The 72,089-nt window shown below is 34.5% G+C and overlaps 1 protein-coding gene and 1 long non-coding RNA gene across 2 annotated transcripts; one reads left to right on the top strand and one right to left on the bottom strand.

Moving 5' to 3' along the window:
* Nucleotides 1-33,006: 33,006 nt before the first annotated feature.
* On the top strand, nt 33,007-33,739 carry LOC107025531. The gene is made up of 2 exons (XR_001457414.2): nt 33,007-33,164; nt 33,434-33,739. It is a non-coding gene; the product is annotated as an uncharacterized LOC107025531 (long non-coding RNA).
* A 4,459-nt stretch (nt 33,740-38,198) lies between these two features.
* Nucleotides 38,199-39,728, bottom strand: LOC107025002. Its single transcript, XM_015225890.1, has 3 exons — nt 39,648-39,728; nt 39,284-39,323; nt 38,199-38,884 (listed from the first exon to the last, which is right to left on the bottom strand). Exons 1-3 carry the CDS (start codon nt 39,726-39,728, stop codon nt 38,199-38,201), a joined length of 807 nt encoding a protein of 268 aa, XP_015081376.1.
* Between the last annotated feature and the right edge of the window lie 32,361 nt (nt 39,729-72,089).

The following is a 72,089-nucleotide window of genomic DNA, read 5'->3' as shown; positions in this document are numbered from 1 at the left end:
TCCACGAGGTCCACATCCTCAACCCATATTTTAAAAATAAAATGGGAAATTAGCCTCGCGACGCGCAGCCACTTCCCAGATTCGTTAGTGTAGTATTTTAGTCAATTTGACTTCACAGAAAGACCCAATTAAGTGAGGAGTCTTTTGGATAATTTAAGAAGTAAATATATATTGAATAAGGGTCTGTTTTAAGTCATTCACTCATCCAAATGAAATCCCTAAATCAAAACCCAAAAGCTCTCACATCTCTCTACTCTCTCCCTCTATTCATCCACCATTGAAGGATCAAGGAAACTTGGAGAAGAATACCAAGTTCTCAACTTTTCTTCTCAAATTTTGTGGAGTAAGATTCGGTAAGGTATTAGTTCTTCACTCTTGGTATTCCTTTACCAAGAGTTCCTTTCAAAGTTGATTTCTAAATCACCCAATTCCAATGAGTTTTTCTCTTCTTACGGGTTTTCTTCTAAACTTGAAATTGATGATTGATTATGACCAATTGTGATCAGCCATGGATAATTGAGTGTAGATTGTTGAGTAATTTATGTTAATTAAGGAAATTTCGTATGGATCATGTCCCTTTCCCCAATTTCCCCAATTCTTAAATCTTGTTTATGAATTGATAGGAATAGATGAATGTATTGATTGTTAGACTTGTTTTATCTACCCTAATTCATTCATGGACTGACTAGGATGATATTTTGTTGGGAATGGATCAATTTATTGATGAATTCATGACGAACCCTGTTTCCCCTAACCCTAGGTTATGAATTGATGTTAACTTGGATAATGATTGACCTAATTCTTGTGTTAATTACTATTGTATGATGTTATTACACCTATTGATGGATGGAATTGGATTGTATGAGGGTAAGACCAATGATGATCGCTTTTGAAAGAGAATTGGTATGATTTTGTGATCTTAAACCTTTACTTCAATTGTGATGACTTTTACTTTGTGATGAAGTTCAATTGAAGCATGTCTTGTGATTGAATTAGATAGGTGTTGGTATGATGATGAATTGAAATGTCTTGGTTATGTAATTGTGAGATTATTCTTAAGATGTAATAATATAAGGTTGGTTATGAATTTCCTATGTACCTTATTATGACATGATGATGATGATGATGTGCTAATCTCACATATCAGAGTTTCATTGAAAGGACATTCTCATGCAATTCCTAATGAGCTAAATGACTATGATATACAAGGGGTAAGTCTTTTATGGCCTATACTAAGTTATGATGATTAATAAAGGCTTAAAGACAAATCAAAAAGGGACTCTAGCTTAGCACCAAGTGAACTAGTAGTGAGGAGTGTCCTTTCTCAATGTGGGGAGGTAGGTTCACTATACTCATGAGATTGGAGACTATAATGCAATGTGCATAAATAGGGCCCTAAGTATATCTCCTATTTCGTGAACTATGTTACCCCATATGAATACTAGCTAGTGGATTCACCTAGAATGTTATGTTCATGTTTTTGTACTACCTTGACAAGTAGTTCACCTCTTTCGGCGTAGGGTTTCATGACAACGGATTCCACATTTAGCTCTTGTGGTCTATGTAAATTAAGGCAAGTGTTCCCAAAACAAAAATGAAGTACAAGGTGAACACTAACTAGGATGACTTAAGGGGTTTGACTTAGTATGGGTAGGGGTATGAGACTCTACCTAGACATTGCACAAGTTGACTCTAAGGGGAGTCTTAGGAGGTTGTTCTTATGTAGTGATGCTTAGGAAATTCTCATTTTTTGTATTCCTATATCGTGCCTCTAGAGCCTACTTTATGTATTCTTTCACCTAAGCCTTTTATTGTGGTTATAGGTATGAATAATCGAAGAGCAGCTGCACGAAGGGGCGAGGAAGGGATTGCTAATCCCGGGGCTCAAGACAACCAAGCTCCTCTGCAAGACAATCAAGTCCCTCCACTTGAAGAAGTTGCTATGGGTAATCGAAATTCAGTTTTTCCTCCACCGATGACAGATAAAGATATAAGGGAAGATTTTCTCAGTTTGGCCCAACCCATGACTTCACAAGCTAATATCATCACTTTTCTAGTCCAAGTCATGACAACCCAAGTGAATCGGGAGGTTGGAGTCCGTGTGCCTCAACATGCTAACACTATGGCATCTCGTTTAAGAGACTTTACTAGGATGAACCTCCCTTTGTTCTACGGTTCAAAAGAGGATGAAGACCCTCAAGATTTCCTAGATGAGGTCTATAAGATCCAATTTTCTATGGGTGTGACTACGGGTAAAAAGGCCGAGTTAGACGCCTATCAACTCAAAGATGTGGCGCAAACTTGGTACACCCAATGGAGAGATAATAGGGTTCTAGGAGGTGATCCGGCGACTTGGGAGATTTTCAAGAGGGATTTTCTTGATTGGTTCTTTCCTAGAGAGTTTTTGGAAGCTATGGTGGAAGAATTCATCAACCTTCGTTAAGGAGGTATGAGTGTACTTGACTACTTCTTAAGTTTACAAAATTTTCTAATTATGCTCCATCCTTGGGTGGATAACCCAAGGGATGAGATGAGCCGTTTTCTTACGGGAGTGTCCGATGAATTGGTGTAAGAATGTCGTTAGGCTATGCTACATGAAAATATGAATATTTCTCATCTAACGGTTCATGCTCAACAAGTGGAAGAAAGTATGTTTAGGAGGAAGAATAGAAAGGCCAAGAGGGCGAAGCATTTTGAAAGTGGTTCTTTAAAGGGGAGATTGGAAATTCAATATAAGCATATATTCAAGAAGTGGTTCTCTAATAAAGTTCCTTATAAGTCCCTAAGGCTCGTGATGATAGGGTGCCTAAACCTACGTCTCAAAAGGTAATAGGTACTACTTCGCCAAGAAAGAAACCAACTTATGGAAAGTGTGGCAAGAAACATTGGGGTGAGTGCCTAGTAAGGACGGAGAATTTTTTCTTATGTGGTAAAAGTGGTCACAAGGTTAGATAATGCCTAATGTGAAGGGTCAAGACAAGATTAGTGGACAAGCAAGTGGTTCAAAGGTTGATTCTCCGAAAAAGAATCGCTTTTATGATCTCCGTTCTAGTGGTGAATAAAATAGTTCTCCCGATGTGGTGACCGGTATGTTACAAGTCTTCTATTTAAATGTTTATGCTTTACTTGATCCGGGTGCTACCTTGTTATTTGTTATGGTAGCTAAAAAGTTTGATATTTTTTCCCGATATCTTGAATGAACCTTTCATGGTGACAACCCCTATACGTGAGTCAATGGCTGCAAAAAGGGTATTTAGAAATTTTCCTATAATGTTGCCCAATAGAGTTACTCATGTTAAATTAGTAGAACTCTATTTGGTTGATTTTGATGTTATTTTGGGTATGGAATAGTTTCATGTTTGTTTTTCTTCCATTGACTGTAGGACAAAAGTTTTCAAGTTTAATTTTCCTAATGAACCCGTCGTTGAGAGGAATGGGGGAAGTTCCATTCCTAGAGGTCGTATCATTTCTTGTCTAAATGATTGTAATATGATCTCTAAAGGGTTTCTATACCATATTGTAAGATTCAAATATTTAGTCCACAGTTTCTCCCATTGAGTTAGTCCCCGTAGTGAGGGAATTTCTGGAGGTCTTTCCTAATGATCTTCCCGGAATTCCTCCCGAATGGGAAATTGATTTTGGTATAGAATTGCTACCAGATACGAATCCCATATCAATTTCTTCTTATCAGATTGCTCTATCCGAATTGAAAGAGTTTTAGTCTCAACTCAAGGATTTACTAGACAAAGGCTTCATTCAACCTAGTATTTCCCCAGTGGGTGCCCCGGTTCTATTTGTGAAGAAGAAGGATGGGTCCCTTAGGATGTGTATCGATTACCGACAACTTAACAAAGTGACAATTAAGAATAAGTATGCTCTCCCTCGGATCAATGACTTGTTTGATCAACTCCAAAGGGCAAGTTACTTTTCAAAAATTGACTTAAGGTTTGGATATCACCAACTTATGGTGATAGATAAAGATTTTCCCAAAATGGCCTTTCAAAAAAGATATGGTCATTATGAATTTAGGGTGATGTCATTAGGATTGACTAATTCCTCGGCAAAATATGGACCTAATGAATCGGGTGTTTCGAAACTATGTAGATGCCTTTGTGATTGTCTTCATAGATGTAATTTTGGTGTATTCGAAGAATGAGGGTGATCATATGGGTCATTTGAGGGTGGTGTTACAAGTCTTAAAGGAACGCCAATTATTTTCTAAGTATAGGAAATATGAGTTTTGGTTAAGGTCAGTGGCGTTTCATGGTCATGTCATCTCTCGTGAGGGTGTAGAGGTTGATCTACAGAAGACCGAGGCGGTTAGAAATTGGCCTAGACCTTTGGCTCCAATGGACATAAGAAGTTTCTTGGGTCTATTCGGGTACTATAGGAGGTTTTTGGATGTTTTTTCTTCCATTGCATCTCCTTTGACTACTTTGACCCAAAAGAATGTGAAATTTGAGTGGTCGGAGGCTTGTGAAAGAAGCTTTCAAACCTTGAAAGATAGCCTAACCACCGCTCTGATATTGACTCTACCAGAGGGTACTAAGGGTTTCGTTGAATATTCTGATGCATCCTAAGTGGGATTACGTTGCTTCCTTATGCAACACAGGAGCATTATAGCATGCTTCTAGGAAACTTAAGGGTCTTGAGTTAGAGGCCGTGGTGTTTTCCTTGAAAATATGTAGGTATTACCTATATGGTGTTCATGTTGATGTGTATACCAACTATTAAAGTCTTCAATATTTGTTTATTCAAAAGGAGTTGAATCTCCGACAATGAAGGTGGTTAGAATTGTTGAAAGATTACGACATGAGTGTTCTCTACCACCCCCGTAAAGCCAATATGCTTGTGGATGCTCTAAGTCGTATGACCATGGGTAGTGTGTATCATGTTGAAGAGAGCAAGAAATACATAGTGAAGGATGTTCATAGGTTGGATCATTTGGGTATTTGATTGGAGGATTCTACTAATGGTGGTTTTATGGTCCATCATAATTCAGAGCCGTCTTTGGTGGTTGAGGTAAAGTCTAAGCAACACCTTGATCCATCATTCATGGAGTTAAAGGAATCGGTTCTTGGTAAGCTTAGTGAGTCATTCTCCATAGGGGATGGTGTTTTGAGATACCAAAGGAGGTTGTGTGTGCCCAATTCATGGTTCTTGTTATTCAATTCATCGGATTCTACTAAGATGTATCATGACCTTAGAGAAGTGTTTTGGTGGGATGTGTTCAAAAGGGACATAGCGGAATTTGTTGCTAAGTGTCCAAATTGTCAACAAGTGGAAGCCGAAGCCGAGTGACTTACTTCAATAAATCCAAGTTTATACTTGGAAGTGGGAAGACATTAATATGGACTTTATAGTGGGATTTCCTGGGACTCGAAAGAAAAATGACTCTATAGAAGTGGTGGTGGATATAATCACAAAGTTTGATCATTTTATTTCCATTAGGTCCACATACTCATCTGATTATTATGACAAGATCTATATAGATGAGATTGTGAGTCTACATGGTATTTCGTTATCCATCATATCGTATATGGCGCACAGTTCACATCTAAATTTTGGAGATTGATTCAAAAAGGGTTGGGTACAAGAGTGAAATTGAGCACCGCTATTCATCCTCAAACGGATGATCAAGCGGAGCGTTCTATTCAACTCTTGAGGATATGCTTAGAACTTGTCTGATAGATTTCAAAAAAAGTTGAGATAAGCACTTTCCTTTGGTGGAGTTTCTTATAACAATAGTTATCATTCGTCTATAGCCATGAATTCTTTTGAAGCTTTTTATGGTAGGAGATGTAGATCTCCTATTGAATGGTTTGAAGTTTGTGAGTCTTCACTTCTTTGTCCCAACTTGATCTATAAGACCTTGGATAAAGTTCATTTCATAAGGAATCGATTGCAAACAGCCTGTAGCCGGTAAAAGTCTTATGCCGATAATAGGAGAAGATACTTAGAATTTGAAGAAGGTGATAAAGTGTATTTGAAAGTTTCACCTATGAAAGGGCTGGTGAAATTTTGCAAGAAGGGAAAGTTAAGTCCTCGTTATGTGGGTCCCTATGAAATTTTGCAAAGAATTGGCAACGTTGCATATGAGTTGAGATTACCTAATCAGCTAGCTTCGTTTCACCTTGTTTTCCATGTATCTATTCTTAAGAAGTGCATTGGTAACCCTGAATCCTTACTTCTTATTGAAGGTCTAGGTGTGGATGAGAACCTCTCCTATGAGGAGGTTCCAGTTGAAATCCTTGATAGACAAGTGAAGAAGTTGAGGAACAAAGAGGTGGCCTCCGTAAAGGTATTATGGAGAAACCACCTAGTTGAGGGAGCAACAAAAGAGGCTGAGACCAGCATGAAGTCCCGTTATCCTCATCTCTTTGATAACTAAGGTTTTTTTTCTCTCCTAATAATGAAATTAAAGGATAATTTGAATTTGACTTGTTTTGCAAAGATATGCATAGTTATGATAAAAGTCTATGTTAAAATATTTTTTTATGGAAAAATGCTCATTTGCTTGATTTGTATTTATTTTTGTATTTGGTATGTTGTTGCCTTGATGAAATGATATTGAGCATGTTGATGTGCTTTGAAATGAGTTTTTGGCATAAGTGACTCTTTATGTGTTGATGAGCTCATGTGGAAGTTGAGAAGGAAAATTCCTCCTGTTGTGATGTTGAGCTCTTACATGAAGTAATTGATGTTTCGAGTTGGTAGGTGTAAATTACATGTTGATATGTTGATTTGAGATATGAATAATGATTATTATATTCATATTGTTGGTTATGTTGCTAGGATTGAGTCTAACATTTCCCTACAAAAGATTTAAGTGTCATTCAGGGACGAATGTTCCTATGGGGGGATAATGTAACACTCTGAAAGTCCATGACCTACATTACAGCCTCATATGATGAATTATCCTTTAAAAAACTGTTTCAAAGACTAAAATAATGTTTATAAACCATTTAGGAAGTTTTAGAGTCAAGGCGTCAAGAAACATCCATGACGTCCCGAAACTAGAGAAATTGAACTAGTTGACATCTCTATGTTGTGTGAAGGTTTGGTAGTATCATATGGAGTCTAAATCTTGTAAAAAGACTTTTAATAGGTAAAATATAGTATACACGGTCCAAACATCCAGTAACAAATCACCAAGGACCACGCGAAGGGTCCTTGAGGAGGACCCGAACATGGGCAAGCAGGCTGCCAAAGCAGCCTGCGCGCAGACAAAAAAGTGGAGGCTGCTGCGCATCGCGCAGCAAACACGAGAAGGACAAAAATTTACCTCACGAAACAGGATCTCCACGAGTTCCACCGCCTCAATCCGGATTTTAAAAATAAAAATGGGAAATTAGCCTCGCGACGCAAAACCACTTCCCAGACTCGTTACTGTCGTATTTTAGTCAATTTGACTTCACAAAAAGACCCAATTAAGGGAGGGGTATTTTGATTAATTTAGGGTGTGACTATATATTGACTAAGGGTCAGTGTTAAGTCATTTTTCACTAATCCAAATGAAATCCCCAAATCAAAAACCCAAAAGCTCTCACCTCTCTCAACTATCTCTCTCTATTCATCTACCATTGAAGGATCAAGGAAGCTTGGAGAAGAAGACCAAGTTCTCAACTTTTCTTCTCAAATTTTGTGGATTAAGCTTCATTAAGGTATAAGTTCTTCACACTTGAGATTCCTTTCACTAAGAGGTCTTCTCAAGGAATATTTCTAAATAACCAAATTCCAATGAGTTTTTCTCTTCTAACGGGTCTTCTTCTAAACTTGAAATTGGTGATTTATTATGACTAATTGTGATTACCCGCAGCCAATTGAGTGTAGATTATTTATTAATTGATGTTAATTACGGAAATTTTATATGGATCATGTCCCTTTCCCCAATTTCTCCAATTCATAGATCTTGTTTATGAATTGATAGGAATTGATGAATGTATTGATTGTTAGACTTGTTTTATCTACTCTAATTGATTCATGGACTGCCTAGGATGATGTGTTATTGGAGTTTGATCAATTTCTTGATTAATTTATGATGAACCCTATTTCCCCTAACCCTAAGTGATGAATTGATGTTAACTTGGATAATGATGATGCAATTGACCTAATTCTTGTGTTAATTCCTATTTTATGATTTTATTACACCTATTATGGATGAAATTGGATTGTTTGAGGGAAAGACCAATGATGATGTCTTTTGAAGGATAATTGGTAAGACTTTGTTATCTTAAACCTTTACTTCAATTGTGATGACTTTTACTTGGTGATGAAGTTCAATTGAAGCATGTCTTGTGATTGAATTAGATAGGTGTTGGTATGATGATGAATTTAAATGTCTTGACTATGTGATTCTGAGATTATGCTTAAGATGTTATGATATAAGGTTGGTTATGAATTGCCTATGGTCCTCATTATGACATAATGATGATGATGTGCTAATCTCACATATGAGGGTTGCATTAAAAGGACATTATTATGCAATTCCTAATGAACTAAATTACTATGATATACAATGGTTTAGTCTTTTATGGCCAATGCGAAGTTATGATGATTAATAAAGGCTTAAAGACATTTGAAAGAGGGAATCTAGCTTAATACCGAGTGAACTTATAGTAAGGAGTGTCCCTTCCCAATGTGTGAAGGTAGATTAACTATTGTATTCATGATATTGGAGGCTATAATGCAATGTGCATAAAGAGGGTCCCTAGTATATCTCCTAGTTCTTGAACTATGTTGCCCCCATAGGGATACTAGCTAGTTGATCCAGATAGAATGTTATGTTCATGTTTTGGTACTACCTTGTCAAGTGGTACACCTTATTTCGGTGTAGGGTTTCATGACATCAGATTCCACATTTATATCTTGTGGTCTATGTCGGTTAAGGCAAGTATTCCCGAAAGAAAAATGAAGTAACAACGTGAACACTATCTAGGATGACTTAAGGGTTCGACTTAGTATAATTAGTGGTATGAGACTCTACCTAGACATTGCACAAGTTGACTCTAAGTGGAGTCCTAGGAAGTTGTTCTTATGTATGATATTATGAAATGTATGATGTGAATTTATATAATGATGTTCTTGCTTGATGATGATTATTGATGAATATGATATTGGTCTATATTGCTAATTATGATGATATCTACTCATGATGCTACATTATGTGAAGTTAGACATTGATTATGATCTTTCATTTGGTTTGCTTGATTGAGTAAAGGTCATGGGCTTTGCTTGATCATTGCACATGTAGACTTGATGTTGGGTTATGCGTAAGGGTCTTATAGGTAATGTAATGTTAAGGATACTACTATGCATGTTGACTTGCTTATACTTGATGATGTTTGTCTTGTGATTGATATGATCTTGTCTTAATGAATATGTGGCTATTAGCTTATATGGGTTCTTGTATATGCATTAAAGGCTTTATAATGCTTAACATGTTTTCTAAATAAATGATCATTCTTCATGCATGTTTTAAATGTTTTATGTGTATATGCCTATAGTTAGTACAAGTGACACACTAACCCATGTTTCTATGTTTACTACAAAATGTAGGTTATTGTCGTTGAGTTTATAGAAGGCCATTGAAGAAGACTTGGATTCTCATTATCCAAGTCCGGTAGGTCCTCACTTCCCGAGGACGATGCCACTATCTTGCTATTGGATATTTTTAAGTCTTAAAGACACTTTCGTTCATTCCTTTTATGTGGCTTTTAGTGTATGAAATATGGACTATGCCCAATGTTGTAATCGTTTTAGATGGTTTAATATGAGACGTATTTTAGACTTCTTATGAATCTATATGGCTATATTATGTACTTGAAATAAAAGTAGAAGCCTATGTAGTGATTTCTATTACGAGGAGTCTATGTAAACTCCCTATGTATATATTATGTGTATGTGAGAGGTCTATGTAAACCTCAATGTACAAGTAGTTAAAAGTTTTAAATTTTACGCAATTTAACCTATGAAATGTAATGACAAATGCTAAGATGTTAGTCTTAGTCCTCTTCGAGAACGACGACAACGATTACTTCTAGGGGGTGCTCCCCGGTTGTGACATAAGACCTCGTGTGAAGTAGTCAATTCTTATTCTTAACTCCCAGTATACCTATTTACAAGTTTGCGTCACATTATTTTCACAACTTAAGTACTATTTATCAATTTACTATGCATCCTTTCCTAATCAGTTCTATAAGCCTTTGAATATTACAAGTCTCTCCCTCCAAATAATATAAGTCTATCTTAGATCTATCACCTAATAAATACTTTGCTTTTCTATTCAACACATATACTAGGTCATTACAAACACATTGACATATTATCATAAAGATCTTTCTAGTTAAAATATACTTTAACTCATCCTAACTAGTAATTATTCTTCTACCTTCTATCATGAAAGCCGCAAAAATTTGATACTCCTTAGTCAAGACATAAGGGAGAACTACCCATTAATAACTTACTGGATGCATGAATGCAACTACACACTTTAATCAACAACTAACACCCACCTCATAAAATAGTACACTAATTATCTTACAGATGTATACTTTTAATTATAGGCACTTCTACTACTAGTGGCTCATAATATCACAAATCACACTATCTTTCGGGTGACAATTCTACCCAATACCACCAAAACATACTTCCTTTTTAAAGGGTATCATCTGAAATAAGGTTTAAAGAAAAAAATTTGGAGCACATCTTACGTTCAGCTCAAACTCATGTTTCATATAGATAATGATGCATTATTTTGAAGATGCATAGTTGGAGGAATTAGATCAATACACAGGTCTATGTATGCGTTTAGGGGATAAATCTATTGTAGGATCTAGAGTATGAAATAAATGAAAGTATTTCCTAAGAATCTCATAGCCTCCTCCTTATAAATTTGATGTGCTTCATACATATAAAAAAAGACTCTACTAGATGTGACTTTTCAGACATCCTAAGTTACTTGAACGTAGGGCCCTACTAAAAAGTTTGTAATGATCTGAGTCTACAACCCTGCCGAGACATGGTACTTTGGACCACGAATGATCCTGGGATAACTCTTGACTTAAGATAACAGATATATCATATAAACTATTGTGAAAAATAAAGCATATGCTTAATAAATAATTTAATAAGCTTCATTAGACTAAATTAAATTAGTAATGTATTGATAAATCCTTTACTACTTCAGAATGAAAATATATGTTTGTTGGAACATGACCCCTACTTACCTCAAAAAAAGATAATATAAGGGAAAAAATTCATAGTCTAAATTAGCGGGGTTCCCAAATGAAGAGGGGTCACCAAAAGCTCACTGGGAGTTTTGCAACCTTAGTATCCACGAATCTAAGTACACCAACCTCTACATCATAAAAGGATGCAATGCAGAGAAAGGTACACATCAGTACATGGAATGTACATATTATGCAAAGGTACCAACATACTCATACAAGGTAACTTATAGAGGAAAGATGGGAATACCTGGATGGTATTGGATAGTCACATCATAATCCTTGCGTAATTCATCCATCTTCACTGTCTCAAATTCAAATCCTTTTGGGTGAATATATGTTGCAATCTACGATGATCAGTAAATATCTCACACTTAAGTCCATACAAATAATGCCGCCAAATTTTACAAGAAAATCATACCGCTACCAACTTTAAATCATGAGTGGAATAATTCCTCTCGTGTACCTTCAATTGACGTGAGGCATAAGCTATGACATTTTTTTGCTGCATTAACACATCACCCTATCCATAATGTGAAGATTCACAATAAACAACAAAGTCCTTACTATCAATTGGTAATGCTAGAATGGGCACGGTAGTCAAAAGAGTCTTAAGCTTTTGGAAGCTCTCCTCACATTTTTCAGTACATTCAAATGATACCTCCTTTTTGGTCAGATTGGTCAAGTGAGTAGAAATTGAAGCAAAATTATTAACAAAATGACGATAGTAACTAGCAAGTCCCACAAAACTCCTAACTTCCATCACCGAACTAGGTCGTACCCAATTCTCAACCGCTTCAACCTTTTAGGGATTTGCCCTTACCCCTTATTTTGTCATCACATGCCCCAAAATGCAATGGACTTCAACCAAAGTTCACATTTGAAAATTTTTTATGTAACTTTTAGTTTCCAAGGATGCCAAAAACAAAACAAAGATGGTTAGCATGCTCTTCTGCACTTTTCAAATATACCAAAATATCATCGATAAAGACTATCACAATAGAGTCAAGAAAGGGCTTGATTAATCCATTCATCAATCTCATGAGAACTACAGGCGCATTTTTCAACCCAAATGACATAATAAAAAATTCATAGTGCCCACAAGGGGTCCTAAACGTTGTCTTGGGTATATCTTCGAGCCTAATCTTTAATTGGTGGAGCCTGAATCTTAAATCAATATTAGAGAAGACCGTTGCACCTTGTAATTAGTCAAAAAGATCATCTATACTAGGCAAGAGGTACCTATTCCATGTATTTACCTTATTCAATTGTCGGTAATCTATGCACATCCTCATGCTACCAGCCTTCTTCTTAACAAACAAAACTGGTGAACCCCATGGGGAAGCACAAGGACGAATAAAACCCTTATCAAGAAGCTATTGGATTTGAAACTTAAGCCCTCTCAACTCCATGGAACCATATGATATGGAGGAATAGAAATGAGGCGCGTACAAGGTTCTAAGTCAATACAAAAATCTTTGTCTCTATCCGAAGGCATGCCAGACAAATCGTTTGGGAAAACTTCTTTAAATTTGGACACCACCGGAATGGACCCAATGGATGGAGATTCAATCTCAACATTCCTAACATGAGATAAATATGCTAAACAACCTTGTTTTACTAATTTACTATCCCGGATGGAGGATATAATCTTAACTTGCTTAGTCTTGTACACCCCTTCCCACTCTAATTTTTCACTTCACGGAATTTTAAAAGTCATAGACTTAGCATTACAATTAAGAACAACATAATGGGGAGAAATGCAAGTCATGTCAAAGATTATTCGTAGTCATCTATATCCAAAATCTCCAAATCGTCCCAAGTATGAAATCCCATGAACAAAATAGGGCAAGCATGATAAACATGGGTGACTATGGCTCACTCGCCAACCCCAAACACATATAGGATCAACAATAATATCACAATAATATCTAAAAATAAGAGGCGAATCTCACAAACACATAAGAATAGGTGGAACCCGGATCAAATAATACAATAGTCATACGATCGCACACAAGAATAGTAACTATAATCACTACATCAGACACCTTTACCTCATTCTTGCTTGGGAAGGCATAATATTGAGATCTTTCATCCACTCGAGGTACCTCCCTGCCTGGTTTCACATTGCCTCTACCTCCGTTACCATTTACTCTACCTCCACAACCTCTCTAATTTCATCCGTGTCCTACTTGTGGAAGTACCCTACAATTATTAACATTTCCTGCAGCTACAATAGCTCTAGAAGGTTGTTGTTCGAACTCAAGTAGATGCGACTGTGGGAAGTTCCTCCTCATGTGTCCAAGTTCCCCACAACTAAAAAGTAGCGGCATCCAGATGGTCTGCTGCCCACCACATGCCCAACACTCTGGTCAGCTGAAAATTATTAGAAAGAGTTCTTGAATAGTTACCTAGAGGCAGGAATGTCGGACTTAATTGTCTTGGCCGCGATTTAAGGTCGACGAGATCCTCTAGCATATGAGCCTTGAAAATTTCTAGAATTCTTGTCCCTCTTAGCTACACCTTAGGTTAACCATCTCGCTTCACCCCCTCAACTTTCTTGATATAATCGGTCACTTCATTAAAACTCCTTCTTGCAGAAGTCATGGGAACAGATAACACTTGTACTTAGAATCCAAACCTTTAATGAAAAATCGGATCCTCTCCTCTTCCATGGTAACCAACTGTTTAACATATCTAGATAAAGCGTGGAACTTGGATTCATAAGCAGCCACAAACATACTATCTTGCTCTAGTTCCATGAACTTATCCTTCTTGCGATCTCTCAAAGTCCTAGGCGCATATAAGAATAAGACATGAAATTGGGTCCAAGTAAGTGGAGGTAATGTAGAGGCTCTACATTCAATGTAAGCTCTCCACCATTGCTTGGCCTGACCATGAAGTTAAAAAGGCACGAACTTAAACAAATGTTAGTGAATGATACCCAACTTATGCAACCTCTCGTAAAAATTCAATATGAACTCATAAGTGTCCTTTGTCTCCGAACTAAGAAATATAGGGGGTCTTGAGATTCAAGAACTTGTTAAACATATCATGATCATTAGTGGTCATCATTGATTCCAACAATGGACGGAAAAAGGCATTGTTGCCTCCCTCCCCAATAGGCTTGGGCATATTGGTAGTAACAGGGGGATTCGGGGGGGGCTTAAGTAGGTGGAATCATCCCCGAACCAGCCAACCCTTTCAAAAAGGACATGATATGTTGAGCTAACACCAGATCAATGGGATGGATTCCTACGGGTTCAGCTTGCTCTTCTTTATTTTGTTCTACCTCTTCAACATTCTCAACGTACTCATTTTATTCTATCACCTCCTCATGTGCTGGAGGGTTCTCATTTACCGAAACATGGTCGTTTGGTACCTCCTTCACAACAGGCACACTCTCCCACGACCTCTACCCCTAAATCTTCCTCTACCTCTGTCCCGATCATGATCTCTCTCTGCGGGTTCCTCGATCGAAGCATTAACAAGAGCTACGGGCCTAACATTGTTATACCTAGTATTAACCATCTGTGGATAGAAGAGTGAAAAAAGTTAGATATTAATTGGAATAAAGTCATAGCATAAGGAGACAAAACAAAATGGATATTTCCTGAAGTTCTATAGCCTCTCGAAGAAAAGTAAAGGCATTCACGTACCGTTTCGCCAAGACTCTATTAGACTCGTTCCGGTACATCAATATCAACAAACCTAGGCTTTGATACCAACTTTGTCACGACCCAGACGGTCGTGATTGGCACCCGCACTAAAACTTGGTGGGAGAACCACTACTAGAAACCATCTAAAGAAATAATCAAAAGAACTAAGGCATTTATATAACGAAAGCAAGTTAAATAAATAAAGACAATGTTTCAATCTTAAATATAGATCTAATAAGTAACTTACAATGCAGAAGATACCCTAGAACGTGAAAGTTAATGTACCAAAACTAGAAACGATAACCAAGTTTAACAAGAAATTCTAGTGTACTATCTCACTAACTAAAACAAGGTCTAGATCCAAAAATGGTAGACATAGACTAAAAAGAATTCATTCTCAGCCCGAACGATATGGATCATCCTTGAACTCGAAGAGATCACTGATCTCCTAAGAGAGGTCTGTAAATAGTCGCATGAAGATGACTTGTACGCAACAAAAATAAGAGCAACTGCAAAATGAGTACACAACTACCGAATACTGGTAGGTTATTCCACTAGTATAACATAAACAAGCCATTACAACATTATAATACGATCATAAATATCAACGATTCAATACTATCATAAGAATCAATATCACAATTCACATGTTTCATCACTTAGTTGATCCTCTAGCGGAACCCAAAGCCAAACTGTTAGAATACATGAATGTGGTTGTAACATCTTTCACAACGAGATAACTAAGAAGAAGCTTAGTAGTTAAAACAGTAAGTTTTTGGAAGAGTTAAAATCAAGAAATTTTCTAACTTAGGAAAAATCAAGTTTTTGGTCAACTTCAAACTGTCATAACTTCTAGATCATGATGAGTTAGAAGTAGTTCTTGATATGGTTGAAAATCCCTTGGAAATATATTTCCAATCTGCTGAGTTTTTGCAATTTTGATCTTGTATAAGTGAATTATGCCTTTCGGAAGTTGGGATGTTAGATTAAGGATAGTCTAATCCGAATTTGGGAAGGGCAAAATTGTCTTTTGCTTATGTAATTATTTTAATTCTTTTTTCGGTAATAAATTAGGGTTTAAATTTATTTTATTCAGTTAACGCTTTTAGAAAATAAAATAGGGTTTTGACAGAAGAGAAAATAAAAGAAGAAAAGAGGAGAAAGGAGAAAAGGAAGCAAGAACGTTCAACATCGTCCAAGTTCGCTAGTGGAATTCGTTGGAGGTGATCCATAAAAAGGTATGTGAGATTTTTTGGTGTTTTTTAGTTCACCCATACACCAATTTGTTTAATTCACAGAAGTATGAATAGATTGAATGATGAACATTGAAATTGTTGAAGAACAATGGTTAAATTCTTGTTAGTTGAAGTTGTAGTATGTTTTACTTGATTGGACTCGTGTTTATGGATATTTTTTGGGTCTAATATATTGGGTTTTGAGATTATTTGTGATCCTAAGTGATTGGGGTGAGCTCCGTAGATGTTTAGAAGGTTTAGAGGTGAAAAATGGAAAAGATAAGTCGAAACGCGCGTCCATATGGCCTTGGGGCACCGCACCTCCCCTAGACCCACAGGATAGTCTCCGTCCATAGGGCCTTGGGGAGGTTCCTTCTAGAAATACCCAATTTGGCCTCTTGAACTTTGGGTCCTGGCGCCCCACGCCTCTTAGACCGCCAAGGATGCCAGGTTACCCCATTCATTCCCCATCTTTTCGTACTAATTCCTAAGTGATGTACCCACATTTTCTAGTTGATTCCAACACTCTAAGTTACTTCTGAACATCACAAAATCATCAATAAACATGATGTCATAAACCTTGAAACAATAATCCAATTCAAGGAAAGTTAAAATCAATTTCAAAGAAGTTAAGAGTCAACTCTAAAAGTTAAGAAGCAAGTCGAAGCATGTTTTTAAAATTTTCCAAGTATCTTAAAAAACATGTTACCTTGTTTTGAGGCTCAAGGTACAAGCTAAGCAAAGGTTTGAAGTTCATCTTTTAAAGAAATATAAGGGAACTAAGTATTTTCTGAACAGTTGTTTCAAGACTCAAGTTTCAAGCTATGTAAAGAGTAAAGAGTTATGTTTAAGTTCTTTTCTTCAAAAGTACAGGGGGACTAAGCATCCCCAAAGAAATTTTTGAAATGTTTTCACATTTAAACAAGTAAGGAAGCTACATTTTCCAGAGCCTTCGGGCTAGTTTTCAGAAAAAAGTTATAGCTTTATAAAATGAAGCAAGCAGGGAAACTATGATTTCCAAGAGAGTTTTAAAGCTAAGTTTTGAGCACTATTCTCAAACCACAGAATCAGTATGTTTAAAAAAAAATTAGAGCCAATATATTTTTGTGAGTAGTATTAAGAACCAATGTGGGGATGCGAGTTCCAGATTAACTCAAGTCTTCATGAAAACCATGTAGTCATCATGCGTAGAAAAGGGTCATACTTTTTAGATGAATTCTTTTGACAGTTTACTAGTGGATCCATTAAGCAATTCAGGTCCTATACTCTGGCAAGTTTAGGATGTTCCTTGGAACTATGCTGTAAAATATTGTATCATCACTATAACTATTAAGTGGTAGTTGTCGGTTAGAGAAACTCCTATAATAGTAACTGCATGGTTCCTCAAGAGGTTCTTCTTAGTATGAATGGGGGTATGGGACTTTATTCATGCATCGCACGCATGGTGTCTTTCATTAAGATTATGAGTTTAAATAAGATTTTATTTTGTATGTTTACATACATCTCCGAGTCAATTGTATCTTTGAATATACAGAGTTGAAAACCATGTCTTTGACAACTTTTCTTTATATTACACATGTCTTTATACTGCTATATAATGAAATGAGTTAGTTATAGATGAGTTGAGTAGAGTCAAGTTAAGTGTTCCTTCATACTCCTTTTCGAGCTAATGATGTTGTTTAGAATTCCAACTCGCATACTCATACATTCGATGTACTGGTGGGAGTTGGCCTGCATCGTATGATGATGCAGACCCAAATAACTAGGATCGGCTTTTGTCACAACGTTGATCCAGTGTGCGACTGATAGTTAGTTTTTGATCCATCCTTCATTTTGAAGGACATATTTACCATTTAGTTATTCTCTTTCAGTTTTTAGTTATTAGGATGACTGGGTGTCCTGTCCCAACATCCATATTTAATTAGAGATTCACATACAAATAGAGTTAGTTTCTTTAGTCTTTTCATATCTCTTGAAAACTATAAGACTTGAGTTTCAATTTTGGCAAAGTATTATTTTAAAGTTATTTCTTGAGTTGAGTCTTCCGCTGAGTTAAGTAAGTCAGATCAATGGTTCGATCTAGACCAGTAATGGTCATTGGGTGCTGGACACGTTCAAGGTGTTGGCTCGGGGAATTACAAACTTGGTATCAAAAACAGAGTTCAAGAGTCCTAGGGTGTCTATGAAGCCGTGTTTGTAGAGTCTTAGTCATCGATATGAATCACGCCACATCAATGATTAGGAGGCTACAACATTTAGGAATTCCTCACTTCTTTCATGTTCCTCTCATGCTTAGAGTTTTATCTCTAAAAAGTTCCCTTCTAATTCATGGTTGCGCATGTTTAAAGAGAATCATGCCTCCGTGAAGAGTAGTCAGAGATGGTTTAGCTAGAAGGATTGTTAAGGAACAAGAGTTTTCAAATGCACATGAAGTGAAACCTCAAGGAGAAGTTACCCATGTTGAATTCTTTGAGACTATCTCGATGTTATGTCAAATTGCGACTTATCAAGTTGGACAGAGAGGTAATCAATATGAAGTGGTTGAAACCTCAAGGATTCGTGAGTTTTTAGGGTTGAATCAACCAAGTTTCACAGTTCCAAGAGTCTTAGAGGATCCATGGAACTTTTTTGAAGTACTTCACAAATTTTTTGGCATATTGCATGTTGTTGATTCTCATAGGGTAGAACTAGATGCATACCAACTAAAGGGTATCTCTAAATTATGGTTCGACCAATGGAAAAGGAATAGGGCTGAGGATGCTCCAATAGTGAGTTGGGCTGTGTTTGAGAATGCTTTAATGGGACGTATCATTCCCTGTAAGCTGTGAGAGGCAAATATTAGAGATTTTCTAACCCTTAATCCGGAGTCTATGAGTGTTGATGAGTACAATCTGAAATTTGAGCAACTTTCCAGCTATGCTCCGGAGATGGTTGTAAAGATGAGGAGGAAGATTAGCTTATTTTTTGCTTGATTGTCTCTTCAGCCAAGCAAGGAAGGAAAGGCAGCAATGTTGATACAGGATATGGACATAGCAAGGCTAATGATCCATGTGCAACAAGTTGAGGAGGATAAGTTGAAGGATAGAGATGGGTTTAAGAATAAGAGGGCTAAGACATAAGGCAATGAGTTCACACAGTAAAAGAGTAGTACAAATTCTTCCTTCCAACAGAAACAGAAGGGACTTACTCCACCATATGCTAGTTCTCTCACACCCAAAAACAAAGGTGAGCATAATGGTCGGAGTTCACAACCCTTTAGATCTAGATGCGCCAAGTCTCAAGGTAATGAGACGCAAGGAGGTAACTGGGCTCCTACATGTTCTAGGTATCGTACAACCCACCCAAGAAAGTATCATCATGGACAAAAAAGTTGCTTCAAGTATGGACAAGAGGGTCACTTCATCAAAGAGTGTCCAAATACAAGCAAGGAAATGTTACCAGCAGAGGAACAAACCACCTACATGTTATCAACGATCGCCAGAAGCAAGAGGATTCACTAGATGTTTTCACTGGTATGATTCAGGTTTTGACTTTACTGTTTATGCTTTTCTAAACCCAGGAGCGAGTTATATTTTATATGTTTCTATGAATTTTTATGTTAATCCTGAGCATCTTAGTGAACCTTTCAGTGTTTCCACGGCTGTTGGAGAGTCTATCGTGATTTTCTTATCTCTATCAATCAAAAGAGTACCATGCATGACTTAATTTAGTTAGACATGGTAGCGTTTGATGTTATTCTAGGTATGGAATGGTTTCATGCTTATTATGCATTAATAGATTTCAACACTCAAGTAGTCAAGTTTCAGTTTCTAGTGAACCAGTTTCAGAGTGGAAAATCAGTTCAATAGTGCCTATGGGTCGTTCCACTTCGTACCTTAAGGAAAAGAAGTTATTTTCCAAGGTATGTGTCTATCACTTAGTCCGAGTAAATGACTCAAGCGTTAATAAACCTCCCATTCAGTCAGTTCCTATAGTAAAAGAGTTTCCAAAAGTTTTTCCTGATAATCTACCCAGAGTCCCTGTTGAGAGACAACAATACTTCGGCATAGACATCATTCCAGATACTCGTCCTATCTATCTTCCGCCATATAAAATGGTACCAGTAGATTTAAAAGAGTAGTTGAAGGACTTTCTAGAGAAGGGTTTTATTTGGTCAATCAACTTTGGTGAAAGTTAAGTTTCATGGTTTGAAGTTTGTGAGAAAATCTTTCAGGAATTGAAAAACAAGTTGACTACTGCTCAGTTTTGACTTTATCAGAAAGTATTCATGTTTTTGTGGTGTATTGTGATGCATCTAGAGTTAGTTTGGGTTGTGTGTTGATACAAAATGACAAAGTTATAGCCTATGCCTCTAGAAAGTTAAAATTTTATGAGAAAAATTACCCAACCCATGATTTATTATAGAGTTGGTTGTTGTAGTATTTACTTCAAAAAATGACGCCACTATTTTATGGTGTTAGTGGGGAAGTGTTCACCGATCACAAGAGTTTCCGGCATGTGTTTAGTTAAAAAAATCTTAATCTTAGGCAAAGAAGGTTGTTTGTGGGTAGTACCTCCCATTTGAGGAAGATAAGAAAGAGTTAGCAAAGGGGATTTATAGACTGCACGATTAGGAGTTTGTTCATGAATAAAAAGTGACTGCTTTTGAACAAGGGGGAGATAGTGTATTGAGATATCTAGGTAGGTTGTGTGTACCAATGGTAGATGATTGAATTACATTAAAAATTCACCCATGAAGGGTGTTAGAGATTTGGTAAGAAGAGAAATCAGTTTGTGGAGAAGATACTTGAGAAGCTAAAGAGGATAGGAAGAGGAGATTCCCACATCTCTTCGAATCCGGAGAAGTTCAAAATTGAGGTACTAATCGTTTTCTTGGCATTGATATTAAACTGGCATGTTGTGTTTATATTTTGATGTTGGATGTATGAGCTAAATGTAATATGTTACACGATAAGCCTAGTAAGAAGTAATCTCATTCGAAGATAAATGTTCCCAAGGGGGAGATATTGTAACATCTTGCAAATTGAGATATCTAGGAAGAATCTTCGTAGTTGAAATAGTATGTTTTGGGAAGAATTAAAATTTGGCAATTTTCTTATGTTAGGAAAAATTATGTTTTTGGTCAACTTCAAACGGCCATAACTTCCAGCTCAGGATGAGTTAGAGGTAGCTCTTGATATGGTGGTAAAGACCTTGGAGAGATTTTTACAACGCCACTGAGTTGGCAATTTCAATTTTGTATGAGTGAGTTACGTATTTCGGAAGTTGGAATGTTAAATATAGGATAGTCCAATACGGATTTGAGAAGGGCATTGTTGTATTTTCCTTACCTAATTATTTTATTTCTATTTTAGGTAATAAATTTGGGTCTAAACTTATTTCATTCAGTTCACTCTCTTAGAAAACTAGGGTTTTGAGAGAAGAGAAAGGAATAGAAGATAAGATGAGAAAGTAGAAAAGAAAGTAAGAACGTTCAAGATCGTCAAAGTTCGGCTTGTGGAATTCGTCGAGGATGATCCCTAAAAGGGCATGTGAGATATTTTTGTATTGGCATAGTTCACCCATACACCAATTTTTTTAATTCAGAGGAGTATGAATAGATTAAATGATGGACATTAAAGTTCTTAATGATAAATTCCTGTTAGTTGAAGTTGTAGTATGTTTTAGTTGATTGGATTCGTGTTTCCAGGTTGTTTTTCGGGTCTAATATATTGGGTATTGAGGTTATTAGTGATCCTAAGTTAATGGGGTGAGATCCATGGAAGTTTAGAACGTTTAGAGGTGAAACAGAAAAGAAAAGTTGAAACGTGCATCCGTAGGGCCTTGGGGCGCCGCCCATTCCATAGCCCCACAAGACAGTCTCTGTCCGTAGGGACTTGGGGCACCGCGACATCCAGAGCGCCCCAACATGGATTCTGATGTTTGTGGTCTGGAGCCACACGCCTCTCAGAGCGCCATGGACACCATGGAACCCATTCATTCCCCATCTTTTTGTATTAATTCCTAAGTGATGTACCCACATTTCCTAGTTGATTTCATCACTCTAAGGTACATCTAAACTTCATGTAATCTTCCATAAACATGAGATCATGAACCTTTAATCCATAATCTAATTCAAGGAAAGTTAAGATCAAAGTCAAAGGAGTTAAGAGTCAAGTCTAAAAGTTAAGAAGCAAGTCAAAACTTGTTTTTAAAAGTTTCCAAGAGTCTTTTAAAAACATGTTAACTTTATTTTAAGGCTCAAGTACAAGTTAAGCAAAGGGTTGAAGTTCATCATCTAAAGAAATATAAGGGAACTAAGTATTTTGTGAAGAGTTGTTTCAAGACTCAAGTTTCAAGCTAAGTAAAGAGTTAAGTTGAAGTCCTTTTCTTCAAATGTATTGGGGGAATAAGCATCCCCAAAGAGATTTTTGAAATGTTTTCACATTTAAACATGTAAGGAAGCTATGTTTTCCAAAGAGACTTCGGGCTCATTATCAAAAAAGAGTTATAGCGTTATAAAATAAAGCAAGCAGGGAAATTATGATTTTCAAGAGAGCTTTTAAAGCTAAGTTTTGAGCACTAATCTCAAACCACAGAATCAGTATGTTTTAAAACCATAAGAGTCAATATATTTTTGGGAGTAGTATTGAGCACCGATGTGGGGATGCAAGCTCCAAATTAACTTAAGTTTCCATGAAAATCATGTAGTCAACATGGGTAGAAAAGGTTGATACTTTTTAGATGAATCCTTTTCACGGTTTACTAGTGGATCCATTAGGCAGTTCAGGTCCTATATTCTGGTAGGCTTCACATGGTCCTTAGCAGCGTGAGGTAGAATTTGTATTATCACTATAACTATTAAGTGATGGTTTGTTGGTTAGAGAAACTCTCACATTATTATTTTGCTTGGTTCCTAAATAGGTTTTGCTTAGTATGAATGGGGGTACTTAATTAATACACTGCACAAGTAAACTTTGAGAGGAAGCATGATGTCTTTTATTAAGATTATGAGTTCATATAAGATTTTATTTTGTATTTTTACATACATCTGAGAGTTAATTGTATCTTTGAATATACAGAGTTGGAAACCGTGGTTTAAATAACTTTTATTTATATTGCACATGTCTTTAAAATGCTATATAATGAAATGAGTTAGCTATTTATGAGTTGAGCATAGTCAAGGTAAGTGTTCTTTCTTACTCCTTTTCAAGCTTAAATTGTTGTTTAGCATTCCAACACGCATACTCGTACATTCAATGTATTGATGCTAGTTGGCATGCATCATAACATGATGCAGACACATATAATTAGGATCATCAGCATTTGGCACACCGTTGATCCAGTGAGAAGCTCAAAAATAGTTGATGATCCTCTCTTCATTCCGAAGGACAACTTTACCATTCATTTATTTTCTTTCAGTTTTCTTGTGTTATTTATTGAGTTAAGTCTTTCACTTAGTTAAGTAAGTTAGACAAAGGTTTTGCTCAAGACCACCAATGGTCATTGTATGTTGGCCACGTCTAGGGTTAAGCTCGGGGCATGAAAGTGGCAATCCATCTCATTTTTATGCCAGAACGTGGCAATCAATCCAGTTAGCATGTCGGAACGAGGCAATCCAATTTAACTTAGAGTGCCACAACGTGGTAGTCGATCTAAATCACACATCACAATAACACATCAAGATCACACATTCAAGTAATAATTTCATGATATTGATATTCATATATCCCATTTCAATATCTATGATCACTATGCAACATGTATATATATACAAGTATCAAAATGAAGCAAAGCAATTGTATATCACATAATCATAGAATCACAACCATCACCTACCTCAAAACAGGGGAATTTCACTTCTCCCTTTTTTACAATATACTCTTAACCTACTACACTCGGGAAGTGACCTGAATGCCAAGATCGATTCCCGATGAGATACTTATCCAAATTCAATGTTGTGAAGTCGTACGAATTTCTTTACCCAACAAATTATGTAATCAAATCCACATTTAATCCGTCTGATTGCTACCAGATTAAATTACACTTTGATGAATCCAAATCTGGACAAGCTTGAGAAAATCCTAGTACTACAAAAATATTTCAGCCTCGATTTTCCCCATTGGAATCCCTATAATGTCGAAACCCAGTCATTACAATTCGGCACCATGGGCAATGTCGCTTTCGGTAAAAGAGAAATTTTTGGGTTTTTTTTTTGCCCAAACATCCCATCAAACTAATGGTACCACGATTTAATTTTTCCAAATTCAACATTTTGTTCAAACAATTATAATTTCACAACGAGTAACAATAATTTATCTATAGTAGGATAACCTACAACACCAAATGGAGCATATGAATGGGGTTATTGTCACCTTAGAGTACAAGGTTGCGCCAGACTCAATCATCTAATTCATGTTAGCCATTTGGTTTTGGATGACCCCTTAAATAACCAAAGCCTTCTTGTCATGATGTCATCACCGGAAAATGGCAACCATCTGCCGATGACCGAGCAACCAATCGCCTTCTTGGATATGGTGTCATCACAAACCTCATCAAAGGTGACCTGGAATGTGTCATGTTAATGACAACTGGGTTAAAGATAGAATCGGATATTACAAGATGTATTGTGAAATCTTTGAGTTAGTCCTGGTCATAATCTTGACTGCGGCAACCAAAGGCCTTTTGAAATAGCATTTTTCATTTAAACAACACTTATTTTGAAATGAAAAAAGTATTTCGCTTCTTCCCTTAAGATTATGATGATTATATTATTCCATTGTTGTGTCTATGCATAGGACAGGTAAACACCTTTGAGCCAATTGAGAGGCACAAGTATTAACTTTTAGAAGTCAGAATTTTCGGATAATTCTTAGAAAAATTGGATCTTCACATCTACTATGAGCTAGCTACTAAGATAAATAGAGTAGAGTGACTACTATGTGTTACATAGAAAATTACCAGTACCTTATTAATTACATTCCCCACAGAAATTCATTTGCATAATGTATGTCATTTAATTTAACCTTAGATGATATTTATGTCCTTTAATTTTGGATGTGCATAAGTCGATAATGAATGTTATTTAAAATTGAATAAATAGAAATATTCGTCTTACTTTGTATCCTATATGAAAATTTTGAATCATACATGATGTTCTACATGTATTTTCTCATGTAAGACGTGTATCTTTACTTATTTACTTTTATATAAATTTATGTGTCTACTTGTGCACATTTAGAGTTTGAGGGTATATATACCCACTAAAATCAAGTTAAAAGAAATATATATACATTTTATCAAAGTTAACTTTCAGCCACACACAAATAAAGGAGAACACGAGATTCGAAGACTTTGGTTGCACCAATATAAACATAGTAAGGGAACTTCTATGGTTTTTATGGGATCACTTTTAACTATATCCTAATTTCTACCAGTTTTTCAAAATATACATAGATACATATGATTTTTTCTGAAGTTAGCGGATGCACGTGAATCCCTCCTTATAGTGTGAGTCCGCCCTTGTTCACAATGAAAATACACAAATTTACAGGTCAAATCACATTGAATCCTGACAATGGTTTTTTTGTCTTCAAAATTACGAAATATTTTTGATTGCCTTTGCTAGTCAAGGACTATCCTATCTTCCTTGATTTCAATTTCATTTATAGATAACAAAGAAAGGATAATGTATACTTTGTGGCCACTCCTACATGTATTGCGCACCACGATTATAATTCACATAGCCAACTTTAAAATATTTGGTTAGCCAATTCTCTCTCCATCTCAAAATATAATATATTTTTTTAATGATTTATCATCATTTGTATCTTAATATATAATTTAATATAGATATATTTATCTCAAATCAAAGTTACTTCTTTGAAAGGAATATTCTTTTCAATAAATTAAGTCAAATTATGTATAACTTGATTTTCCTTACAACGTAGATGTGAGAAATTAAATAGCAAAGCCTAGCGGTATTCCAATTTCTCCAATTTTGTTCTAAAGCATCCCAATCTCTCAATAATATGACACCGGAGAATTTTTAGAAATTTAGAGTCATGTGTAAATTAAGTGTATCAGCGTAAAGTATATGTGATCTGAATTCTCATACAACTTGAGATATATATTTTTTATTAAAAAAATCATAATATGAAAGTCCAATCACGATTTCTCAAAATTTATTTCATTTCTACTTTTAAGATATATGTTAATGACCAAACAAAATGAGGTTTCTCAATTTTCTTTGTATCTCTTTTTTACTGAATACTTTTTTGTTGACGTGTGATCTTCAAAAATAATCAATAATGGAAATAAGATGAAAAATTATTTCTGTTTTAGACTTTTAAAATGATATAGTAGATAATTTGAGATGAATTGCAAGAACAATTTTGTATGTCTATCTCCTTCCCTGAGTACATATCCAGTGGCACAAAGCCACGTACATTTGAGTGGTCTCAATTAATATAACTTTGTGAATACATATATTTAAATTTTACAATATTTAACTTCATTATATTTTAACACTTCTTAATTAAAATTTTAACTTTATCACTAAACAAAATTTTAACTCTGCCACTATACCTATTATATCCAAGATGTGTCCACTGCGAAATTTGGAGACCGCATATCTATAGGGCAAAAGTAATTAATTGATGATAAGTAGGTCGATTTATACATAAATGTTTTTTGATTCTTCCAAAAAAATACTTGCTCTCTACCTTGCATTTTCTTTACTCGCAATCTTTAAGTTATTTTTGATTTTCTCTCTTTTTCTCCCACTAGTGTGAAGGAATATGACAGTTCTTTGATCATAAATATATTTAGAAGAAAATTGGAGAGAACTCGAGAATTAATCATCAATCTTTAAGTGTTATTTAGTAACTGTATTTGACAAACATTTCAAGTTTTCAAGTTTTAAAATGATTAAAAATTATAAAACTGGGGAAATTTTAAAAATTTTAAAATTATTTCAAAACTTCTATATTATATAAAATTACTCATCATTTATTGATCTTCATTTATAGATATCTACAATAAACTCCATCAAAAAGATAACATGTTTTAATGGATTTATCTTGAATTAGTAACAAGTTGGGGTATGTGATTATTGTACTTCTCTTGCCCATGTTGTTTCCCTCGTTGGTTTTCATCAATTATGTTATAAAGTAATTTTAGCGGAACATATTTATTATAAAATAGTAATAAAAATTTACGTGTAATTTTAATAAATTTAAGAACTTATGGTCAATACTTTTTGAAAAAGTTAAATCTCCCTTTCAAAATCTATGACCAAATCATGTCATATTTATAAAGGAGAATTCTAGGCCCGCCTACGTGGTGTCATCACAAGCCAAAATTCTCCTTTAAATTATTTTAGTTTGAACAATACCCTTCCCCTCCAAACAAACGCATCCATACCTGAATGACTACTCTCTAACTAATCCCTATCATCACCACGCTCTTACAAATTACACCTTCACCAAATCATCCGCTGTCAATTTCTTCACCCTCTCCCTTCTTGTGCCCATCCTCCAATTCCCTCCTCTGTTATGCACTTTTTCTATATCTCTCCCCTAATTCATCCTACACAGTTTAAAACGGCTACACATTCCAACTATTCCTTGAGATCCTCATACAAACGGCTCGAAAGGTAGGGAGTAATCTCTGCTATGGACCCCAAGATGCATATGTTCTTACAAATCTCCACTCCCAAAAATCAAGTATTTTTCTCTTTTCGTGGACCTTTTTATTTAAGCATTACACGCCTGAAATTCTATTCACTCGTTATAGTCCAACTATGGTTTTTAAGTTCACATTTTCCTCCTTTTGGGTTTAGATCCCCTGTTTCTTTACCTTGTTGTACCAAGAACACCATTCCTTCATAACACCTAACAGGACTAAAACTATGAATACAAGGGCACTAACTCCTGTCTTATTCTTCTTTGTCGCCTACCAGGAATGTTTATATGGATACAAATGTACTTAATGCCTTTATGTATCCAAAGGAATTCAAACAAAGCCCCACTCAATCCTGGTATACATTCAGAATTTTTCAATTATCCGCTACGGACCGCGTGAACGCTACTGTTTACAATGGTGCCTCTTCATGCGTTTCATATTTCCATCCCCTATTTTTCTTCAGCTATTTTCTACTAGATCAGTAGTCCTTTTTGTCGCTGATCAGGATGTCTGCTGTGGACGTCAATCATCTTTGTGATTCCATGGACCCAATGGGACTTACACAACTTTGTAGGAAATATGGAAGGAAAAATAATATCTTTAGAAAATGCTCATGTTTATTATAGGCTACTTAAGGCCACTTGAGATGATTACAATCATCAACTACATCACTATTTATACTACTCAAAATAGAAAACAAAAAGTCTTGCACAAATAACTAAATACATGTATCACAATTTACTAGATACATGTACTACGGAATTCTAAAAAGACTTCTTGAAAAACTAAGAGACAATTTTGGAAGACTAAACATTGATGCATTAATTCCAACACTCCCCCTTAATGCATTTGCTTGATAACTCCAATGCGTTCTCGAAGAGTAGCAAAATTTTTCTCTAGGAAGTGCTTTGGTGAAGATGTCAGCAAGTTGTTCTCCTGTCTGACAATAATGCAACTGAATTTCGCCTTTCTCTTGTGTTTCTCGGATAAAATGATACTTGATGGAAATATGCTTTGATCTTTCATGGCTGACTGGATTCTTGGCAATTGCAATTGCTGATTTGTTATCACAATACAGAATAGTCCCTTTTTTTTGCTTTTCACCAATGTCTTCAAATATTCTCCTAAGCCAAATAGCTTGAGAAGTAGCCTTGGATGCTGAAAAATATTCTGCTTCGGCAGTGGATTGAGCAACAACACTTTCCTTTTTTGATAACCAAGAAAAATGCTTGATCCAAATAAGAAAGCATAACCAGAAGTACTCTTCATGTCATCTATACTTCTAGCACAATCACTATCAGAATAACCAATTAAGTTCAAATTTCCACCAAATTTGTACATTATCCCATAATCCATTGTTCCTTGCAAGTAGCGTAGAACACGCTTTGCAGCTCCAAAATGCACTTGGCTTGGTTCTTGCATGAATCTGGATAATAAATTAGCATCAAACATAATATCTGGCCTTGTTGAAGTAAGATATAGCAAACTTCCAATCAAACTCCTAAAAAGTGAGCTATTAACTTTCTTTTCTCCATCATCTTTTCTAAACTTCTCATTTGCTGCTAATGGTATGGCCACAGACCTGCAATCCATCATTTTGAATTTTTGAAGAATACTTTTAGTATACTTCTTTTGAGAAATAAAAATTCCTTCTTTCACTTGAGAAACTTCGATGCCCAAGAAATAATTTAGCAATCCAAGATCACTCATTTCATAAGCTTGCATCATATCTTCTTTGAAATTTTGCATCATCTTTACATCATTTCCTGTAAAGAGCAAATCATCCACATACAGACAAACAATGATATTGCTGCCATGTTCTTTATTCACATACAAAGTGGCTTCACTTTTACTTCTCTGAAAATTATTTTTCAGAAAGTATGTATCAATTTCATTGTTCCAGGCTCTTGGAGCTTGTTTCAACCCGTAAAGAGCTTTTTTTAGTCTATACACCTTTTCTTCTCCCCCTTGAACAAAAAATCCTTGCGGTTGCTCAACATAAATCTCTTCATCAAGTTTTCCATTCAGAAATGTTGATTTAACATCAAGTTGAAATATCTTCCATTTCTTTTGTGCAGCAACAGCAATTACAGTTCTAATTGTCTCAAGACGAGCAACTGGAGAGAAAGTTTCATAAAAATCAATACCTGGTTTTTGCGTGAAGCCTCTAGCAACCAACCTTGCTTTGTGCCTTTGAATATCTCCTTCCTGATTGAGTTTGATTTTGTAAATCAATTTAGACTTACAACTTTTCTTTCTCTAGGAATAGCCACAAGCTCCCAAGTATTATTTTTTTCGATCATTCGAATTTCTTCTTCCATGGCTTTCTTCCAAACATCATGCTTTATTGCTTCTTCATAATTTTCTGACTCAACACCGGCAAAATTACATCTTTGATAAATGTCACTCAACATTTTTGTTCCTCTTGGAGGCGGTTCTTCATTTTCTGAATCTGAGATTTCTCCCCCTTGAGAGACATCTTCATCTTTCTCATCCTCTTCTTGATTTGAAGATATGATAGAAGTATTCTCTATCTTTTTATCCTCCCAATTCCATGTTGTTTTTTCATCAAAAATGACATCTCTACTAACAACAAGTTTGTTAGTTTTGACATCGAGAAGCCTATATCCTTTTGTAACATCACTATAACCAAGAAAGACACATTTTTGACTTTTTTCATCCAATTTGTTCTTTTCTCAGCAGGTACATGAGCATAACAAATACACCCAAAAATTTTAAAATGACTTACAGAAGGTTTAATTCCACTCCAAGCTTCGACTGGTGTCTTGTCCTTTAGTGCCTCTGTTGGACACCTGTTAAGGATGTGAACTGTTGTATGCACTGCTTCTGCCCAAAAATATTTTGGCAGCCCTTTCTCGTTCATCATAATTCTGGTTCAATAATTGTTCTATTTCTTCTTTCAGATACACCATTTTGTTGAGGAGTATACCCTGCTGTAAGTTGCTTCTGAATGCCTTCATTTTTGCAATATTCTTCAAATTCTCGACTTGTGTACTCACCTCCTCGATCACTGCGAATGGTTTTGATGCTGCAACCTTTTTGCTTCTCAACAAGGGCTTTAAATTTCTTGAATGTAGCAAATGCTTTTGACTTTTCTTTCAAGAAATAAACCCAAGTCATTCTTGAGAAATCATCAATAAAGATTAGAAAATACCTTTGACTTCCAAGAGATGGAGTCTTCATTGGTCCACAAATGTCGGTATGAATTAGTTCCAAAAATACACTTGCTCTCCAAGACACCCCTTTTGGAAAAGACTTCCTGTGTTGCTTTCCCATTATACGACTTTCACATGTATCCACCTCAGTATGTATCTCAGGAAGGCCTTGCACCATGTCCTTTTGCTTGAGAAGCTTTAAACCATGAAAATTCAAGTGACAAAATCTTTTGTGCCAAAGCCATGAATCATCTACAATTTTATTTTTTAATGCATTGTAATGAAATTGCAAAGGGAAGTTTCTTTTTATCATCTTTACTTCAACAATGACTTGATTTGGCTCAATTTTATCATAAATCTTGCAATAATTATCTCTTAACACAAGGGAATAACCATTTTCCATGAGTTGACCAACACTAAGCAAATTTTCTTCCAAGTCAGGAACATAAAGAACATCATGAATTTGCTTACCGCATCCTTTCATGTTGATCGAAATAGTACCTTTACCTTTCGCATCAACTAAGGCTCCATTCCCCATCTTCACTTTAGTAGTGATGCTATTATTAATTGAGAGGAAAGCCTTTTCATCTCCAGTCATGTGATTACTACAACCACTATCAACATACCATTCATTGCTTTTTGTTGAAGCATCAGATTTAGAAGCAAAGAAAAGATTTTCTTCCCTTTCTTCCTCATGTTTTTCACAAAAATTTGCTTGCTCCCGTTTCTTGTGCCAACAATCCTTTTCAACGTGGCCAAACTTTTTACAAAAGTTACATTGGGGCTTGCCTTTGTGCCAACATTTTTCTGCATTGTGATTAGTCTTTTTGCAAACTTTACAAAAAAGACTAGAGTTTTTCTCACCTTTTTCTTCAACCTTCTTGGAAGAACCATCATGATCCTGCTTCTTTTTTGGCTTTTGATTTTTCTTCTGATGATTTTTTGAGAAATTTTGAGAATTCTCATTTATTTTAGACTGGAAAGCCGTCTCTTTGGGTTGATCTTCACGAAAAAATCTTCGCTTCTCGTGTGCACGAAATGATCCAACTAGCTCTTTGATGGAAAGCTTAGAAAGATCTTTCGTCTCCTCAGTGATAGCAACGATGTACTCATACTTTTCTGTGACACTAATTAGAATCTTTTCCACAACTTGTTGGTCAGAAATTGTATCACTATGATTTCTCATTTCATTAACAATATTCATGACTCTTGTGCAATATTCATCAATTTTTTCAGATTCTATCATCTTTAAATTTTGAAACTCTCTTCTAAGAGTTTGAAGATTTATAGTGCATACCTTTTCGTCACCATACACCTCAGTTTCCAGAAAATCCCAAGCTTCCTTTGGAGTCTCACAAGTAGCAATTTTTGCAAAATATGCTCTTGAGACTCCCATTTGGATTTTGCTTAAGGCTTTTGCATCTTGACGATACTTAGCCTCAAGATTTTTCATCTCTGCTGCTGTAAGATCACCATCGTTTTCTGGCTCTTCAAAGCCATTTGCAACAATAGTCCACAAACCTTCAGCTTTCAAATGTGTTCTCATTCTTATCTTCCAGTATTCAAAATCAGTTCCATCAAAAAATGGAGTAAGAACAACTGAAGAATCAGCACCTTCATTTGTTTTGGATGCCATATTTTTTTCTTTACCTAACCCCAGATTAAGAACGAAAACCTGCTCTGATACCAATTTGTAGGAAATATGGAAGGAAAAATAATATTTTTAGAAAATGCTCAAGTTTATTATAGGCTACTTAAGGCCACTTGACATGATTACAATCATCAACTACATCACTATTTATACTACTCAAAATAGAAAACAAAAAGTCTTGCACAAATAACTAAATACATGTATCACAATTTACTAGATACATGTACTACGGAATTGTAAAAAGACTTCTTGAAAAACTAAGAGACAATTTTGGAAGACTAAATATTGATGCATTAATTCCAACAACAACTTGCCGTTCAATATTGGTAAACATATATAAAATTATCATTCACCTGTTATGCCCACACTAACTTTAATTTGGACAATATTACCTCCTCCACGGTTCATACTTTTATCCCCTATTTTCTCCCACTTTTTTTTACAAGTATGTTATTATGCTTTGTCTCCAACCAGAAATCTTTCTATGGATGCAACTAAACTAACTGTTGATATGGACCCAAGAAAAAAGATGCAAAAGCCGCTCAATCCAGGTATTCATTCATAAATTTAAACCTTTCCCCATTTATTTGTTATCTCACACTCACACCCTTCCCTTGAAATTTCATCCACCCCTTATTTCATAAATTTATTACTCAAATCTATAAACACATAGGAATTTACCGAATGATGAAAGAACGATATCCACTTCTTTGAACCTAACCCCTCCTACAGATTTTCTAGATAACACCCACATTATAACTTCTGCTTCATTATTTTTGCTCAGAGTTAATATTGTCTTCTTACCTTGCTTCATTAGTAGAACTACATCCAGATCCCATCTGCTGGGCATAAACTCACCTATGGAAATTACGAATCAGCTTCATACGAAAATAACACACCAACTTGAGGGCCTTCATTCATTCCTGAATCCTAGAAGAACAACCAGGTTACCAGTACATGCTGCTTAAATGGTCATACCCACATCTACTCAAACCTTATACATAGTAACACAAATTATCGTGTTTCACTGATGGTCCTCAGGAAACTACAACAACTGCTATGGTTCTTATGTAACGAACTTGTATCCGTCATAATTTAATGAAAATACATTATGTCAATTATTTAATCAACTGTTATTTATTTCTAAATACAATGTTAATTTTCTATAAAATTTGTTTATGAATTTCTTCCGAAGTTCAAGCCGTTAGTGGTGGTAATGATTAGCCACATGTACTTTGTCTTATGAATCACAGGAGAAATGTGACATTTAACCTATAGACCGAGGATTTCAAATAGTAGGACTAAAAGGCATATTCGCATTCCAACTAACGCAATATGAACTTCTTTGAGGTTTTAGGCTAAACTAAGCATAATATTTCTTAATGCCCAAGTTTTATAATCCTTGTATTTGGTTCTGAGTGTGTTTGTGAATAGTTAGTCATTAACAGTCAAACTCTTTGGATGAGCATCTGCAAACCTTTTGGTACTTCTAGCTTTTGAGATTAATTGCTTCGTGGGCGACAATGTTAATGATTTATCAGGCGACAACATAATTCTTTCAATGTTCTGTTTTCTCCCGATTATCTTTGAATTATGTTTCCTTTTACTTTAAGAAGTGAATGGCCACACCACACATATATCAGAAACGCTTGAAGATTTGGTAGTAAATTGATTCATAACATTTATTATTGGTTACAAACTGATATACTGAAGAGGCACTATGCTATCTTGTGTGAATGCATGATATATTTCTGATAATGAATGTCATTTTGGGAGGAAAACGATGATTGTTCAGCAATTGATATTGATAGCATGCACCATTTTGTTCACATTTCTGTTGATGGCAAGCTTCCAGGTATTTTGTTAGGTTTAGTTTGTGCTATATTATTAGGCGTCTCTTAGTGTCATAGCAATACCCAATTTTCCTGGCATTGTCCAAGTCTACTTCACACATTGAACTGTTCTTGGTGTGCATGAACATTTCACAACCCAAATACGAAATAACAAATAATATTGTCGTTGTTTACCATTTATTACAACCTGTAACGGCACAAATACTTCTGAAACTGTATCCCATAATTTATCATTGAACAATATTGTGTACGTCTTTTATGCTACTCATTATGCAAATAGAGGTGATCTCTTCTTGCAAAAACTTGTAAGCCCAAGACTATGGAATGACTGAAGAATTACTACTATGCTAAATTATGACCTATTTAACGTTTGGCATAATGAAAAACATATAACCCAATGAGCAACAATAAAGTATATAATATCCACACAAAAACATTTGAAATATGACTATAATATATATCACCTACAAACTAGGTTTACCCATTTCAGTTGGTAGGCGTACGCCAATGTCTTTACTGTATCAAATATTATGCACAAATAACATGTTTTTCACAATTCAATTAAACAGGTCAAATGGAATTGATCACAGACATAGTTAGAGATCACAAAGACTGCTAATATACCCACAAACATGATATTGCTTCAACAACTACTATCGGATTTAGCACTGTAGGATAGGATGCTGCAAATTAAAGAAGATTTGAAAGATCTCAAAGCCAGACGCACTGTACTCGGGTGTAGAACATAACTATTACTGCATTCAAATTCTTCAATTGATTGTAAACTTAATTATGTCAACACCTTCAACGTTGGGACCTCCAACATATGCCTACCAACATTGTGGCGCAATTTTATGGTATGAGAAACTGACAGACAAAAGTAAAAATACAGGTCAACCACAATTCACATTTTGTTGTATGGAAGGCCGAGTTCAGCTGTCATTACCGAGTCAACCTCCAATATACCTCAAAATTTATAATGGGAATAACTTTTAGAAAGAATATTTGACTGTATAACTCCATGTTAACATTTACATCATTGGGAGACCAAGTAGACAAAGCAGTCAACCGTGCAAAAGGACATTACATATTCATGATAAGTGGTCAAAATTATCATCACATTGGCTCTCTATTACCCCAACCTGGTAAAAGCCCTCAATTTGCCCAGCTATATATATGATATTAAAAATGAGATCAACAATAAAATTAATAGTATGAGCCATGAGAAAGTTGAACCACAAATTGTACGGGGAATATCTTAAATGCTTGATGAGCGTAATATTTTGGTCAAATCATTCCGAAAGGAAAGGGATCGATATCGAGAACAACTAAATTCTGTATTTCACATGCGCCTCCTATCAGAAAGAAGCAACGATTGTCGACAATACAATATACCAACAACTTCAAAAGTGGTAGAATTAATAATTGGTGAACTTACAGAAGCTAACTTTTAGCGCGATGTTATTGTAGAACATCGTAAAAATAGTATGCAAAGAATCACGGATTTACACCCATCTTTCATGGTCATGATTTACCCATTTTATATTTTTTTTTTGATCAAAACTATAACTTTCATTTCATAAAACCAAAATTTGTACAAGTACAGCATCATTAGCCTAGACAAGCTACTCTTACAATCAATCATGCTAGTTTCAATAAACTAATACAAAGATAAAAACAAGAAACTTGATAATCTTCAAAAGGGAGCTTGGCAGCATCTGTAAGCATTTCCTCCATGTTGAATTGTTTCTTCCTCTAACATGTAGGTGTGCAACATTATATCTTTAATGATCTGTTCATAAGAGAATGATCCTTTTTGAAAACGAATGTAATTTTTAGCAGTCCACAACATATACACAGCCATCGCAAACACACAACTTGTGATTTCAGCAACACCTCTTCTTTTTGCAATCTGGCTCATCCAATTCACTTTACCTTCCCAGTCTTGTATTTGTCTTTTGTGCCCCAACCATTGGAGCATACAAGTCCATATCTTCTTGGTCACACTACATTCAAAGAATAAATGCGAGAATGTTTCTAAGTGTTGGCTACAGAAGACACAATCAGGGGGAGTAATTCCAAATTTCTGCAATCTCTCAATTGTTGCTAGTCGTTTCTGTATAGCCAACCATAGAATGAATTTTATCTAGGATGTATCTTTGGATGTAATGCAAGATGTTTCCAGGCTACTTTGGGATGAATCGGTATTAAATTTACATACATCTTCCGGATTGAAAATCCATCCCCAAGTTGGCTTTAACAAGTAGTTGTTGGATTTTCCCGTGGCTTCCAAGTCTGTTTATTAACTGATCTCTAGATTCCAGTACCTTCCTCACAACCCAGGAAGCACTTTTTGGAATTCGGATTTGAGCAATATCACCCTGCTTTATATAGTAGCAATGCACGCATTGGACCCAAAGACAATCCTTCCTCCTATTGATATCCCATAGAAACTTTAGGATAGCAGCAGAGTTCCTGGTGCAAAGATTCATAACATCACCTGCAGACCCTGGCAAACATATATTATTCCAAGAAACCAATGCTCTCTTTGATATTGACACAGCACCTGTCCATAGGAAGGTTCTACATAGTTGCTCTATTACCTTCATGACTTTCTCTGGGATGAGAAAAATCTGAGCCCAATAAGACTGAAACCCAAATAATACAACTTTAATCAGTTGTAGTATTCCAGCATATGACAAAAGTTTAGCAGACCAGCATGTGATTTTTGTTGTTATCTTCTCAATAAGGGGAAAATAAGCACTAGCTCCCAATTTTTTAGAGGCTAAAGGCACCCCCAAGTATCTAAAAGGCAAGGTTCCCAAACTGAACCCCAAAGTATCTACAATCTCTTGTTTAGTATGATCAGATACTCCAGCAATATATAGAGAGAGCTTTTACCATTATTAGCTTGCAGTCCTGATGCCTCAAAGAACAGCATTTAACAATATGATAGATATTAAATCTGCCCTGCAGTACATCAATAAATCGTCAGCAAAACATATGTGAATACTGTTCATTCTTTCACACCTAGGGTGATAGTTAGAGTCTGCATTATGTTCCAGTTGGTTGAGTTCCCTTCCAAGATATTTCATAGCCAAGACAAAAAGGTAGGGATACATAGGATCTCCTTGTCTGATGCCCCTTTGAGCTGGGAAAGGAGCAGAAAGACCCCCATTCAGTAGCAAAGAATATGAGACTGTGGACACACATATCATTATCCAGTGAACAAACTTTGCAGGGAATCCCAAATCACTTAAAAGCTTTTCTAAAAATGCCCACTCCAAAGTGTCATAAGCCTTTCGCAGATCTACTTTAAGGACAAATCTAGGGGATATCCACCTCCTGGTATAATTTTTGAAATCTCATGACTGACCAGGATGTTATCCACTATACTCCTACCTTCAACAAAAGCTGATTGAGCTTTGCCAACCAAATCAGGGATCAAAGGTTTTATTCTCCTTGTAAGAACTTTAGATATAATTTTGTACAAAATGGTACAACAAGCAATAGGCCTGTCTTTAACCTTTGTAGGAGCAGGTATCTTTGAGACCAATGTCACATCTGTGGTATTTATAGCTGCATACAGATGTCCAGTATGGAAGAAATGTTTAACATGTGCAATAACATCTCTATGAACTAATTCACAGTTTTTAGTAAAGAATTCAATCGGAAATCCATCAACTCCAGGGGCTTTATCTTTGGGCATATCTTTGATGGCCTCCAATATCTCTACTGTGGTGAAATTTTTAGGAGTTCTCTCTGTTGCAAGATAGAAAGACATACTCCTTTCCTAACCACTTCAGTATTCACTCCTCTTAGCTCAGTAGCTTTTGTCCCCATCAGTCCCTTGGATACACCAATAAAATCCTCCTTTATCTGCCTAGGATCAGTCAATTTTATCCCTGCATCAGTATGAATGGATGAGATGGAATTATGGCTGGAGCTGATCTTCCATTGGGCATGAAAGTACTTAGTGTTAGCATCCCCATGATCTATCCAAATTGCTCGAGCCTTTTGTCTAAGTGCAATATCTTCAATATTACTCCACTTCTCAATCTCTAGTAAAATTTGCTTCTCCTGCTCTATGGTACTATGATCTAGATTGCTAGTTTGTAAAAATGTTTGCAAGATTCCAAGTTTTACCCTCAATGCTTTCAGTTTTTGTTCATAGGAAGCCATAAATGCATTCATGTCCTTGCATTGCATTTTAAATTGCTTAAGTTTCCTCCAAACTTTCATCATAGTGCACTCCCTATCACTACCTCCCCATGCATTTTTTAGAGTATCCGAGAAATCAGAGTGCTCCAGCATATTGGTATAGAATCTGAATGGTCTGGGATGGATATTTGGCTGCTTCTTACACTTTATCAAGATAGGAGAATGGTCAGATATCGAGGGGTTTAGAAATTCAGCTTCTACATGTCACATTGCTGTAACCAATGTATATTCCGAAATGCCCAGTCAATCTTGCTATAGACCCTATTCTCCTTAACCTGCATATTGCACCAAGTGAAATGCCATCCAGTAGCCCTGATTTTTGTTAGTTGCAGGTGATCAATTGCACTTTGCCCTAAATCTCCTGCATTGATACTGGGGACCCAACCTATCTTCTGACCCCAAGACACTATTAAAATCACCACTTAAAATCCAAGGAATTTGTTGTTGAAGAGTACTTTTCATTATATCATGCCATAATCCCTCTTTTTCTGCATCTCATTCCTAGCATAAACAATAGTAACATACAAGCTAATCTGCACTCCCGGATCTTCAACCAGACAATGGATATATTGTTCATGGACTTCAAGGATATGTACCTTCAAGTGTGCCTTCCACAGCAGCCAAATCCTTCCATTGCTATCACCATTATAATTATGCACAGCCTGCCAAGCTTGAGCTATTTTCCTTGTTATTGAGGGTGCTTTATGCTATTTTAGCCTTGTTTCAAGACGACTAAATAAATCTATTCTATGTTTATTCAGAAAAAGTTTAACTTCCTTCTGTTTGTAGCCTTTGTTAAGGCCTCTAATGTTCCATGTAGAGATGATCATGTAGGTAGGAATGCCATGTAGTTGCCAGCACTTTTCTCCATTTGCATCTGATTGTCCAATTCAGTGCCATCCTCAACATGTTGTTTTCCACTCCTTTGTCCAGGGTCCGGTGCAAGAGGTGGTTTGATACCTCATGTTCCTTCTCACATTCAGGATCTTGTTGTAGCAGCTCGTGATTTTTAACTTGAATAGGTATCCATTTAGCAATCATTCTTTTTCTGTCTGTTTTCCTCTTGCCTTTGTCACGCTTCAGTGTATTCACTACTTGATGTATGTTAGTGTCACCTTCATTCGGAGTCTCATTTTACCAACATTCATCTTCCATATGTACTAATCAGTGGTCGAAAAATTTGGGTCTCCACTCATGCTCAATGGATTGGTTCCAAGGTCCAGAGGAGGTTTCAATTACGATTTCATCTGGCAAAGTCTTCGAAATATTCACCTCAATCAGGATCCTTGCGTAGGAAATCTTCTCAGCCATGGCAGTATATCCATCTGTATACAACGGTTTCCCAATTGCACCAGCAATCTTACTCAGTGCCTTTGCAGACCAATATCCAACAGATAAACTGGGAAGTTTAACCCAAATTGGGATTTGACTAAGCATATCACTATCAAATTCAAAATCTAGTTCCCAATTTTTCAAAATCAGAGGTTTATTCCCATAGAAATAAGGTCGGCTTGCAATACATTCTCCTTCTCAGCAATTGTATGAAACTTAAAGATAATAGTACCCATCATCATGATATAGCACTTTTGGTACCTTAACAAAAACCCCAAACCTTCTTTGCATACTCTGTCAATTGCTCTTCATATGGGTTATCCCCACATTTCCAATTAAAGTTGTTTCCCATTCTTTAACTTGCAAACAAATATCCTCTTGCTCTATTTGAAGTGTAATAACACCTTCCTTAATCGTAGGAGGAATGAAATTTAGGAGCTTACCATACTGCGATTTCCTCGAGCAGGTTCCATCATAGCTGGGGTAGGATGGGTAGACGTGCCATCATCAGAGAAATATAGTCATCTCTTCGGAGTGTCCTTCCCAACTACATTTTCCACATGAATCATATCTTCCAAGCTGCTATCATCAGTTTCTCAACAATAACACAAGATTTTGGGGGTAAAACATTCCCAAATGTGAGAGGCGTGAGCTGCTGCTCCTTCCCTGAAAAGGTGTAACTATTTTGGGTGGTTGTGTATGCGGTTGTTGCCGTCGGCGAGCCGTTTGGAAACACTTTCCGGTCACAATTGCTGCCTTGCTACTGTGCGCCGAGAGCACTTAAATTTTATTGTGCGCCCACTTTTTTCCTCTCTACTTTAGTAATTTCATGACTTACCCATTAATACACCCATATGGTGAAAATAGATATAGGCTTGGAATTTAGTCGGGATGTACTAACAAATTGAGCATGAGGCAATATTATTGCTTCCGAATACAACAATGGACAAAAGAGGGACACACTCTTCGACAAGTTGGAAGGTTTTGCAGCAATACATTGTGGATAATTATATGGAAATTGAAGAAGAAAGATTTTGGTATATCCGAAATAATTAAACAAAAGTCGCACAAATTTATTTGGCGGTTGATGGATACTATTGTTCGGAGAGATTCTGATTGTTTTAAGTTTTAGTGTTTTAAAAAAAGGGGGAGCACAAAAGATTGAAATGTCTCTCAATTATTTATTAATTATAATAGGGCTTTAAATAGCAAACTTGATAACATAATCGGCAGAAAATGTTCATAACAAGAGTTTAAAAAGCCTAAATAATCTCAACAATTAAGATAACCTAACAAATATTTAAAATTCAAATTCATTCTAAAACTAGGTAGCTTATTATTTTTTAAAAATGATTGCAGTAACTAAAAGAAAACTCAACACTCCTCTTTTGCTTTTGATACTACAATTAAAAAAATTTGTTTATACCTCGATTTCTGCTTCTACAACTTGTGCTTGAAGATTGTTCTTAAGCTTTCAAACTTTTGTGACATGACCAACTTGTTTGCAATTTCCACATATTGCATTCGGTGTCCATCAATAAATTTTTTCCAAGTGTGTTTTTCTTTTGAAGTATTTGCAAAGAGGATAATTATCTTTTTTTTTTCTGTTTTGTGCATAAAATGCACCGTAAGTATTATTATCTTGCCTGAAGGCTCTTCTTTGTTCTTGTGCTTGAAGAACACTTATTAGTTCTTCAATAGAAATAGTAGAGAGCTATTAGACTCTTCCAAAGATGAAATTTTAAATTCGCATCTCTCTGGAATCGTGACAAGAATTTTTTCTACTATTATGTCATCTTTGAAATCAAGCAACCTAATTTTATTAACGATAAAAGAAATCTTGTCAAAATACTTGACAATAGTTTCATTCTCTTGCCCCCTTAGAGATTCGAATTCTCTTTTCACATTAAAAATATTAATTTGTCCGACTCAGTCACTTCCTTGATATTCCTTTTTTAATTATCTCAAGCTTTTTTTGCCGTCTCACAAGCAATGATTTTTTGAACAAAATAAATACGCAACTGCATTTTGAATTACAGTTTTGGCTTTGACTTTTTTGATTTTTTCATCCGAATGAGCTTTAATTTGAGCAAGTAGGATTTGCAAGGAGATGTTATAAGGGTATATCTTCTATTATAACTTTCCACAGATCATATGTTTGCAGATATGATTTCTCATTTTCACTGACCAAATCTGATAGTTTTCACCAATGAAATTTTTTCGAAGCATTCAAAGAGAGACTGTTGTTTTCCATTATTTGGTTTAAAATAATTTAGAAAAGCATGTGCGTTGAAAAAAGCAGGGCAGGAATAAAGTAGCCTTGATGGGTTAAAATGGGTAGCTCTAATGCGTTAAAAAGGTAGCTGTTAGGGTTGATAATGTATGACAGTTCTTTTGAAGATTTCACAAATCTCTTAAGATCAATGAAGCTTTTTATACCACTGTTAGTGTTTTTGAAAAAATGGACCGCACAAAAGATTGCATCTCTCTCAATTTTTTATTAATCAAAATAGGAATTTAGATAGCCAACTTGATAACATAATCTGCAGAAAATCTTCATAACAAGAATTTAAAAAAACTAAATAACCTCAAAAAATAAAATAACCTAACAAATATTTAAAATTCAAATTCATCTTAAAACTAGGTAGGTTATTATTTTTAAAAAATGGCTACAATAACTAAAAGCAAACTCAACATTAGGGTTAGAAAAACAATCATACTACCTTCGTCGGGCATTGGTGGACCACGATACAGGACACCAAATTCTCAAGATGCAATGTCAATATGCAGGTGGGCTGGTTACCCAGATTTGTTCCTGACTTTCATTTGCAACCCAAAATGGCCGGAAATAAACCAAATGCAATGCTTGATGTCACAAAAAAAAAAGAGAAGGATGCTAGCCGGGTGGACATCATATGTAGAGTTTTCCAGATTAAGTTGTTTCAGGTATTGCAACATCTTAAAAAGCAAAATCCCTTTGGAAAATTTGTTGCATGTAAGTACAATGTATTACATATTTTAAATTACATTCCACTATAGTTGTGCAATACCCAGACTCAACAACATAGTGTTACAATAACAAAGACTATGCATTCCATTATACACGCAGATTACTTTAATAAACAATCGTCCAAATCATTGAACACCACAACTTTATATGCAGGAATATATAGAATTGAGATCTAGAAAGAGGATTATCACATGCTCACATACTGCTCTTCCTGCATGAAATATTAAAAACCACGTCGGGAGATCATATTAACAGAATAATATCATTAGAAATCCATGATGTTGCAGAAGACCTAACTGGCTATAATGCAGTCAAAATTTTATGATTCATGGACCATATGGAGACTTGAAATGAAATACCCATGTATGAAACAAAGAAAGTGCACAAAACATTTCCAAAATAAATACAATGAAGTTATAAAAAGTGGAGCCTAATTAGACAACAAATATGTAGTTCCATACAACAGGAACTTGCTTGTCTGATTTGATGCACATATAATTGTTGAAGCATGAAATTACTAAAGGTCTGTGAAAAACCTATTTAAGTATGTTCATCAAGGGTATGATAGAGCAACAACAATAATAGAAAATACAGAAAGTACAATAGACAATGATGAGATTAAAAAATACCTAGACTGCAGATATATATTGGCTACAAAAGCTTGTTGGAGGATTTTTCAATTTGACATACATCACAGGAACCAGCTGTTGAGCAGTCACCTTAAAATTTAAAAGGACAAAACACTATAATATTTGAAGAATCAAGCCGAGTTGCATGCGTTGTGAGAAGACCTAATATAAAAAAAAACTAAATCCATAGACTGATTTGAGACAAACAAAGAAAGTGTGGATGCTAGAGAGATGACATATTCAGATTTTCCAAAAGGATGGGTATGTAATGCTAAGAAAATGGACCATGAGGCAGAAGGGAAGAACAATTGGGAGAATTGAGGCAGAAGGGAAGAGCAATTGGGAGAATCGACTTTGCCCACCTAGCCAGTGGAGAATGTTTATAGATGCGCATGCTGCTTAATTTTGACAAATGGTGCACTTCCTTCAAAGCATGAGAACGGTCATTGGAGTAGAGCATAAAATCTATTGACAGGCCTGCTACGCATTAGGCTTATTAGATGGTAATAAAGAATGGAGTGACTCCTTGGTGGAGGCTTCAGGTTGGGCCACTGGAAATGAGTTTAGACATCTCTTTGTAACAATTCTTAAGCACTGTCGAATGTCAGATGTAAGACAACTATGGAAGAATAACTATGAATATTATCAGAAAATATAGCAGCAAATCATAGAAAGAGATTGCCCATGAAAGATTTACAATTAAATGATAAGAAAATTGAGGTATACACATTGGTTGAGATTGAAAATATCCTATTAAATATAGGCAAAAGTTTGAAAGACATAGATGGAATGCCCCTTCCAGATTCTTTGTTACTTTGCACTGTAGGCTACCGCCGAATAAATGAGGAGCTCAACTATGACAAAGATCCCCTAAAATAGGAGAATGCAAAATCCTATGCACAATTAAATAGTTGTAAACTCCTGGCTTATAGAAGGCAAATTAATATTCATTCATGGCCATGGTGGTACTCACAACACATTTCAGTGGAATACAATAATTTCACACCTCCGATCACAATAAAAAATTGTTCTCCCCATTGCGACTTCTGGTATAGCAGCATCTTTATTACCAAATGGAAGGACGACACATTCATGGTTTCATATTCCATTGGATGTCACTCCAGAAACAACCTGTGAAATAAAACAAGGGAGCCAACAAGCCGAACATCTGAACAAAATTTCCCTAATTATTTGGGATTTAAACACCAATGGCAAATAAATTATGTTTTGAAGCATTCAGCAAGATCTTGAGGGACATCCTCCGAGACAGACATAAATATAGCTCAGACAAACCTTTTGGGGGCCTAACATTTGTATGTGGTGGAGATTTCGGACAAATAATACTAGTTGTTCCAAAGGGAACTAGTTCTAACATTGTTGACACAACCCTGAACTCCTCTCACTTGTGGCCCTTTTTCTCAATTTATGAATTGAAGGAGAATATGCGTTTGAGTCATGGTAAAATAATAGGAATTGAGGGGGCAAAAATATCCACATTCATCAAATGCTTGTTTCATGTTGGAGAGGGATCAAATTATGATTCTAGAAATAAGGACATGAGTAATCTGCCGCATGATGTCTGCATTGAACCATCTATCGATCCTATCGGATCAATTGTTGATGTGGTATATCCATCTCTCTAGCAGAAGTACAGTGACCCCGAATACTTGAAAGAAAGAGCAATACTCACACCAAAAAATGAACTGGTGCATGAGTTAAATGATGTAATTATGAAGATGATACTAGGGGAAGTAAGAACATATTATAGTTGTGATAATGTGAGCAAAGCAAGCACGAAAACTGGCGAGGAAGATATATTGTACCCTACTAAATTTCTCAACAACATGCGATTCCCAAGGATACCTAACCATGACATACACTTAAAAGTAGGAATCCCTGTTATGATTCTTAGAAATCTAAAACAAACAGAACGACTTTGCAATGGTATAAGATTAGTCATCACGCATCTTGGTGTTTGGTCTCTTAGCGCAAACATCATTTTAGGTAAGAACATTGGTTCACGTATCACAATTCCAGGAATTATTTTGTCGCCTAACGAATTAAAGTAGTCATTCAAGTTAAACAAGTACGAACTTCCATTGGCCACATGTTACGCTATGAAAATCAATAAAAGCCAAGGACAATCACTAAATCGGGTAGGATTGTATCTACCAAAATAGTTATTCACACATGGACAACTGTACGTAGTTGTATCACGTGTAACAAGGATTAATTGTGCTAAATGAGGATGGTGACACAAAAGACCAAATATCAATTAAAAACATTGTTTACAAAGAAGTCTTTCCAAATGTATGGCCTAGACTCATAGAAAGAGGTGAAGTATTTTTATAAATTTATGTTTTTCCTGTGATATCAGATAATACCATTCAAATATACAATTTCATTACTTCCATTTCACAGTGTCCAACATTTAGATAACTAGAATCAACTAAGGAATCATGATGAAAATGGCAGACAAACAAGGACAGAACAGAAGTTGCGCGCAAACGACGACATCCAGCCTACACAAAATAAAGATCGTCCGGGTAGGATAAATTAAAAAGCCCACAAAGTTTTCAATATAATATAGACAATATTTAAATAATCACGTCCAAATCTTTATTAGAGCAACCAATACAAAGATGTATATTCATGTCATGTCCCGAGCCTAAATCCTGAACATGATCGACACTCGAGAATCATTATTGGCCCGAGAAAACCCTTGGCCTAGATGACTTACTCAGCGGAAGACATAAACACAAGAAGTATAACTCATACACTTAACTTTTAACAACAAAATATTATCCAAAATTGCAACCAAAGTCTTAAACGAATACAAATGAAATGAATAAGACTAAAGAACTATAACTATCTGTATATGAATCCTCTAAAACAAAGAGGTATATTGGGACAGAACCCCCGATCATCCGAACAACTCAAAACCAGGAAGAAATGATAAAAAAAAAAGGGTCATTCGGAATGCAAAGAGGCTCACCAACTACTCTGAGTTTTTATATTTTTATCAACTAGGCACTGGATGTTGATACTGGTTACCTGCGTCTGCATCATTAGACGATGCAGGCCAATTTCCATAAGTACATTGAATGTACAGGTATGCGAGTTGGAATGCAAAACATAATTTAGGCTTGAAAGGATTCTGAAAGATATACTTTACTTGGCTCTTCACAACTCATGAACAACTCAACTCAAGATAAAGCAATAAGACACATTCAACATATATGAAAAGCTTTATAAACAGTACAAGCAACTTAGTTCGTTAAAAAAATGCAATAAAAGTTCAACTTACTCATATCATAAAATAATATAGTTTATGTGGAGATTCTCTAACCAACAACAACCACTATGAGCCTAAGTGATGGTATAGTATCTTACCTCACGCTGCCAAACACCATCCTATACCTTTCTGGGGGTATATAACCTAACTTACTAAATTGATCCACTAGTCTATGCTGAAAGCATTTTAAGGACTCATCTAAAAAGTATGATCATTTACTATCCATGATAGCTACATGATTTATGGAAACTTAAGTTAATATGAACACACATCCCCATATCGGTGCTCAATATTAATCCAAAAATATACTAAGATCCTATGTTCTTAAAACAAACATCTTTCTTTGGTTTGAAATAATTACTCAAATCTTAGCTTAAAATCTCTCTTAGAATCAATGTTCCATTTTCTTGCTCAAATTTGAAAATATTTATAAACTCTTTGGGAATACTTAGTTTCCTTATAGCTTTTTGAGAAGTGAAATCAACTCTTTATTCTTTACTTGACTTGAAACATGAGTCTTAAGCAAGGTTAAAATGTTTGTTAAAAACTTTTGAAAACTTTATAAACTTTGCTTTGACTTGATCTTAACTTCTAGACTTGACTCTTAACTTCTCTTGACTTTGATCTTAACTTTCTTTGAATCGAATTATGGATTCAAAGTTCGTGATCTCATATTTATGGATGATCTCATGATGTTTAAATGTACCTTATAGTGTTGGAATAAACTAGGAAATGTAGGTACATTGTTAAGGAACAAGTATGATAAGGTGGGAAAGAAATGGGGAGAACTTGCGTCCCTAGAGCTTTGAGAGGCGCGGGGCACCAGCCCTCAAAGTTCAAAGATCTATCTATGGTTGTTTGGCTGGCGCGACGCGCCGAATCCCAAAGTTCAAAGGAACTTTTGTGTCGATCTGGTAGGCCCGGCGCGCCAAGCCTTGCCCAGAAAATCCCTGACTTTCCCTTCATTTTTCATCTCTAAACCCTCTAAACTTCAACCGCTTTCCCCCAAACACTTGGAATCACTTATAATCTCAGTGTATGATTGATTCAACCTGATATTCCACCCGGAAACATGAATCAAACCTCAAGAAACTTCAACAACACAACCTATAGGAATTCAAACGAATATCATCAAGAGCTCAACGAATTCACTTTCAAAATAAGCATATTTCACTGAATTAAATCATGATTGGCGCGTGGATGAACTAACCCAACGCTATGTGATCTCACATACCTTGTAGAGATCACCCCCGAGGAAATATACAAGCAAATCATGATGATATTGACGAACCTTGGATGTTCTTCTCCTTTCTTCTCTTTTCTCTTCTTTTTTCTCTTCTCTCAAAACCCTAACTTGTTTTCTAAAAGCGTAAGGTGACTAAGATCAGTTTAGCCCCCAATTAATTACCCAAAAGTAAAATTAGATAATTGGGTAAGGAAAAGACCAACTTACCCCTTCAAAATATGGATTGAACTTTCCTTATTCCAACAATCCAATTTTTAAAGGGAATAACTCACTCATATGAACTCGAAATCACATAAACTTGGCGGTGTTGGAAATATTATTCCAAGAGCTTCCAACCATATATGGAGGTACATCTAACTAATCTTGAGCTAGAATTTATGGTCGTTTGAAGTTGACCAAAAACTCAACTTTTCCTAACTTAAACAAATTTCATGATTTTAATTATTTCCACTTCGAAGCTTATTCCTAGTTATTTAAAATTGCGAGATGCTACAGTTCAGGCGGACAAGTTGTACTTTTCGTATGCAATATATGATTTTGTTAAAATACATAACTTGCAATTGATGCGGAATATTATGTCCTCTTACATTGACATTACATGCTAAATCTGACGTGATACTATTTTACTGCATATGACAATACACTATAGCAATTCTGAGGTACACAACTTCAACAAGTAAGAATTAAGACGACATGAAGTTCCAAATGCACCCAAAATCCACATTGAGCACGTACAGTAAAACGTGTAAAACAACAGAAAGCCAAAAATATAGATGAATTGGTTTATTTACATATACATCATAAATAATACTTTTCACAGGAAAAACAAAAAAAAAACATCCCTGACATGCATAACACTTCAGCATTGTGTATACATTGCAGTACTACCATATGATGCTTAGAAAGATTATGTATAAATTCGAAAATATAAAAAAAAAAGCAAAATATATCACTCACCACTAAATACATTACTAAAAACAATGAAATTACACCCCGGGCGAAGCGCAGGCTCTTTACCTAGTTGCATAGCAAGACTAAACCCAAAAATGACTTATCAAAAGCACTTGAAAATTTGTGGTCAAAAGATATCTAAATATGCATATTCTATTTTAATTGTAGGTTATTTAGGTTTATATTAGACCAAATAAAAATTAGTAAGTGTCTCACTTTTTGTTAACTTTTTTAAAAGAGTCCAGCTAAAAACCAAACACTTTTCAAAAATTATAGACCAAAAGGGTCCCTCTCTAAAAGCATCAATCAAAATGGATACTTTTATCTCATATGTGGGAATATTGTGACAGACAAATTCAAGTCCGTCAACCACCAAAATCCAAAAAATAATATCATACAAAATTTAAAGGTAGTTCACTCACAAATGGGCAACTACATTTTCTTTGCTTAACTTTTCACGTGAAGCTATATCATGTCTCATTTTAAAGTGTTTGGTAAAGTCTTTTTGATACATAAATCATGATTTTCTTATAAAAAATTGAAGTCGACGGGGACAACGATTTCTCTTATGACCTCTTATAAAAAATAAATAGAAAAAAATAAAAGATAAATGAAAAAAATATAAAGTTATAAATCCATATTTATTGTCAAAGAAAGAAATAATTTCACAAACAAAGTTCATAAAAAAATTATAGTTTTTTCATTTGTGGGGAACCTTTAAAATTTGTGTAATATTTGTTTTAGGTTTTAGAGGTGACTGACGGAATTAAATTTGTTTTTGATAATACACCCAAAATTAGCAAAATCTCTATTTTGATATATGCCTTTAAGAAGAATCTCTTTTTATCAATAGTGTTAAAAAATGTCCTGTAACACACCAGAAAATTTTTGAGCTAAGACTCGAACCATCCTTCGTTATGAGTAATATTTTACAAAAGAATTTAATTTTTTTTAGTGTTAAGGTCACTAGATGTACCTTGAGCTCCAAGAAAAACCAAAGAGATAAACATTCAAGTCATTCTAGTTCTTCAAAGTTTTGGGTTAACTTCAAATAACCATAACTCCTACTACAGGATGAGTTATGTGAGTTACAAGATGGAAACTTAAAGTCCTTTGAGTAATTTTTCCAATGCCAAGATACAAGATGGAAAATTAAAGCCCTTTGAGTACTCTTTCCAATGTCACCGAGTTTACTAAATTCTGAGCTTTAAGTAAAACGTTATGACTGATTTACTAAGGATGCTCCGCGATGGCTTCGCGTTATGGAGCCAATATGGACCTCACTATTTACTAAAAAATATTCGGACTCCCAGATCATTTTAGTTATATCTTTAGGGATATTTTATTCCCTAAAAACCCTTAGGTGGTCATCTGAACTTGCCTAAATGTGTAGAAAATAAGTTTTTCTTAAATCAAACCCTCTCATCGACTCCAAAATTCTACGCTCAAAGAATTCAAGACACGCAAAGGCTAGGGTTCTTCATACACGATTTTCCTTCAATTTCTTCAAGAAGATGGTTCTTTCAGGTATGTAAGCTTCCATAGTGTTGAGGTTGTTCACTCACACACCAAATCATGTTAATTTTAGCATTAAATTTGTTCTAGAAAGTTGAAAGTATGATGTTCTTGAAATTGTCTTTAGTTCTTGAGTTTAGATGAGATTATTAAGTTCTTGATGAAACCATGTCGACTTTAAATCTGTATATGTGTAAGTTCCTGAGTACATATAATGGGTATCTGAATCTAAGGAGAAATTGTGAAAAAGAATCGAATTTAGGCGAATAGGGGTTAGAAAAATGAAGAAGGAAAAATTTGGGAGAATATGGCACCTTGATACAACTCACGGACCTACCTTCCCCTTTCACAGAAATTTTCTTCGCATCACGGAGAGGTCACAGACCTCTCTGTCTCAAAGGTTTTTCTTGACGAAATATTAAAATGCATTACCGCATCGCGGACTTGTTTCCACACAGTTATTTCTTGATCCTTTCTCGTGTTTAACTATCTAAAAGCACTCGTAAACATCACGAGATATTTTATATCAAAAATCACAACCTTGAATACATAAATTAAATTCAAGGTAAAAATGAGTGTCAATTTTTTAGAGTTCTTTCAAACATTTTTTGAGAAAGTCCCTTTGGATCTTCTTGAGGAGTCTTCTACAATTGCTTGTGACTTGTTTCAAGACTCGAGCAAGTGAGTTTGTGTATGAAGAGAATGTATTCACGAGTCTACTTTTTCATCATGACATCTTTCATATCATGAACCATAATTATTGCATTCATACACATTCAAGAGAGAGAGTTAAGACTAGAGTAGAAGGAAGCCTTTGAGTTCGATTGTGAATCCTATGAGATCCATTATCGATTTGAGTTAAGTTTTGAGCAAGCAATTATAAGAATGATAAGATTTGTATACATGATTTCCTTATTGAATTTTTACACTTGAGTCGAGTCATCTTGTCTATAACTTCCGCATGAACTCTATTGGTGTAGTACCTTTTAGAAGACTACTATTTTTAAGCTATAATTTTTGAGTATTGAGTTCCTAATCCCCTTTGAGATTATATTTATAATTATGGTACTATTACATGTTACTCATGAAATCCTTAAGTTGAATTTTTCATGCTAATGATTCCTAATGAACCCTATAAGTCGAGAAGTCTAGAGATGAGAAGTATCTTTCACTCATTGAGTTGAGTAGCTATTGATCATAATTATGCATGAACCCTCTGAGTTGAGTGTCACATCCGGGGAGCACCCTTTAGAAGTAACATGGCGTACTTGACCTCTCGGAGGTCTTATACAAACCCATAGTTATCATTCATCGCATTGTCATAGTAAATTTAGCGAAAAATTTAAAACTTTTCATAGCACATCATATGCTAGAAACTTCACTTCATATATATAAAATATCATAAGTACATATTTAGACCTTAAATCTCTTTTCCATCCTAGACACGAATTCATAAGAGTACAATAGGGACACGACCCTTACTACATAATCATAAGTATACAATTTATAAAACTTTACAGTAAACCATAAGTTGACATAGGACATCCTTGAATCTTAAGGAATCCTTTTACTTGAGTTTGGGAAACACATAAAAGCTCCTCAATCATAGAGACATCCTTTAAGCATCCATAACCTACACTTTGTGTAAAAAGTAGAGAAGAATGGAGTCTGTACAAGAATGCACTAAGTATGACAATCATGCAAAAACATGCATTTAAAAGGGACATTTTATTAGATTATATCACTTGCTAGATCCCATGGGACAACATAGTTATGGAACTTGGAGGCATCATGGAAACATCAACTCTAAAACCCTTTTAGGGTCATGACTAGATTTTCTTACATTGTGTGTGTACATACTTGTGAGCAAACCTTTTACATAACACCTTTAGACCACACATGTTCATAATTTACTTCATTCATTCACAAGTGTATATAGAAACCAAACGTAGGAACTATCCTATCAAGGTACACACGTGCAATGCATAAACAAGGTCCCATACCATTGCCCATAGTAGTACACCTATCAAGTCATCCTAGTTATATGGAATACATAACATACTTCACATACCTTTACCTTACATGCATAGTAGTATACATCTAGTGAATATGAGAACAACATTTCATTAGACACTATGAACCTTTACTACATTATAAGTATGCATATGTAGAGTGAGGGTGTGTGTACATTGGTCAATATGATCACACAATGGCTACCAAAAACACATTTAGGCAACCACACTCTTAGGACCATAATTCACACCCGAACATAGACCACACAACACATAATAACATAGAATGCAAGCCAACTTCATATTACACTTAAGTCTCCTAACTTTTGCTATTCATGCATTCACATAGAGGTATATGGGTAGGGAGCATCATTCCTTAATATTTCATTAATGGAATCACCTAAACATAACCCTAACATAATCATTCTCATGCTCATAACAATAGTAACATAACCTAGATTCACGATTAGAGTAGAAAACTAGGCACAAGTTACACATAAGGTGATCATCATAACTACACATTCATATATTCATAAACTTTCCTTCAAAGTCATTGTCAATAAATATATAATGACAATAAAGTAAACACCGTCACTATAAGTGGACCATACCATGCAATGTCATACAAGGCTTCATCAACTTCAATAATATAGCAAAGTTGAGAAGTAGAAGAGTGGAGCAAACCTTACCAATCCTTTAGCCTTTGGTCATCATTGACCATTACTATTCTTTCATCAACAATTCAAATATAAGGCAGTAGATAAATCACAATAATCATATATGAAGTCATGCATAAGCTACTACAAGGCCAAGCTACAAACTAGTACAACACATCATTAACATACTTGAATGTAAAAGGACATATACCATTAACAAATTTCACTTGCATGGATCATAAACCATAATATAAATCTAGGGATGTCACTAATCATACACTTAACATAATGAAAACATGATTAAAGCCCTAAAAGATCAAGATACCAACATAGGCACTAAACTATCCATTCAAGAGAGTAGAGGAAATAGGCAATGCTACTAATTCCCTAAAGCCTTGATAATCAATAATATTTTAACAATAATGTTCATGTTAGGAAGTAATTAAAGAGATCATTACTCACAAGAATCATGCTTCATCTAACCTAAAACCGAGATCACAACACATGCATAGTATTATAAATTGATAGACTAGAAGAACCTAGATCAGTTCATGTCAATCCTTCTTTACTTTGATCATACGAGATTTATATACATAATTCAACCATGATATCAACCTAAGGCAGTAGCTACAATGTTTTTTCAATAATCAAAATCCTACCACCATTGTCATATAGTCGAGATTACAGTAAGCATCCTATATTAGGAATCCATGGAAGATAGAAGAACACAGCCTAATCAAACCTTGAAGCACATGGATCACTTATCTACAATTAATCAATGACATCCAAGTAAGGCGACAGATACAATTATCCCTACAAAATCGAATACCACATTCATGCATAATAGAGGGAAGCTTACAGTGAATGTCATACTTAACAATAATTAAGAAGTAGAGCTCAAGTTCTTCAAGAATTATTCCATATTGATTCAGTATCACATAATTCATCATAAATACACGTAATAGGCAGTATATACAAGTAATTCAACAAACTAGAATCACAATTCAATCGATATATATTCAAGATCACAAAAGCCCATACTTAGGCTAAAATGATGGTTTTGAAGGGAGCATGGGTTGGGAGCATGGGTTCATCATGTTATTGGATTAAAATTCACGTTACAATCAACATGTTAACTTCAAATCATCATTAGGAAGATACTAAAAAAGTTTTGAGAAAGAACCCATGGCTAGATTGAAGAAGGAGAGATTTGATCATATTATCTCTTTGAAAACTTTGAGAAGAACTCTCCAAGTGAAAGGTTTCTTAGAGATGAAGTATCACCATAACTTTATCTAGATGAAAAACTCTAAAACTTGATGAAGAATCCATCGAAATCTAAGATCCAAGTTGTTCTTGAGCATTACCTTCAATGGAGGTTTCTAGAGAGAATTGGTTTTGGAGGGAAAGTCTATTTTGAGTGAATTGGATTGGGAATGGGTTGATCACGTTTTTGATCCCTTAAATACACCCAAAAATAACTAATCAAACCTAGTAGGGTCAGTTTAGGATGTGGGGTGAATTAGCAGTCGCAAGGCAGCAGGTGCAGGCCACCATCGACGGCCAGTAGGTCCATCAATGGGCCGTCTGTGGCTTCTGTCGATGGGGTCTTGGGCTGTTGTTTGTTTGACACTTAGCCAGTCTAAGTGACCATTGAATACACCCCCATTTAAGGGCTGTTTGTCAACAAACGGGCGTTGTTTGATTCAGTCGATTGACACTGCCAAGGCAGTGTCTCTACAACCCTTGGGTCCTTCTTGTGGGCCTTTTTGTGGGGCCCTTGAGAGGTTGTACATTGAGCATTCTTGAAATGAGGAGTATCATTGAAGTTCTTGAATTCCAAGTATTGATTTCTATCTATGGTTATTGAAAATCTTGCATTGAGTCATTCATGTCCATAATTTGGCATGAAACATATTTAAGAAGTCTTTTACAAATGTTTAACTTTTCTTTGGGACTTAAGATTTGAGTTGAGTAAAGAGTAAGAGTAAAGTTCATTTCTTTAAAGATTGTATGGGAACTAAGTATTCCCAAGAGTAAATTTTTCACATTTAAGATGAGAAGAAACTAAGATTTCTAAAAGAGTTTTGAGCAGTTTGAGTACCATCTCTTTTAAGAGATAGATTTTTGAGTAATTATCTCAAACCACAGGAAAAGTTATATTTCATATGAGCTAGTATATTTTGGGAGTACCGTTGAACATTGATATGAGGGAGAGCTTTGATAACTCACAACCCCCATAAACTGTGTATTTATCATGAGTAGAAAGGGATCATATATTTTAGACGACTTTGTAGTGATTTTTAGTATTGACTAGTAGATCCACTTTCTTACGACGTTCTATATTACGACAAAGTATATGATAGTTCTGGCAGTGTGAGCAAGACATTGTATCATCATGTAGGCTCATAATGGTCGTTGTCGGTTAGAGAAACTCCAAAAAAATTTATATTATATTTTATTATCATGACCCCGACTACCATGATTTGCACCCACACTAACACTCTAATTAGAGAGCCACTACTACAATCCAAATAAAACAACTAATCCAAAAACTAAAGCATTTAAGTTATGAAAGAAAGTATACTATGGAAAGAAAGGAGGCCACATAAACTCCAAAAAAAAGTCTATCAACTAAAATGAATGTGAAAGTAACACCTAGAACCTGAAAGTCAATTTTTACAAAAACTCTAACAATGAATCAAATTTTAAAGGAAAATGGGTACAACCCGACTAAAAATAATATAACTAATGAACTACTCTAAGTCCGAATGAAATGGACTTAACAAGAAGAGAACTCATGCCAACCCTGAAGAAATGACTCACCCTTTAATTAGAAGCGATCACTGATCTTCTAAGCAAGGTCTGTCAATAGCCGCTTGTACTCAACAAAGAAAGAACAAGTGTAGTATCAGTACACAACCACCATGTATTGGTAGGTTCATGCGGTTATCCCACTAAATGCAACATACATAAGTCATTACAACATTATGCTCACATTCATATATCAAACATATACAATATTATCAATATTTATGAACAAGGTACAGTTTAAAATTCCTCAAGATACACAATTATATCAAATCATTGGTCATCTCATGGAACCAAACCTAAACAATTAGCATACTAGAAGGGAGTACCTGATCCAATGATTATGTAGAAACCGAACAACCGACCTTATATTTATGCTGAAACGTGGCAACTGATCCAACTTAGTGTGTCGAAATGCAACACCTGATTCATTCAAAAAGACACAATCACAAGTATATTCTCAAGATCATACAATTAAGTCATGATTTCATGTCATTCATCATTCATCTCTCTCAATTATAACAACTCTGATCAATAGTGTAATATTCCTATACATACATGTACTAGAAGAACAAACATGTATCACACCATCATGTAACCACAACCACCACCTACCTCTAAACAAGCTCGAAACCCCTAATAAACATGATTCCTCCCTTTCTGGATTCATTCCACTTGTTCTTGATGTACAAACAATTAATTTAACACGAGAATTAATAAACCATAACTAATTACCAAAAATACTTACAATATTATCAAGCCTAGATCATGCCCATGATCCCCATATCTAGATTAGAGTTTTCTTCACCATCATTTCCAGACCAAAACTCTTTCCCGTCGATAATTACCCATACTAATAAAAGAATGGATATCGGGAGTTAAAATCTTATTATTTGCCTCATGAATGGTGAAAAATTTTCAAGAAAACCCCAGGGTTCGTTCCTTAGCTCTCCAGTTCTAAATTGCAGCATAAAATATTTGGGGTTTATTTCTGACTTTGAGTTGCGTCTTCCCCGCCATGGTGGCACCATCCCGCTATAACAACCTCGTCATGGCAGAACCCGCCCCAGCTCTAATGACGGAACCCGATCATTACATTTATTATATATAAATTGAGTTGTACAATACATTGAGTTGATTTCTACTATTTTAAAATATTTCCATACATTACATGCGCATTTTTGCTTTATATTGAGTTGAGTACCCAGAGTCGAGTATAATATATTTGATTTGAGTATCAAATATCTGAGTTGAGTATCTTATCCTTGAGTACTTCTGAGTTGAGTAAGTTTGAGTAGTTTTAAATATCCTTGAGTATTTCTTGAGTTGAGTAAGTTTGAAAAGAGATAAGTATGTTTTCTTTTTATCAAGTTCAGACTTATGTTTATGCTTTAAAATTCCCCCTACATGCTCATACATTCCATGTACTGAGTCATTTGGCCTGCATCCTTTCATGATGCAGATCCATGTATTAGAGGTCATCAACATGAGTTTCCTTGATACCACATGGAGTTCAAGTTAGCAATAGTCAGTCTCCTTGCTTTCGAAGGATTTCATTTGCTTTTTAGTTTTTTTAGGATGTCATGAGTCTTGTATCGACTTTGATCTTTGTCAGTTAGAGGCTTTATAGATAGACAATAGAGTTTCAGAAGTCTTTTCATCTCTTTTGTTAAATGTTTTAAAGATTTAAGTTGTCTATTTTGGGGCGAGTTATATATATTATATTATTCAGAGTTTTCTTTTGAGTTAAAGTTTTGTCTTTAGGCTTCATGAATATTTATTCAGCTTTAAGCATTGTTTTCTTGAGTTAGTCTTCCTCTTTTAGTCAACCAGGACGGTTCACTTGCGAACCAAAAATAAATCTCAAATGTCGACCAAGTCCAGAGTGTAGACTCAGGTTATGACATGTTCATTTTGAAAGTGTCCAACATATTGCCTATTACATTGTTATCTACTGTATTTTGACTAGAAAATAAAAAAATAATAAAAGATCAAAAGAAAAAAAAAACTATCCAAGTCCATATAATTCACTTTGTGTCCTTAAGATATTTTAATCCCCTCAAGTATATGAGGTTGTAGATTAGTTCCTCCAAAGATAAAACGCATTAACCATTTAAGAAGTAAAGGTACCCCAAACTTCAATAATTTCAACAAACTCAAAATGAGAGCAACGAATTGCACACAGGCACAATATATCAATTTTGTTTTCTAAGAAATGTAAGTAGAAGAAGGGAAGAATTCAATGCATAAAAATGAGAGAAAATCTCTCTATTTAAAGCTAACAAAGAAGAAAGGTCACAATTCTTTGGGGAAAAAGTCAATCTTTCAGAAAGGTCACTTCCATTTGAAAAAGACACATTAATCTTTCAGACGATCACAACCATTTAAAAAAGGCACAAGATTTCATAGATGTCACAATCCTTCCACAAAGTCATAACCCTTCAAAAGAGTCACAACCTTTAATTTTCCATTCACACCTTTAAAATCTAAAATTATATTTATAAGCTAAGGATGAAAATCATTGTAATTGATCACTCTTTAAGATTTCACAATAACTTTTATATATGTACATTCTTGGCTAAAAAATTATAAGTTGCATAAAACAGTTGTTGAGAAATAAGGTAAATCGAAAAGAAGAAGAAAAAGATATTTTCCATCACTTCCAAAATAATGCAAAGAGGAGAATAAGGGCTATAGAATTAAAGACTGATTTCACCATTAATGTTACATCACTTAAATGGAATAGAATTTGAATTTGGCATATATATATATATATATATATATATATATATATATATATATTATGTGTGTGTGCGTGTGTGAAATAAAAATAAATCAATAAATATCGACCCAAAGAGGTCGGTATATATAAATTATTATTTTGTTTAAATAATATCGACATCACGATATCAGTACTCATTAAATATTGTTAAATATAGATATTTATTTTGAAAAATACCTACATTTCATGGTCGGTAAATTAATTATTCTAAAAAGTATTGACATCCCATGGTCGGTAAATTAAACACTTCTCTTAAAAAAAAGGATAATATCAAAACCCTAAGTCAAATATATATCTCTCTTACTCCTCTCTCATTGAACCCACCCCAACCCACCTCAGTGATCGGTGCCCATCCCACCCTGCACCGACCAACGCCACCCCACGACATCTTCTCCGACCAGCGGACGCAGATTGAATCCACCCCCATCTGCAGGTTATACGCAGTAGACACGCAACAGTAGGTCGTGCTGATTAGTAGCTGGAGGTCACGCTGCCTCCATCGCCATCGCGGCCACCTCCACCACGATCGCATGCAAAAGTGAGTCGTGCAGCAGCAGTGGGCCGGCGCCGCCTCCATCCCTTTAACTCAAGATGAATTTTTAGAACCTCCAAAAGAAATCTCTTTTGTTTCCATTTAGTTGAAGTGTCTCAAAATTAGTTCTAATTTTGAAGATTTTAATGATTGTGAAAATATAAACAATTTAAGCATTCAGAACTCCTATCAATTAATTCAGGATCGTAGAACTATATTATTTTCACATAAATGTATTACTATGATAATTCAATCAAGAATATATACCTGAATCAGCCATTATAATTCTTGAGTTGATTGAGAAGAAGTCTTTTCTTTTGGTTCTTCAGAAGTTATTTCTCTCTATTGCCTTATACTTCATGAATAGCTTTGATGGATAAGACTATATCTTTATGGCAGAGAGAGGACCCTTTAAATAGAGTGTGTTTAACATCATTTCCACCTTTCCATCATGTGAGTAGTGGAGATAATGAGTAGTTTTAAAACTACCAAGTAACTCTCCACTTAATGGGTAGTTGGAAGAGGTAATGGATAAAGTGGAAAACTTAATGGGTAGTAGGAGTAACTTCTCCACTTCTCCACTTATCCAATTAGAATTAGAATTCAATTAGTAATTACATATTAAATCAAAATAATATTAATGTGAGTGTGTCATAAAACTAACACTAATATACTTACTTCAATTTATTTTTTGTGTTTGTCTAGAATTTTTTTGCGTTCTTATTAGTCTTAATTTTAGCTGAGCACACACATACCAAGCCAGCTACACTCAAAAATAAATATTCACTCCAAAATATTTACTCCTTAGTAATGCACAAAAATGATACCTTTGCTTTTGTAACATCATTAAATTGTGTGATAAAGATTAAGTAGTCATCATTTATTGGCTTTATTTGCCTAAAGATAAGTATAGAAATAATTAATTGGCTAGCTAGAAGGATTTGACATTTCTTGTATGCACAACTCCCTTAAACGATGTTTATTTTATTGATTCTTGATTAATAAGTTTGACAACTTATAGTGAACTACTTAGTTCACATCCTCTACTTTCTTACTCAAGGTGAATTCTCGTTTCTTAGATTATATAGATGAACTGAAATATGAAAAATATTTACATTTAAATTATAATATTTAGTTGAGAAACATATTTGCCAAATTTTGTTTATTGAAGTGCTTGAAGTGTTATTATTAAGGTAGAACTGTAATATTTTTGTTCATTGAAATTCTTGTTGTTAATAAATGGTTCTATCGTAAAGACAACAATCATAGATCCTTGTGTTTGGTATAAATTAGTAATGTTTATGGGAATCCATATTTGAGTTGAGCTCTTGATGTTAGTGAATCAAATTGAACTACTTTGAAATAAAAATACAAATGACTTAAGAATGGCTTCATGCATTACTTGATCTTCTTGTATGTAACATTTACGTGTAAATAGGTTCAAACTCTATTGTTCTAGTGTTAACTTCTTTCCCTCTTTTCATGCTAGGCCACTAAGGAAGCTCAACATACAAAAAAGTTGATACAAAGTTATACTGGTTCTTTCATCAAAGTAGGAGATAAGGTTTGGTGATTCTAAATTTCTAAAGTTAAATTAGTTCTATAATGTGTTTGTATCCATCTAATATTGATATTTAACTTTAAATATGTGATAATTTTTTAATGACCATAGAGTGTTTGTTAAACATAAGTACCAACACTAGTTGATCTTATGGATGACAGAATTAATTTTCTTGCGAGATCGATTTATGTCCATCTAGTGTTGACACTTAGCTTTAAATTTAGAAATAATATAATTTGTTAAGCATATGTACCAACACTAGTTCATCCTATTGATGACAAAATCGATTTTCTTGCAAGATCGATTTGTGTCCATCTAGTGTTAACACTTAGCTTTAAATATAGAAATAATATATTTGTTAAGCATAAGTACCAAAACTAGTTGATCCTATTGATGCCAAAATTGATTTTCTTGCAAGATCGATTTGTGTCCATCTAGTGTTGACATTTAGTATCAAATTTAGAAATAATATATTTTTAAAGTATAAGTACCAACACTAGTTGATCCTATTGATAACAAAATTGAATGCAAGATTGATTTGTGTCCATCTAGTGTTGACACTTACTTCAATTTAGAAATAATGTGTTTGTTACGTATAAGTATCAACGCTAATTTATCCTATTGATGACAAAATTGATTTTCTTATAAGATCGATTTGTGTCTATCTAGTATTAATAGTAAGCTTTAATTTAGGAATAATGTGTTTCTTAAGCATAACTACCAATACTAGTTGGTGAATATATTGTTAGAATTAAGTTAAAACTAAACTAATTAGACTTTGAAAGTTGTTAAGTTCTTCAAATAAGTTAAAATATGTAATATGGTTTAGTTGGTGAATATAGTGTTGAAATTAAGTTTAAATTAAACTATTTATGTTATTTGGAGATTAAAGTCTATTTAGAAAGTTGTTAAGTTCTTTAAATAATTTTTTTCCTTTTTTGATAAATAGTTTTTGGAGATTAATTCTATTTATTTTATTTGCAGGATAAAGAGTTGGGTAGGTCGGTAGCTGTAGAAGAGATGTTCAAGGTTACTCATGTCAAGAAGAGTACGAACCCCGGAGAAGTAGAAAGATGGATTGAGCCACGTGCTCAAGAGATATATGTAAGAACTTTATTCAAGCTAATTTTTTTCCTTTTTCTTTTATATATTGCATTCTTATTCGTAGAGTTCTTTGTTTAAATTACAGGATAAGTTTATACAAATATCTCAAGAATAGTAGTACTCTACCTCTTTGGAGCCGGGATAGATCATTTACACAAGAAGAAAGTGAGAATATTTGGAAACAAAGTGTAGGTGAAGTGATTAGAGGTTCAGTCTACGACTATCTAGAAAAGACATTAAACAAAACAGGTCTGGTATTGTGGTTCATTTTCCTCTAGCTTCAATGTCGGGGATAAAGAGACAATATCTTCAATGGAGGGTAAGATAGTTTTTCTCAATACCGAGCTCGATGTTGTAGCCCACAGAGAGAAGAAGAGATAAGAAAGAGAGAGGAAGAGCGAGGAGGAGATTGTGGCAGGAAAGGAAGTAGAGAACAAGAGGTATGCAGCACTTCAGGCCCAACTAAATTTTCTTTTTGAATCAGGAAATATTCTTCCTCCATGTCCGGCAAGCAGTGATGGATCTAATCAAGAAGGTGATGGAACGATAAGTTTGATAATGAGAGTTAGGGTGATGAGGAGTAGTTGAACCGGTTTGACATTTTAGACTTCTATATTTTTGGAATTGTTTTATCATATTTTAGTTTATTTTGAAGATGGATGAAGTTTATTTTGAAGTTGGATGAATTTTATTTTAAAATAGTTTAATGTATATATTGAAAATATTGTGTTGTTTTGGTTGGATGAAGTTTATTTTAAAATAGCTCATTTGAAATTCTTTAGGTCGGATGAAGTTTATTTTGAAATAGCTTATTTGAAATTCTTTGGATTGTTTTGATATTAATATGCAGGTGGGATACTAAAATTGTAGCTCAATGCTGCCAGTTTTGCAGCAGAAATACCGACATCCGAAGGTCGGAATCTCAAAAATAAGAAATAAAAATACCGACCGCCAGAGGTAAGTATATAAAAATATGAATAAAAATATCGACCTCCAGAGGTAGGAATCTAAAAAATAAAAAATAAAAATACCGACCTCCGGAGGTTGGAATCTAAAAAAATAAGAAATAAAAATACTGACCTCCGGAGGTCGAAATCTAAAAATTAAGAAATAAAAATACCGCCCTCTTGAGGTCGGAATCTAAAAGATAAGAAATAAAAAAATCAACCTCCCAAGGTCGGAATCTAAATATAAGAAATAAAAATACCGACCTCCGAAGGTCGGAATCTAAAAATTAAGAAATAAAAATACCGACCTTTGGAGGTCGAAATCTAAAAAATAAAAAATAAAAATACCGACCTCTGGAGGTTGGAATCTAAAAAAAAGAAATAAAAGTACCGACCTCCGGAGGTCGCAATCTCAAAAATAAGAAATAAAAATACCGACCTTTGGAGGTCGCAATCTCTAGAATAAAAATATCGACTTCTAGAGGTCTGAATTTAAAAATTAAGAAAAATAAAATTAAAAACATACTGACATCCGGAGGTCGATATTCCAAAATTTGAGAACTAAATATTCTCACCTCCGGAAGACGAAAATAATAAAAATAAAAAAATAATATATAAAAAAGTGACCTCCAGAAGTCAAAAAAATAAAATAATTAATTTTACCGACTTAAATTGAAAATGACCTCGAGAGATCAGTAAATAGAGACTTTGAGAGGTGGAAATTGAATAACTACCAAGCTTTTTTCGACCTAAGCTGAGAAGTCGATCTTTTATTTTTGGTCGGTATTTCAGGGAATACCGACCTCTGGAGGTCGGTACTTACTGTTTTTTTGTAGTGAAGATTTCATCAATTATGTCTAAGAACATATATTATTTATTGTCCAAGAACGGTTATTATTATTCTATTACGCTTTTAATATATGATGTCAAATTTAATGTGGATGAAGAAACTACTCTGACTATGACATTAATATCTTTTCTTAACTTAAAACCCATCTATTTTGTCATAGAAACATTTTTCTCTTGCATCTGCGGTTGATAAATATTTGCACCTTGATATGGCTTTGATCAACAAAATGTCACGATCCAAAATACTGCGAAAGCTCCAAAACTTATTAAGTAACCAATTAAATAAGCTTCAAAAGTTTAACATTTATTATCCCCAAAATCTGAAAGTCATCACATCAAGGACATCTATTTTCAAATTACCAAGTCCAAGAGTGTTTAAGAAAATAAAATAAGCAAAAAGATGGTCCATGTCCGAAATTCAAAGACATCAAGACGTGAATGAGAGAATCCAGCACGAGCTAGAAATAATAGCTCACCCTAAACTCTTATTTGCTGGAAACTGGCTAGAGATGAGGGCGAGTAGAAGTCGATCGTACACTTGTTGCACTCCATAAAAGAACAAAGAAGAAATTACAAGTAGGGTCAGTATAAGGAACACGTACTGAGTAGGTATCATCGGCCAACTCAAAATAGAAACCAATATATATTGAATAATTATATAAAATCAACTACAATACTTAACAGGTGGCAAGCAACAAACACATGAACCAGTGACAACAACAGCATAGTAGGTACACCATCAATCACAACATCAAGCACATGTATGAGGACTCATGCCTCCACACCATACTCATTTGGAAAATGGGTTCTTTGAGATTGAGTATATTAAGTTAATTCAAGATTCCTTTCCTTTAATGTCATTATGTCAGAACGTGACACTCCAATCCTATATACCGTGTCGGAACGTGATACTCCGATCCCATAATATCGTGTCGGAATGTGACACTCCGATCCAATAATGTCGTGTCGGAACATGACACTCCGATTCAATTATCTCATTATTTTATTTCATCAAGCCTTCTTTATTCAAGGCGTCATTTTACTAGAGAGGGTTCAAGATTAGAAATTCAATAGTCTCATAATTTTAGGCCAACCACAAACCACACAATCAAGACATATAACCATACAATCAAGTACATAGGAGACTTAACAATATCACTCAATACATATCAATCGCTATTGAGAGTTTATCTATCAAATAGAAATAAACCATAACCTACCTCCACCGAAGAACCGAAGTCAAGCAACTACTTCTCCAACGCTTTTCCTTTCCTTATTGCCTCCGAACCCTTCCAATCTATCAAGTATATATATAAGGTGTAAGTTGACAATCCCATAAAGACTCAAATTATTCTATGTTTATCCTAGACCCAAAAACTCACCTATTTATATAACTAATTCCCTAAAGTTCAAACCTAAGGATAGGTCTTAATTCCCCTAATTAACATAATTTTAATGAAATTTAAATAATTAGATATACCTAATATTTAATTACCTATCTTAATATACTAAACTCAATTTATAAGATAATGGTAAGTAGTAAACTTCAAAATTTAGCCACTGGTTACGAAAACCAGTGGCAACTATATACTGTAAAATCCACTTCTCACATTATTAGCTAATCATTAGCTGGTAAGTAGTAAACTTCAAAATTTAGCCACTGGTTACGGAAACCACTGGCTACTATATACTGTAAAATTCACTTCTCACATTATTAGCTAATCATTATTAGCTAATGATTAGCTAATCATTACATCCATTTTAAACAAAGGCATTTGCCATTTAATATAACAACTTGAATGGCAAAGAACGTGATAATACATAACATACGAAATTCATTTTAAATAGTAAGCATATGACGGTGACAATTTAATTCTCCATGAACTAATTAAATTTTTTATATATAACTTTCACTTGTCACCCATCCACTAACTCACTAAACACTTTAAGCCAATTCTATCAAACATTACAGTAACACATNAATCATTGGCCATTAACCATTGTTCCTCTCCACTTTATAATGTAATATAATAGACCATTAAAGTCAAATTTACCAAACAATTAACTAATCATCACGCCGCCACCTTGCCCTTTTAAATTTTCCAATATATTTTTTTTTCTTTTCCACCAAACATCACAGTAACAAATCTAATGTAAATCCAAGCCTAATCTCTTTCCAAAACAACATATATTGCTATTATATATATATATATATATATATATATATATTCCTTTCCCTTCCAATCAAGAACATAACAATAGTAATAATAATATTCATTAGCAACACGGCCCCACTAAATTTTCTAGCATTTATTGAATATCACTCTTTTCCAATTCAAGTATTATAATTAAAATAATAGCACTAACACGATCATGCCAATACATTCAAAACCCAACTCTAAATTTGATTACTTGATGGAACAACCGTTTCGTGACTGCTGCAGATATGGTTTCTCTTGGCTAAACCCTTATTTTTCTTCTACAGAATATTTCTTCCTAAATATTATATAACTAACTATAAGAGTGGTGAAAGTGACTCACTATTTATTTCACTATTATCGTCTTTAACCACCAACTAAATAAATTATTAAAATTACCCCACTAATTTCATAATTGTAACCAAGAATAGTTCAAAATACCCAATTAGAATCTATCGAAAAATATTTTATAATATAAAAAGTTCTAGTGCTCAAAACGACCAAAAATGGTCATTACACAAAACAAGGCCTAGTGTGCTAGGATAAAGGTGCAACTGGATCTATTATTTGAATTTCCTATGTTTGTGGAGATGGAAATCGTTAATGAGGAGACAAAGGAATCAAGGCTTGAGAAAGTTATTATTCACAACAATATGTTACCAAAGTATTGTACTAATTGTAAAGTGCATGGTCATGAAGAGGAAGAATGTATAATATTACACCCTGAGCTTAGAAGACAATTACACCAGTTGAAGAGGAGGGCACAAAAACTGATGAGCAACATGAAGATCCAGATAATCATAATGAGGAGAAAGAAAAAGCTTTCCAAGAACGAAAAAGTAAAATGATTGAGCGAAGATACTGGAGCCCCACCAATGGACAATTTACTAAGGAGAAGAATCAAATGATAAGTGAGAAGCTTTTCACCATTGTGAAAGATATTAATACTTAAAACAGTTTTGTGTCTCTAGAAGATAATGAAGAGGGACAAGACAATAATAGTATAAAGAAATTAATACTGGAGAATGAAGTTAATAACTTCAAAGAGAATAATAAATCAACAGTAGTAGAGAAGATATTGGAACATAAGAAGCAGCACCATTCTTCTACTAATGACTGGATCATTCACGACATTGCAAATTATCCAGGAAAGGAAGCTAGGAATAATAACAAGTCCCAAAAAAACACTAATAATGAGGTAGGAAGTGCTAGTTGGTTTAATAAGTTTTATAAGCTCCACTGAAGATCTAGTAGTTGTTCATTTTGTCTAGTGAAGAATCTGCACTGTCACAAGTTCTTCAAAAGCTAAATGAAGACAATAAATTTGTTGGTCATGAAAATATCGATAACAATGTTCAAAGTAATGCACTGGTGGTGCAAGAAAACAAAGAGGATTACAGTAGTAGAGACATGATTGCAATGAAGACCATGGGAGAGATAAAACATGGTGTTCCCTAGCAAGTTGTAGCCACAGATTTTGATGAGAAAATTTTATCAACTATAGCAGAATCAAATCAATTACATTATGGAGAAAAGAGTGTAACTAGTATATATCAGCGGTTTGCATGCTATTATATGTCATCATATCCAATAGGAGAAAAGAATTACTATTGAACAAAATGATGATAAAATTGAGAACTCTGAGGACCTCCCAATTGAAGATAAGGAAGAAGATGATAGTGATCATGTGATAAATATTTGTAATGAAATTGGATATCACCTCATATGTTGATCAAGGGTAAGAAAGTCAAAGTCAAGAAAGATATTAAGCCTAAACAAACAAGATCGAGGGTGGGGCGAATCAGTTTTAAATGATATAAGCTTTATTCAGGAATATTAGGTTTGTTAATACTCAAAATGTTTTTCGGAGAGATTAGATGTTACACAAACATCACAAATTCTTTCATATTGCTTTAATGGAGTAGTTTCAAGACACAAGTAAAATACAAAGATTTAAAAAAAGATTAGGAATGCAGTATGTTAATTACAATTCTAAGGTCAAATTTGGGTTTTTCAAGTTTGGTATTCAAGTAGGGGTTATCTTTGACTCTGAACAAAAACTAACTATATAATTGACTTTAGAGGAAGACAATCACATTGTGACTACTTTGGTGTATGAGTTGATGAGAGACTAAGTATATGGGATGAGTTGTATTCTATTGATTACAATTATTCGTCTCCCTATATGGTAGGAGGAGACTTAAATACTAAAGATGAAGAAAAAATTGGTGGGCTTCATGTATACCCCCAAGAAAATGAAGATTATTTGTTATATAAATTCTTGTGTGCTATTTTATATCAATTTCACTGGTAATCCGTTTACATGGTGGAATAAAATGGTAGATACAGATTGTAGTTTCAAGAGGCTAGACAGAGTGATGGTTAATCAGGCTATATTATATTTGATGGTGAATATGGATATAACATATTTCGTTAGCACCAGTACTAATCATGCTCCCCTTCCACTTTCTGGTGGAGTCACTCAACAAAATTTCATTAAACCCTTTAGGTTCTTGAAAATTTTGGACTGAATGGAGTGATTTTCTTGAGGCTGTGAAACAAAACTAGGTGACAGATATTACAGGGGATATATTTGTACAATGGAAGTTGTATAGGGAGGGGACTACTTAGCTCTCTCTAAATGGAGTATGGAGAAGTTTGAGGATACATTCAAACAGTTGCAGATCAGAGAAGAGATTGTCAGATTAAAGTAAGAATCATTTGAAGTCTGCTAACAGGATCATGCTTCAACATGCTCAGGCGAAATATAAACTATATCTTCATTATGAAGAAATTCGAAGCAAAAGGCAAGTATCCAATGATTTTTAAAAGGGGATAGAGATACAAGGTTCTTTCATTATCCGGTGAAGGATAAAATGAAGAGATTGTCCTTGAAAAGAATTATGGAAGTTGATGGTAATTGGGCTGAGGGTGATGAAGAGGTAGTTGTTGAAGCTTTGAAAAAAAATTTCCAAGCTCAATTCACTGGATTTGATTAAGGTGATGAATCTCCTTCATTACAACATATCCAACCTCAATTTTCTTATTGTAATAATTCTGATATTGGAATTTTTCCTAATGAAGAAGAGGTTTAGAGGGTGGTTTTATAGATGGTGAAAATTCTTGTGGACCGGATGGTTATACTAGTCATTTCTATCAAACTTGTTGGAAAAATTGTAGGTGTTGATATTGTGAAGATTGTGGCACCTTTTTTAGGGTCATACTTACCCTACTAATTTGATCTTATTACCTAAAAATGATTGTATTCGGACCTTTTCAGACCTAATACCAATTAGTCTAAGTTATTTCATTAATAAAATTATCTTTAGAATTGTGCATGACAGGTTGGAGGGACTTCTTCCTCAATTATTTTCTCATAATCAGTCATAATTTTTAAAGGGAAGAAATATTAATTCCTGAGAAATGTCATACTGACACACGATATTATTACTAATACTAGAAAAAGAGGGAAACCTACTAATTAGATATAGATAAACTTAATGACAGAGTTAATTGGACATATTTGGTTAAAGATGTTGCCTCAAATAGGTTTTGATGATGGGGTTTGATATGATCTGGAGAATTGTGGGTAACAAATTGGTATTTAGTTCTTATAATGGGCAAGTTTATGGTTTCTTTCCTTCGGTGAGAGGAGTGAAGCAAGGAATCCTTTGTCTCTTGATTGTTAAGTCTTATCTAAATCTATAAATCATTTTTTTTTTTGTAAAAAAGTCGTAAAGTANGACTCCAGACAATAGTCCCAGAAATAGTCCTAGAGTTAGTCCTTGATGGACACCACCAACTTATTATACAGAAAGTTATCAGCAATCAGATAGAACTAATGCAATATGGAATAGTAGGTTAAATAAGAATTGGATACCAAAAACCAATAAACGAACAATATAATTTCTTAGATCTAGATTGTGTTACAGATATGAATAAAGCAATATTACTATGGACAGGAAATATATCTAAGCAACTAATAGATAACAAGATAAAAACATCAGAAGCACCAAAGTATATAGAAAGGACATTCGTAGGAACAACAAGATTATGGATAGAAAATCTACCCTCAGAAAGTTTAGAAGTACATAGAAGTGACAAGAAAATGGATGGATCTCCATCAGCAACAAATATAGATATACTTGATAAATATGAATCAGCAATAAGAAATGAATTTGGAGGTATGACCACAGATATAAGGGAACAAAACAGAGAAAAAATAATAAATAGAGGGCTTTCCATCATAATAAAACAATCAACTTCTCACCAACTTCTCTCTTCTATAATTCCGCTTCCACCCCCTCACATTGGTATCAGAGCTAGATAATAAAAATAAAACTATGAAAAAATCCGAAGCAACAAATCTACAAAAACAGGTATACTCTTTTAAATTTATGAGTAGCTAAACTAATTTATTCCTGATAATCTCTTGTTGATTATAATTGTTTATCATGTCTTAATAATGTTATAATAAACATCTTTAGAAGGTTTGCTACAGAAATATTCTGCGAATAAGTATGCCCAGACTATGTCATCCTAAGGTTGAAACCGATAGGCAAGAAGGCCGTTTAGGGGAGTAAACAAAGTTGAGGCGCTGTTAGGGTAACTAATCAAAGAAGAAAACTGTAGTAGTGACTAGACGAGATGATTATTAAACTATTATTATTACATAATAAATAAGTATAATCCATTAAGAGGTTGGAAGGAATAAAATTTTTTAGCAAAAATGAATAAAATGAATACCTATTTATTAGATGATGATGATAATTACAAGATATTAATACGGTATATATTAAAAAACCTTAATACAGATCTAAAAAGAGAAATTTATGATATGTTAGTAACATATGAAGTTATAGAAGTAACAACCCAAGGTTGGACTGAGTTAAGTATACAAAGTATACGAGATGAATTTTATTATGACATGTATGATTTATATGATGATTTAGATATATTCAGAGATCACTGATAGATTATATAAACTTACAGCTTTGGAAAGAAACTAAAGAAAAAATAGATTCATTTGAAGAATTACTAATAAATAATGTATACATGTATCTAAGAACTCGAGAAGATGAATATTTAGAATATATTGAAAATAACGCCAATGAATTACAACAATTAAAATTACTAAAAAAGGAATATTATGAAAAAATACAACATCAAGAAAGGAAACTAAAATAACAAAAACCAAGATAGATAGAAAAGTGTGAAAGATATGAAAAAAGTTAAAACCTTTATACATAGAATATGAACTATTGCAACTTACTAAAACAAGTAATTATAAGAAAAATTATTCAATAAATAAAATTTCAAAAACAGAATACAAATATGTTTGTTATTTGAAAAAACAGTATGGACAAAGAAATGTATAAGCAACAATTGATAGAAAAAATAGATGAAAAAAGACAAGAACTACAACATAGGAAAGAAAGATTAATAGAAAATATGTTAGCAGAAGTATGTAACAAATCAATATTAGCACAAAGAAAAAACATATTTATGTTAGAAATACAAATAGATCACCTTGAATATAAATTACAACATAACATAATTTATAAATTATAATGAATAAAGAAGAATTTGCAGTAGATGAAAAGACATATGAAAATCAAGATGGAATGATAATAAAAATAATATTTTCAAACTTAGGAAGAAGATATAAAAAAAATAGGAAATAATTTATATTTAATGTTAGAAAAAGAAACAGCAAAATTAGAAGATAGTCTGACGACTATGATAAGAATAACAAAAGAAAACGAAGAAATAGACAAATCAAAAGAAATTGAAAAAATAAAAATACAAGCAAAACAAGAAGTACAACATTTAGAAGAAATAAAAAATACAAGAATAAGTGAATTAGAAAAAGAATTAGCAAGGTTAAAATTGTTATATGAAACAAATCAAAAAGATAAAGAAAAAGCAAAAGAGCTAGAATTAACTAATGAAATAAAAGAGATGGAACAAAA

Source organism: Solanum pennellii, chromosome 7 (assembly GCF_001406875.1).
Source record: "Solanum pennellii chromosome 7, SPENNV200".
NCBI lineage: Eukaryota > Viridiplantae > Streptophyta > Magnoliopsida > Solanales > Solanaceae > Solanum > Solanum pennellii.
The sequence above is the reverse complement of the archived record's forward strand: the minus strand, read 5'-3'. Positions and strand labels throughout refer to the sequence as shown.

Coding starts and splice junctions, on each gene's coding strand:
- LOC107025002 (XM_015225890.1), bottom strand. CDS start 39,728: ATGATTGCTAAATGGATACCTATTCAAGTTAAAAATCACGAGCTGCTA. Junction 39,324..39,647: donor AATGTGAGAAGGAACATGAG/GTATCAAACCAC, acceptor TAATGGTGATAG/CAATGGAAGGATTTGGCTGC. Junction 38,885..39,283: donor TGTGGAAGGCACACTTGAAG/GTACATATCCTT, acceptor TGTGACATGTAG/AAGCTGAATTTCTAAACCCC.